This window comes from Homalodisca vitripennis, chromosome 8 (assembly GCF_021130785.1).
Source record: "Homalodisca vitripennis isolate AUS2020 chromosome 8, UT_GWSS_2.1, whole genome shotgun sequence".
Taxonomy (NCBI): domain Eukaryota; kingdom Metazoa; phylum Arthropoda; class Insecta; order Hemiptera; family Cicadellidae; genus Homalodisca; species Homalodisca vitripennis.
The window spans coordinates 72,885,197-72,957,285 of NC_060214.1; the positions used below are offsets into that span (position 1 = coordinate 72,885,197).

Genomic DNA, 72,089 nt, shown 5'->3' on the forward strand with positions numbered 1-72,089 from the left:
GAAAAATCTTCTACTCTACAAAATTGATAGTAACACAGTCTTTATCTTTAATAGTTTTCTTTCCAGTAACAACCAAGTGTAATTTTTCATTTTTGTTTAATTCTTTAATCTTTTTTTCATCCAAAACAGTCAAAAATCTGTTCGGCAAGTGTACTTTACAATCTTCCAACTCGGCAATTATTGTAAACCCGAATTTATCTTTCATTTTCTCCAAATTCAAGATTCTATATCTCTTTTTTTTCTTCCAATTCCACTAATTTCTTATATTCTTTGAATCTTAGTTCACCAACCTTATTCAACTCTTGTAACAGCGCTGCCATTTATTATAGAAAAATCTTTTAACTAAATTTAGTTAAAAGATTTTTCTACAATAAATAGAACAATCTGAAAACATTTGACCAGAAAATTGTGCTGATTTGTGTCAAAAATCACCACTTCTCAAAATTTTAGTTTACAAATTTTTGCTCTTTAAATATGGAGCGGAAAAAGATAGAGTGCCCATACTGCAAAAAAGATGTTTTTGAACATCATTACACCAGGCATTATAATTCAAAGAATCATCTGAAAAATAAAGATATTTATGAAAAAGAACTAAATTATTTGAGGACTTGGGCTAAAGAGAATCAAATCAATGGTCACGAAAAGATGTACAATATAGAAAAATTGCGTGAATTAAAGAAAAGCTTTAAGGAAGATAAAAAAGATCTCAATCTATTTAATGATGAAAAAAATTCAATCAATCGCTGAAAAATTGTCCATAGAAACAAACGATAAAACTAAGTCTGAAATGATCGAAGAAATTGACAAAACTCTTAACGAAAAACCTAAAAATATCATTGATGTAGAAGTTTTATCCTCAATACACGGTCTTTTCAAGCAATACATTTTAACGAATTTAAACGATAAGTTCATGTCAATTTACAAATATCTATCAATTATGAGGCCAGAGATTAAAAGTTTAATAGAAAAATTTCAAGAAAAACCGTTAAAAATATGAAAGGTTATTTATCTTTAGAATGCGAATACGAACGAACTTTAGTGAACGGTGAAACACAAACGTGTCCAATGTACTTTACTATAAAATCAGACGAAATATTTGACGTAAACGACTTTATTACTAAGCAATTTAATAAATTAACACATCGAGAACAGACAAATCATCCAAATAAGGGTTCTGGATGGACATTTAAAAGCTGCAAACAACTAGTTTTGAGCCTTAACAAACACGAAATGATGAACGCAGGATCATATATCGATTTGCCAAAGAAAATCAAAGATAAAAAAGCTTGTATAAATATCAAAAATAAAGATGATTATTGCTTTATTTATTCTATCCGATGTGCTATTGAAAAACCCGAAAGAGACTGCGAAAGATCAAAACAATATGAAAAATTTGTAAATGACGAGATATTTTCAGGTTTCGAGTATCCAATGTCCTTAAAAGATATACAATTATTTGAGAAACGAAGTTACAATTCCAAGTACAAATATCCAAAAATGTCTATCAATGTCTACAGTTTTGATGAAAGTATTAAGGTTGTTCCGTTACAAATTTCTGAAAAATATGATGCAGAATTAAATATTGATCTACTGTATGTAAAACAAGAAGACAAATCCCATTTTGTTTTGATAACTGATTTAAATAGATTAGTGAGTTCTCAGTTATCTAAACACGAACATAAAAAATTGCTATGTAGAAGATGTTTAAGCCATTTCTACATATCTGGAGATTTAGCAGATCATTTAGAAATTTGCAAGCAACATGAAGTATGCAAACCTATTATGCCATTTCCAGGTCAAACAACTAAATTTACTAATTATCAAAAGAAGTTTAGCCATCCGTACGTTATTTATATGGATTTTGAGAGCATATTAGAAAAAATTCCGACATGCAAGAACAATCCACAAAGATCGACTACAACCAAGATTCAGAAGCACATTCCTTATGGTTTTACTCTATATTTAGTGTCAAATGTGACCAATCGTATGTACAAGCCGATATGTTATCGAGCAAAAAATGAAGAAGAGTTGCCGAACGTTCCTGCAAAATTGTTTGAAGAACTCAATAAATTATCGAAGTACATAGCTAAAAAATATAATTCAAAGAACATGAAGCCCATGAAATTGACTGACGAAGAAGAAATTTCGTATCAAAATTCAAATCTTTGCCACATTTGTGAAGAAATATCGTATCAAGACACTGAAAAAACTTTAGGGTTTTTACCAGATAATTGGAGTTCTGCTTATGATGCATTCAAAAAATGCAGAGATCACTGTCATTTGACTGGAAAATTTCGAGGTGCAGCTCATAGAATTTGTAATCTGAATTTGAAATTTCCTCAGAATATTCCCGTTTTCTGTCACAATATGTCTAATTACGATACGCATTTGTACATAAAAGAATTGGCAAAACAATACGGTAATGTTGATTTGATTGCAAACACCGATGAACGATATATAAATTACTCTGTAAATTCTGGATACGGGTATGAATTTGATGGTGACAAACCTAGAAAGTTCATCAAGTTTTCGTTTGTAGACACGTTCAGATTCATGGCCTCGTCTATAGAAAAGTTAGCTAAAAATCTAAAGAGAGAAGACTTCAAACATACAAATCATTTTATACAAGATGGACTGAATGAGATAATAGAAAGACAGCCAAATGACGAAGAAGAAATCTTTAAAATTCTCTCTGGAAAAGGAATATTTCCCTATGAATTTATCGACAGTATTGAAAAACTTGATTACAAAGAAGAGCTGAAAATTCAAGATTTCTATTCACTCTTGACAGATGAGAGCATATCTGAGAAAGATTATCAACACTACTTAAATGTTTGGAACAAATTAAAAGAGAAAAATCTGGGAAATTATTCTGATTTGTACAACATTCAAGATGTTTTATTGCTCGCTGATATCTTTGAAAATTTTAGGAATATTTGTTTGAATTGCTATAAGCTTGATCCAGCACACTATCTGACTGCTCCTAGTCTTGCTTGGGATGCTATGTTAAAATTAACGAAAATTGAGCCTCAGCTAATTAACGATTATAACATGTATTTAATGATTGAAAAAGGCATTCGCGGAGGCATTTCTCAGTGTATTAAACGATATGTGAAAGCAAATAACAAATATTGTTTTGAAAGATTTCGATAAGACAAAACCAGAAAGCTATCTGTTGTACGTCGATGCAAACAACCTTTATGGGTATGGTCTTATGCAAAATTTACCATATAACGAAATCAAGTGGATGGATCCTAAAACGTATACAACAGCAGAATGGAAAGAAACAATTTTGGAACTCACTGGCGACGAAGATTATGGCTATATTCTCGAAGTTGATCTTGGATATCCAACGAATTTACACGAACATCACAAGGATTTACCTCTTGCTCCAGAACATTTTAAAAACAAACTTTGCACAACTCTACTGGATAAAACTGAATACGTTGTTCATTCGAGAAATTTGAAATCCTATCTGGAACAAGGTATGATTTTGAAACATGTGAATAGAGTTATTGCATTCGATCAGAAGCCTTTTATGAAAGAATACATTGATTTTAAACACAAACATGAGAACCAAAGCTACAAGCGACTTTGAAAAGGACTTTTATAAGCTGATGAACAACTCAGTTTTTGGAAAATCTATGGAAAATGTGAGAAACAGATGTGATATTAAGCTTGGAAATGAAGAATTTTCAATGAAACAAGCTAAGAAAACAAATTTCAAATGTTTCAACATCTTTGACGACAACTGTATAGCGAGTCACATGTACAAACAAAAGGTTAAATTTAACAAACCGATTTACATAGGATTTTCAGTTCTCGACCTCTCAAAATTGCTAATGTACGAGTTTTATTACAACAAATTAAAGAAGTTTGATCCAGATTTGAATCTGTGTTACATGGATACAGACAGTTATTTTCTAGAATTGAAACGAGATCCTTTTAAAATTATTAAAGAAAATATAGATGACTTTGATACGAGCGATTATCCAAAAGATCATGAATGTTTCACTACTAAAAATAAGAAGGTAATAGGGAAATTCAAAGACGAATTGAACAGCGAGATATTAGAAGAATTTTGTGGTTTAAGATCAAAGATGTACTCGTACAAATATCTAGATAAAAACCCAGTTAGGTGTAAAGGAATTAAGAGAAGCGTTGTAAATAAAACAATAAATATCGAAAACTTGAAGAGATGTTTGTTCGAAGATAAAGAAGAATTTAGGGAGATGACAGTAATCAAAAGCTATAAACATGAGTTGTACACTGTTACCATAAACAAGCTGGCACTGAACGCTAAAGATGATAAGAGAATTGTCCTAGAAAATAAGATCGATACAGTACCGTATGGATATAAAACAGATATTTTAGATGAATTAAATAAACTTGGAAACTTTGATATGTAAATGGAAGATGATTTAATTCACTGTCACAAGTGTAAAAAGAAAACGAAAAATATAGATTCAAAAATCGTTCAAACTCAAAATGGATTGTATAGAATTGCTGCAAAATGTTCAAAATGTAAGACAAACAAGAGTAAGTTTATAAAGAATCCAAATCCAAAACCTGTTAAGCAAGAATTAAAGAATAAAGAAGAAATAGAGATTGAAGCTCGAGAAATTCATGCACCAGTACGAAAAAAGTTTAAAAAGAGAAAAATTATAACATTAGGAATTGACGATTTATGGGCAGCAGATTTAGTTATAATGTCTAACTATTCAGATCAAAATGATGGATTTAAGTATATGTTAAATGTTATTGATACTTTCTCAAAATATGCTTGGTCAAGAGCTATCAAAAAGAAAAAACGGCAAGGATATTTCAAAAGCTTTCGAAGATATAGTAAAAGATGCCATAAGGATCAATCACAAACCTCCTAACCTACTTCATACAGATAAGGGTTTAGAGTTTAAAAATAAAGAATTTAACGATGTTTTGAGGAAATACAACATTAAGATTTATCATACTGAAAACGAAGAGAAATCAAGTATTGTAGAGAGATATAACAGAACTCAAAATGAGAGAATGAAAGTAATTTTTGAGATTAATAAAAACTTTAAATGGATCGATATTCTTCAAAAAATCGTAAAAGAAATATAACGATACTGTTCATAGCACAATCAAAATGAAGCCTAAAGACGTAGATAAAGATGCAGAAAAAGAGTTATTAGAGTCGGTTTTTAAGTATGTTCCACCAGAAATTCACACGAAAACTAAATTTAAAGTCAATGATCATGTAAGAATTGTTAGTAAAAAACAAACATTTTCGAACAAATATAAGAACAATTGGTCAAGAGAAATCTTTGTGATTTATCAAATTAATAACACAGATCCTGTAACTTATAGTATAAAAGATTTAAATAATGAAGAAATAACCGGAAAGTTTTATGAATATGAATTGAGAAAGTCAAAGATTTTTTCTATATAAATGGAGGCCCAAAAGAAATGTTCAATGTGCAAAGAATTAAAAGGTTTTGAAGAATTTTATAAAGATAAGAGTAGAAAAGATGGAATTATTTATAATTGTAAAGATTGTTATAGGAAGTATCATAAAGAGCTGTATGATAAAATAGAAAAATTAACTTTGGAAGAGAAAGAATGTCTTAAATGTAAAGAAACTAAAAAAATTTCAGAGTTTAATAGTGATCACTATAGTAGAGATAAGAAAGACTCATATTGTAAAGATTGTGTAAAGAAGAATCACCATAGATTATATTATGAAGATACTCAATGTGAATGTGGAAGAACTATAAAATGGTTAAATAATTATCAAAAACATTTACAAACCAAATATCATAATTCAAGAGTTTAACATTTTCATCGTGTAATAATTTGTTCTATATAAATGGAGTCTCAAAAGAAATGTACAAAGTGTCAAGAAGAGAATAGAAAAGACTGTTATTGTAAGGAATTATACGATAAAATGAACAAATTAACTTTAGAAGAGAAAAAGTGTTACTTTTGTAAAGAAATTAAAAATATTTCTGAATTTAATAACTGGCAGTATAGTAAAGATAGAAAAGATGCTTTTTGCAAAGATTGTGCTAAAAAAATTTTCAGCGAAAGTTATAAAAACGAAATGCCTTGTGAATATGAAAAAAAGATTTTACAATGGTTACCTAGTTATGCTAAACATTTACAAACAAAATATAATAAATCGAGAGTTTTTAGTAAAATTTAGAAACATTTTCATCGTGTAATTTAGATATTCTATAAATCAGTCGAGATTCTGCCATATTTGTAGTAAAATGATTTCCTTTGTATAAAATATTCAAAGATTCTTTCATTTGGTTATACAGATTGATAGAATTTGGTTCGTCATCAATGAACAAAATCTCTAATTCAGGATAATTTATTTTTAGATGTTTTAATCGGTTTGGTATTTCTCGTTTCTGAGCTCTGATAACGTAATAAGGCCATTCCCACATGTGATTCTTCTTAATTAACACAAAAACATGGTGTTTTTTCTTATCAAAATCTTTACATACCATATCTCTCTTCATTAATTCCATTCGCAATTCTTGATTCTCTATTTTCAATGATTTCATTTCATCTTTAATTTGTAACTGTTTTATTTCATCTTTTAACTGCTTATTTTCGTTTTTGAGTTTGTACTCACCATATTTTCTAATGGAAGGTAATACTTCTTTCGTAACCCAATTTTTAAACAATTTCGCTTCTGGTTTATGCGATCTCAAAATTAAAGAATAAAGTCCAGATTCATTAACGAAAACAGTGTTATTTTGGAAGTTTGAAGGTAAGCTATTTATAGCCCCCTTATATTTAGATTAAAATAGAAGTTTTTTATCATCTTCGTCAACGTTTATTCTGATCGTTTGCATAGTATTTTTCATATTGTAAAATTTCTGCAACATCTTTAGCCTTAAACCAGATCACATTGTTTTCGTCTACAATCGTTAAGATATTCGTGTTATCGAATGTAAGTTGATTATTTCTTAGATCTATGACTGACTCCATTTAGATAGAAAAAAATTTAACAAGCTATTATTTGAGTGTAAAGGTCGAAAATAGTGTCTGGATGTAATTTTTGTAAGAGTCGCGATTCGATACCCTTGAAAATGTATATCTTCTAGTCTTTTCTTGAAAGTTTAAAGGTAAGAACGATTCGTTCCCCCTAGAAAGACGTGTTTAGAATTTTAAATGTTGTCTTAATCCACTACCATACTTAGAACTTCTAAATCTGTATTTATAGAGTCTTCCTCCAGAAATATTTTGTAAATCGTTAGAATCTACATCAATTGTGCTGTTAACAACTTTTTTAATAATCTCTAATATTTTATCTTCGTCTTCTGTATCTAATGTAAAAGAATCTGATTCTGTATTGTTTAAAATATTTACAGAGCTTTTACTATTTTTAAAACTGTATTTCTACGAGTTCTGGCTTATATTTTTTCATCTAGAAGATTGTATAAACTTGCTCTTAAATTCTTAAAATCTGTCTCGGCATTTTGTATTAATTCTAAAATTTTATTATTTCTTTCTTCTTCGATTTTATCTTTTTCGCTTTGTAATAATGTTAGTGCTCTATCCATTTATTAAGAAAAAAATTTGGAACGTGGAACGTAAACGTGGAACGTAGAACGTGGAACGTAGAACGTGGAACGTAGAACGTGGAACATAAACGTGGAACGTAGAACGTGGAACGTAAACGTGGAAACGTAGAACGTGGAACGTAGAACGTGGAACGTAAACGTGGAACGTAGAACGTGGAACGTAGAACGTGGAACGTAGAACGTGGAACGTAAACGTGGAACGTAGAACGTGGAACATGAACGTAAATTTTGTGTTTTACGTTTAATTTAACGTGATTTTACATGTAAATTCGTGTTTTAGAACGTTCTACGTTCCACGTTCTACGTTCCACGTTTACGTTCCACGTTCTACGTTCCACGTTTACGTTCCACGTTCTACGTTCCACGTTCTACGTTCCACGTTCTACGTTCCACGTTCTACGTTCCACGTTTACGTTCCACGTTCTACGTTCCACGTTCTACGTTCCACGTTTATGTTCCACGTTCTACGTTCCACGTTCTACGTTCCACGTTCCAAATTTTTTTCTTAATAAATGGATAGAGCACTAACATTATTACAAAGCGAAAAAGATAAAATCGAAGAAGAAAGAAATAATAAAATTTTAGAATTAATACAAAATGCCGAGACAGATTTTAAGAATTTAAGAGCAAGTTTATACAATCTTCTAGATGAAAAATATAAGCCAGAACTCGTAGAAATACAGTTTAAAAATAGTAAAAGCTCTGTAAATATTTTAAACAATACAGAATCAGATTCTTTTACATTAGATACAGAAGACGAAGATAAAATATTAGAGATTATTAAAAAAGTTGTTAACAGCACAATTGATGTAGATTCTAACGATTTACAAAATATTTCTGGAGGAAGACTCTATAAATACAGATTTAGAAGTTCTAAGTATGGTAGTGGATTAAGACAACATTTAAAATTCTAAACACGTCTTTCTAGGGGGAACGAATCGTTCTTACCTTTAAACTTTCAAGAAAAGACTAGAAGATATACATTTTCAAGGGTATCGAATCGCGACTCTTACAAAAATTACATCCAGACACTATTTTCGACCTTTACACTCAAATAATAGCTTGTTAAATTTTTTTCTATCTAAATGGAGTCAGTCATAGATCTAAGAAATAATCAACTTACATTCGATAACACGAATATCTTAACGATTGTAGACGAAAACAATGTGATCTGGTTTAAGGCTAAAGATGTTGCAGAAATTTTACAATATGAAAATACTATGCAAACGATCAGAATAAACGTTGACGAAGATGATAAAAACTTCTATTTTAATCTAAATATAAGGGGGGCTATAAATAGCTTACCTTCAAACTTCCAAAATAACACTGTTTTCATTAATGAATCTGGGCTTTATTCTCAAAATAAAAATTACTAGTTAAATGGAGTCAGTTGTAGACCTGCTCAATAATCAACTTAGATTTAAAAGCAAACATATCTTTACAATTGTTGACGAAAATAATGAATTTTGGTTTAAGGCTAAAGATGTTGCAGAAATATTGGAATATAACAATACAGAAAAAGCGATTAGAAATAATGTCGATGAAGGTGACAAATCTCAATACTTTTATCTAAAAGATAAGGTAGCCCTCGAGGGCCACCTCGCAAATATTCACAAAGATACTATTTTCATTAATGAATCAGGACTTTATTCGTTTAATTTTAAGATCTCATAAAATAGAAGCAAAAAGCTTTCAACAATGGGTTACGAGAGATGTTTTACCAAGCATTCGTAAATTTGGTGAGTACAAAACTTGAAAACGAAAATAAGCAGTTAAAAGATGAAATAAAACAGTTACAAATTTCAGGTCAAATGAAATCCTTGAAAATAGAGAATCAAGAATTGCGAATGGAATTAATGAAGAGAGATATGATATGTAAAGATTTTGATAAGAAAAAACACCATGTTTTTGTGTTAATTAAGAAGAATCACATGTGGGAATGGCCTTATTACGTTATCAGAGCTCAGAAACGAGAAATACCAAACCGATTAAAACATCTAAAAATAAATTATCCTGAATTAGAGATTTTGTTCATTGATGACGAACCAAATTCTATCAATCTGTATAACCAAATGAAAGAATCTTTGAATATTTTATACAACGGAAATCATTTTACTACAAATATGGCAGAATCTCGACTGATTTATAGAATATCTAAATTACACGATGAAAATGTTAATAAATTTTTACTAAAATCTTGAATTATGATAGTTTGTTTGTAAATGTCTTTTAAGATTATAGAATTGTTGAATTTCTCTTCCGCATACGCAATGAACTGGTCCAGCAAAGATTTCTCTAATACATTCTTTACAATATGCTTGTTTTTTATCTTTACTATAATGCCAATTGTTAAATTCAGAAATATTCTTAACTAATTTACAGCGTGTGCATTCTTTCTCTTCCAAGAATAATTTTCCCATTTTATCATATAATTCTTTTCTATATTTCTTATTACAATCTTTACAATAATAGTATAATCCATCTTTGGTATTCTTATTTTTAGAAAATTCTTCAAAATCTTTAAATTCTTGACACTTTGTACACTTCTTTTGGGCCTCCATTTATATAGAAAAAATTACAGCTTTGACTTTCTCAATTCATAATCGTAAACACTTCCGGTTATTTCTCAATTTTCAAAGTTTCCAAGTTTATTTAACTCATCTAATATATCAGATTTTGCTTCATTTTTATAGCCATAAGGTACTGTATCGATCTTATTTTCTAGAACGATTCTCTTATCATCTTTAGCGTTCAGTGCCAGCTTGTTTATGGTAACTGTGTACAATTCATGTTTATAGCTTTTTATTACAGTCATCTCCCTAAATTCTTCTTTATCTTCGAACAAACATCTCTTCAAGTTTTCGATATTTATTGTTTTATTTACAACGCTTCTCTTAATTCCTTTACACCTAACTGGATTTTTGTCTAGATATTTGTACGAGTACATCTTAGACCTTAAACCACAAAATTCTTCTAAAACTTCGCTATTTAACTCATCTTTGAATTTCCCTATTACCTTCTTATTTTTAGTAGTGAAACATTCATGATCTTTTGGATAATCACTTGTATCAAAGTCATCTATATTTTCTTTAATAATTTTAAAAGGATCTCGTTTCAATTCTAGAAAATAACTGTCTGTATCCATGTAACACAGATTCAAATCTGGATCAAACTTCTTTAATTTGTTGTAATAAAACTCGTACATTAGCAATTTTGAGAGGTCGAGAACTGAAAATCCTATGTAAATCGGTTTGTTAAATTTAACCTTTTGTTTGTACATGTGACTCGCTATACAGTTGTCGTCAAAGATGTTAAAGCATTTGAAATTTGTTTTCTTAGCTTGTTTCATTGAAAATTCTTCATTTCCTAGTTTAATATCACATCTATTTCGCACATTTTCCATAGATTTTCCAAAAACTGAGTTGTTCATCAGCTTATAAAAGTCCTTTTCGAAGTCGCTTGTAGCTTTGGTTCTCATGCTAGTATTAAAATCAATGTAATCTTTCATAAAAGGCTTCTGATCGAATGCAATAACTCTATTCACATGTTTTAACACCATTCCTTGTTCCAGATAGAATTTCAAATTTCTAGAATGAACAACATATTCTGTTTTGTTTAAAAGAGTTGTGCAAAGTTTTGTTGTTATAATGTTCTGGAGCAAGAGGGCAAATCTTTATGATTTTCATGTAAATTCTTCGGATATTCTAGATCGACTTCGAGAATATAGCCATAATCTTCGTCGCCAGTGAGTTCCAAAATTGTTTCTTTCCATTCTGCTGTTGTATACGTTTTAGGATCCATCCACTTGATTTCGTTATATGGTAAATTTTGCATAAAGACCATACCCATAAAGGTTTGTTTGCATCGACGTACAACAGATAGCTTTCTGGTTTTTGTCTTATCGAAATCTTTCAAATATTTGTTATTTGCTTTCACATATCGTTTAATACACTGAGAAATGCCTCCGCGAATGCCTTTTTCAATCATTAAATACATGTTATAATCGTTAATTAGCTGAAGCTCAATTTTCGTTAATTTTAACATAGCATCCCAAGCAAGACTAGGAGCAGTCAGATAGTGTGCTGGATCAAGCTTATAGCAATTCAAACAAATATTCCTAAAATTTTCAAAGATATCAGCGAGCAATAAAACATCTTGAATGTTGTACAAATCAGAATAATTTCCCAGATTTTTCTCTTTTAATTTGTTCCAAACATTTAAGTAGTGTTGATAATCTTTCTCAGATATGCTCTCATCTGTCAAGAGTGAATAGAAATCTTGAATTTTCAGCTCTTCTTTGTAATCAAGTTTTTCAATACTGTCGATAAATTCATAGGGAAATATTCCTTTTCCAGATAGAATTTTAAAGATTTCTTCTTCGTCATTTGGCTGTCTTTCTATTATCTCATTCAGTCCATCTTGTATAAAATGATTTGTATGTTTGAAGTCTTCTCTCTTTAGATTTTTAGCTAACTTTTCTATAGACGAGGCCATGAATCTGAACGTGTCTACAAACGAAAACTTGATGAACTTTCTAGGTTTTGTCACCATCAAATTCATACCCGTATCCAGAATTTACAGAGTAATTTATATATCGTTCATCGGTGTTTGCAATCAAATCAACATTACCGTATTGTTTTGCCAATTCTTTTATGTACAAATGCGTATCGTAATTAGACATATTGTGACAGAAAACGGGAATATTCTGAGGAAATTTCAAATTCAGATTACAAATTCTATGAGCTGCACCTCGAAATTTTCCAGTCAAATGACAGTGATCTCTGCATTTTTTTGAATGCATCATAAGCAGAACTCCAATTACCTGGTAAAAACCCTAAAGTTTTTTCAGTGTCCTTGATACGATATTTCTTCACAAATGTGGCAAAGATTTGAATTTTGATACGAAATTTCTTCTTCGTCAGTCAATTTCATGGCTTCATGTTCTTTGAATTATATTTTTTAGCTATGTACTTCGATAATTTATTGAGTTCTTCAAAACAATTTTGCAGGAACGTTCGGCAACTCTTCTTCATTTTTTTGCTCGATAACATATCGGCTTGTACATACGATTGGTCACATTAGACACTAAATATAGAGTAAAACCATAAGGAATATGCTTCTGAATCTTGGTTGTAGTCGATTTTTGCGGATTGTTTTTGCATGTGGGAATCTTCTCTAATATGCTCTCAAAGTCCATATAAATTACGTACGGATGGTTAAATTTCTTTTGATAATTAGTAAATTTAGTTGTTTGACCTGGAAATGGCATAATTGGCTTACAAACTTCATGATTTTTACAAATTTCTAAGTGATCTGTCAAATCTCCAGATTTGTAAAAATGGCTTAAACATCTTCGACACAAGAACGTCTTGTGAGCATTTTTGATATCTGTGAACTCGCTAATCTACTTAAATCTGTTATCAAAAACATAATGGGATTTATCATCTTGTTTAACATACAATAAATCAACTTCTAACTTGGCGTCATAAACTTCTGAAATTTGCAACGGTACTATGTGTAGTTTTTCATCAAAAGTATAGACATTTACAGACATTTTCGGATACTTGTACTTTGCTTTGCTGCTTCGTTTTTCAAATAATTGTATATCTTTTAAAGACATAGGATAGTCGAATCCAGAAAATTATCTCATCGTTCACGAATTTTTCGTATTGTTTTGCTCTGTCAACATGAGTCTCGGGTTTTTCAATAGCGCATCGGATAGAGTAAATAAAGCAATAATCATCTTTATTTTTGATATTTACACAAGCTTTTTTATCTTTGATTTCCTTTGGTTAAATCGATATATGATCCTGCGTTCATAAATTCATGTTTATTAAGGCTCAAAAACTAGTTGTTTACAACTTTTAAATGTCCATCCGGAACCTTTATTTGGATTATTCGTTTGTTCTCGATGTGTTAATTTATTAAATTGCTTAGTAATAAAGTCGTTTACGTCAAAGATTTCGTCTGCTTTGATAGTAAAATACATTAGACATGTTTGCGGTTTCACCATTCACTAAAGTTCGTTCGTATTCACATTCCAAAGAGAGATAGCCCTTTCATATTTTTAACATTTTCTTGAAATTTCTCGATTAAACTTTTAATTTCTGACCGCATAATTGAAAGATATTTGTAAATTGACATGGAATTGTCGTTCAAGTTTGTTAAAATGTATTGCTTGAAAAGACCGTGTATTGAGGATAAAACTTCTACATCAATGAATATTTTCGGATTTTACTTTAAGAGTTTTATCAATTTCTTCGATCATTTCAGACTTGGTTTTATCGTTAGTACCGATAGCCAACTTTTCAGCTATTGAATGAAGTTTTTCATCATTAAATAGGTCGAGATTTTTTCTTTTCAACTTTGAAATTTCTCTTTTAATTCACGTAATTTTCTCAATATTAAACATGTTTTCGTGATCGGCAATTTTATTTTTCTCTAGCCCACTGTCTTAAATAATTCAATTCTTTATTATAAATTTCTTTGTTCTTCAAATGATTTTTCGAATTGTAATGACGAGTATAGTGATGTTCAAAAATGTCTTTTTTGCAGTATGGGCACTCTATCTTTTTCCGCTCCATATTTAAAGAGCAAAAATTTGTAAAACTAAAATTTTGAGAAGTAGTGGATTTTTGACACAAATCAGCACAATTTCTGGTCAAATGTTTTCAGATTGTTCTATTTAAAGAGCAAAAAATTTGTAAAATTAAATTTTGAGAAGTAGTGATTTTTGACACAAATCAGCACAATTTCTGGTCAAATGTTTTTCAGATTGTTCTATTTGTTATAGAAAAAATCTTTTAACTAAATTTAGTTAAAAGATTTTTCTACAATAAATGGCAGCGCTGTTACAAGAGTTGAATAAGGTTGGTGAACTAAGATTCAAAGAATATAAGAAAATTAGTGGAATTGGAAGAAAGGAAGAAACATAGAATCTTGAATTTGGAGAAAATGAAAGATAAATTCGGGTTTACAATAATTGCCGAGTTGGAAGATTGTAAAGTACACTTACCGAACAGATTTTTGACTGTTTTGGATGAGAAAAAGATTAAAGAATTAAACAAAAATGAAAAATTACACTTGATTGTTACTGGAAAGAAGACTATTAAAGATAAAGACTGTGTTACAATTAACTTTGTAGAATAAAGATTTTTTATTAAGATTTTTTGATTTTTTCATTAAAACAGCTTATAAATGTAGAAGCAAACATTGAACAGTAAAACAGCTAAAGATTCGGTTATTTAACATTCGTGCTTTCCTGTTAGATTTTATTAGATTTGTTTATGGTTCAATGGACAGTATTTTACATTGATTTTCTGTCTGTCCCAAAAGTGGGTCTAGAACCGGCATATTCATATCTACTTCCATAAAGCTATAAGTACATATTGTGATGTAAACGTTTCACAATTTTATCTTCAGTCATTTTCATTTAGGTCTGATTTTAAAAATGCTCAATTTCCCTACTTAAAATGCCTTTTCTGCCCTCAAAGAATTTTATCTTTAAGGGCTAAAATTTTGAAATTACAGAAATTTTTACAACGAAAAGTCGATGGCAACCTTACTGTTGTACTTCATTGATGAAAACAGAAAACTTTTGGTGCAAAATATTTAATAGCCACATTAAAAAATATAGAAAATAGTCAATTTAAAAATAGAAATTTTTCAGCAAGAATTATGGGTACAAAAATTTCAAAACAGACCTTTATGTTGAATCGTTTCACCTACAAAAGAGATGACAACACAGAACGCGGGAGCTAGCCATAGGTTTGTATAGTGAAAATCAGTTCTGGATCATTGGCTCCAATAAATGCTAAACTAGCACATAACCAAAGAGAAACAAATCTATACAGAGTGTTTGTACATTAGTTTCAGAGAGAGCCGTATTGGGCGCTAGGTGCATGATTTGTGGGTTTTGGATACCACCATGAGTTGTCTTGTCCCAAGTCGGCAATAGTCTGTATAGTAGGCTATTTTGTGCTATAACTGTAAGAGCAGCAAACTTGCCAATTGTAATATTCCAAATTCAATCGCACCCCATCGAATATATTGCGCTGTAATTTACTTTGTATATATAGTATATAACTTGAAACTGTATTAATAAACAAAAAATAAATAATATTTTTTTATTTCACTGTTTTATGTTAAGATTTTGGTAACTATCTAAACTGGCTCAGTTTTAGTAATCTAATCATACTTGCAGAGACTTTAACCGCTGAGCACAGATCTTAAATTTTACACATCTAATAATAATATAATTACAAAGATAAGGGCTAACAAACGTGGGGTAGCAAGAGGTGTAGGGGTGGGAATGTTATCCATATTGCTTCTACATGGTTTGTAATAGGTGGAAAGAAAAAATAGCTATATAGTAGTGTTCCTGTGAACACCGCAATTGGGACTGGTCTCATCCTGACTGCTCCAATACTGACTGGTTCAGGCCGTATGACGTGAGGCGTGTAATAATAATTGCACCAGAGCAATCAGGGCAGGCTGTGGCTTGGCAGGTTAGGACAGGTTAGTGGTCATAGCAGTGGCGATCCAGCTAGCAGTGGTAGAGGTACAGTAGTCAAGGGTCGCCGGAACTTCCGGTTATACTCGCTCCGTGAGAATCGCCCGCTCTCCCACGAAGTCTGGCCACGTCGCGCCTCCAGTCGGCGCTTTTGCGTATGCTCTCCCGCCTCCCCAGCAAGGAAGAGCGCATCTTGTTCATTGTTTTCACACGCTGTTAATGTATAGTTTACACGTCAATTATTCGTGGTTTTAAGCTTTAATAAAACAATATTTATTACATTTTAAAGAAGTACCTATTTTATATGTAGTTAAAAAATAATATTTTTGTATTAAACATATTTTCAAGTTTTTTAATACTCAACTTTTTTACGAAAAATAATCGGATTAAAATTGTTCATTAGATCACATACATAAGGTAAACTATGTGTTCTGTTAGTTTTGCAATATAATCTATTCTTACTTTGATGTGTTCAATTATTGTACAGTTACACGTCTAAAGAGACACTCAATCCTGGACTTACCTCTTAGGTTCTAATTTCAAACTTTCTTGTTTATTTGTGTTAGCTCTATCGCTGGATAGAGTCTAACTCGTGTTAATTTATTATTTTATCTAATTTACTTATTGTTCTAAGAATGTCTGATACAGATTGTAAATAAAAATTGTCAAAAAAAAAAAAAAATTATTGTACTGTAACTTGAACGAATAAAGTATTATTATTAATCAGCTGTATGTTTGCTGTGTTCCATTGTACACAAATATAATTCTATTAACGATGTGAAAAAAACACAGCGGTCTAAAAATTTTGAAATATTTTGGGTTTTTAGAACATTGTGATAGCTACTAAAAAAAATGTAGCAATATATACATAGTACTCGCAAAGAACGAATCTACAAAGAATGTAATAACTATAACCACTGTATATTCGCTAGGTCGATTCCTTATTTCAGACTGTTGATAAATCAGAACAAGGCAGAGGATATGTTGATAGATGTTATCCAAAAATTGTGATAAACGTTCTATTAATAAGTAAGACCGTGGCCCTTAGTTCTTCCCCCCCCCCACCCCCCCCCCCCCCCACCCCCCCCCCCCCCCACCCCCCCCCCCCCCCACCCCCCCCCCCCCCCACCCCCCCCCCCCCCCACCCCCCCCAGAAACGTTCCTCCATCAATGAATTACTCCAAATCTTTGTATGCTTTCAAACCGAAAGAAAACATAAAGTTTTTTTAATGTGTCTATCTTTCAAGTGCAGTTTGTAAGATGTAATAGAGAGCAATTGTATTTTTTTTACAAGTTTTTGTTTTTTAAGTAATTGAATATGCTGATCTCATTTTAAGAAATTATCAAAATACAAGCCTAGGTACTTAACACTTTTCTACTATTTATTGTGCACCATTTAACATGAATATTTACATTGATATGTTGTGACCACAAACTAAATTAAAACGTGTTTTCTCAAATTGTTTTTAAATGCAAGTTTGTGATAAAAAGAGAAAAGACACTTCGATTTAGAAACATTGATTTAAAGTTTGTTTCAGCCATGCAGATACGGTTTTTAGACCCAGTCTCCTGATTCTGGCAACTAGTGAATCCTTTAATTATATAACAGAGCACACCAATGACCGTATCATCCCCAAATGAAAATATGGATTAGTATAAAAGTACCTTTAAACTTATCATTATATCATAAAGAAAATTGGACCAAGTACAACCACCTGCACGGGTTTTCCATGGAATAATCCCAAAATTTTTCACAGTATACTTTTGTAATCTTTAACAATATGATTTCTTTTTTGTACAAAATTGAATGTCAACCCATTTCCGCCTATACCGCAGTTTTTCAAATCTCCCTCCATTGAATCTGAATAGCGAGGTCAATGTACGGTTTCAATTATATGGAAGGAAGAGTTTCCCTGAGAGTACCACAGTGGACAACTTACATTTTATCAACGATGTACGTAGTACTTACTAGGACAATGTTATCTGCCCTTTGACGTAACTTAACTATCAAGTATTTGATAAATGACATGTCTAGAAGAGAATAACCTGTTTGTTTGAGTTACAATGGTCAACTGGACTGTCAAGTGACAGATACGCTTACGGTGACCCACGAGGAAGCATAAACTTTTGTCCCTAGTACGCCGTATACTGGTGTATCACGTAACCTAGACGTCTAAATTGTTTAGAATTACTTGGTTTTGTCCAAAATATCAATTGTAATAAGTGTTTCAAAAGGGGATTAGCCGACGAATGTATCGTTACTGGGAATTTGCGTAAAAGGGTTCAAGCTTATACTTTCCATAAGGGGGGGGTATATGGGGGTAATACATGCTTTTATTAACCCAGTGGCGTAAAATAGGCTTTGGGGGGGGAGAGTGGGTGAATCTGATTAGAAGAACATACCACTCAAGGAGTCCAGAAAAAATCGGAATATAAAAATGAGAGAGACTAATTCAAATTAAAGAGATAACCGTCGTATGTTTTCAGAAAGATCTTAGACAAAATAGATTTATTGCATTCAAACGTCACCATAGCTGTCAGCATATACAATTATCAGCATAATATATGCGACAATCATTTTTAGATACGAAGAATACACATTCACGAATTATCTAACTAACGCATTTTCAATCGGAATCTAGGTTTATTTTCAATGCCAATAATAATTTCCAGTGACCATTTAAGAACCCTTCCGCAGAGTAGAAGGACATTTTTGTTTTGTAGAGCAGTTTTTAAAACAGCGTAATTAGAGTTGGGCGATGTTCATAGTACCTGTTGATGTCATCTTCATTCCAGCATAGGATCGTATTTTCCTCTAAGACCGAAGTCGTCTGTTAAATAGGTTTGGATAAGGTTACTAAAGTGTGATTTACTTTGTATATTGTCTTCGTTTACAATTGCCCCTATCTACTATGCTGAGGGACTCGGCTAGTTTTCCCAACCAGGCCATGGGCGATATCTCGATCACGTACAGTCCTGGATGGTTTAACGTCATGGACCAAACCGGCCTTCCAGAAAGACGTCCGCTCTGGTAGCAACAGCTGGTGAAAAGTCCAGGATCATCTTACACACCACGACCTAAACATCCTCTCAAAGGCCTTCCTTCAGCAACTCTGAGGTCGCGGATACTCGCGGAGGAGTGATCTAACTTCAGCTGACTGGGCCATAATTGATACGTATCATATCGCTTATAGATGACTCACGGACCAAGTCACAAGAAGCGGCAGCAACCTTCTGCGAAACGTAAAGGAATCCGCCCTTCGCAGATTCCTAAAAGGCTGGTGGTATCGACCATCCGACGGTGACGCTTTTATTCGAAATAACGTCAATAGTCCAAATATTTATTGCGGGGACAAAAACCATATGTATAAGCAAACGTCAAAGTGTCTAATTAATTTTCTGAAACATCTGCCACATCGAGAACTGAGCATGTATACATACATATTGACACTCATTCTACCCCATTCTTCGGCAATATTTTATGGCAACCCTCTCTCAGTTTATACGCCATAAACCCATTGACGCGACAAAACGCTTCTCGACTTAAAACAGCGCATCAAATGAGTTTTAAATCCTATAAGCGTAAGCGAAATTGTCAATTATCAACTGTTGATGACATGAACCCCTGCCTGTGTTGGGCAAACGTTCCATGGACTACTTGGGTTTTTGTTTTCCTGTGTTTTCCCTAGTTCCGTAGTTTTCCTCTTGACCTTTTCCTCGTACGAGTGAAACAACTCGTCTGTTGGTTCCCAAAGGCACATTGAAACATACAATACGAAATTAGTTTTAAACCTGTGACAGCAGGCATTGGCAGAGCTAACAGTTTGCACAATATTTTGAAAACAAGCCCTGCAACGAACTCTTGAATTGCTGTTTTGCAACGATACGGATCGCTCGTTTTTTTTTTTAATTTGCACGCAATCAAAAACAGGGGTTTTTTATAGTTTTGCTTCCACACAGCCCGCCCCACGGCACTAGTCCGTAGGTGAGATGGGGAATAAATTGGAGCCATTATAAGCCATCATCATGACCTGCAATGGGGCAGTATTTGCCTCTCAGGCCCTCAAAAAATATAAAGCCTGGAGCAAAATAATTTGGAGGCAAACGGTAATCGATATGAACATTCAAATGTCAAACCATTAGCCGATATTAAAATTCCAAGTATTTCGATTAACAGACTCTCTTAAGAGTATAGATATATATTCCCAACCATTTTAAGCGAGGATCCATATTTACAGTCTAAATCGAGCGCAAACGAAAAAGTAGGTTTCATTCCACAAAAAACTTGTTTTTAATTTTCGTAAATATTCACTGAAAAATCTTATCATCGATTATTTTGTATCTATGTCCTATTTTCCATAACGTTTCCGATAAACCCTAGAACATCAGAATGAAAAAATGATAATACGAAGACAAGAAACCAAGTTCACTGACTAGTTTTGTAAAATTAAGCCAAGTCAGTTCGCTGGACGAGATTAAAAATACCAAGATCCAGGAGTCAGTTCGCTGACGATTCAAATTTGTTTGTTACACATTGCATAAATGCAAAATAATTGTATACAAATAAACAATCAAGTAACTGGTGTTTTTTAAAAAAAAAAAAAAACTTGGTTGTGGAGGGAGGAATATGAATCTAATTTGGGTAAATCTGGTGAAAGCATAAGCCACACCGCGTAGCTGAATCGAAATAAGTCAAAATATAAAACCATTAGATAGACCTGAATTCAAAGTAAAACAATTTAACTATATTTCAAACTAGTTGAGTTTGACTGAACAAATTATATTTTTTTAATTGTTTAGGTATATTGGAGGAGGGGTTCAATTTTCTTCTTCACTCCCTTTTTTGGCTAACGCAAATTGTTAACAAACAGGTTATTTTTTAAGTAGATATCGCGCCCCAGACACAGCCTTCCAGATATCATCAAACACGTTGGTCGCGTCCTAGATATTTTTCAAGTCTTGTTTCGTCTGGGGTATAACAGAATACTTGTGTAGAGCCTAAGAGCCCTTCCCCCTCCCACCACTTATAATAACATTACTGAAATCAGGAGGATAATATAGACATTTGATCGATCTGCCTCTTTTTCTTCGCATCCATGTTCGTTGATACAAAACAAAGTACTAAAATATGGCAAAAACATAATATTCCCTTATGTTGCACATGTTGACATGTACATTTCTGGGCAAAATGAGTCTTATATAACAATGTATCATCTATTAAGAAATATTATCTGAAAGTTTTCAGAAATACTAAACCATTAATGGTTTTATGCATTTCTGGGTAACAATTATCCCAGCTTCAGACTGTGCTTCAGCTATTATAAAATATTATCTGAACTGTTAGGGAAATGTACAATTAATGGTATTAATGACATTTTTGTGAGCAAAGTTTGTCCCGTAACTCACAATGATTCAGCTATTATAAAATGTTATCTAAACGTTACATGGTTTCTTCCATTTCTGAGCAAAATTGTCCCATTATCATAATGGTATTTCGCTATTACAAAATAATAAATGAAACGATTAAAATGACGTACATTACTCACATCCGGTTGTGACAGAGATAGGGGTTGGCCCTGGCTTGTCCGGCAGAATGCTCGGGGTAGATTGTTATCTGCGGGGAAGAGACGTGTCAGGAAAAACTGAGAGTCCTTAGTCCACTGAGGCGGAAAACTCCGCACCAATCTTGACACTGAACAGTAAACACGTCCACTGAACCAAAACGTAGTTCACAGCCAAAACGAACATAAACCTAAACACAAACCACTACTACTCTGATATCCTGGAGGCGACTGATGCTGATGGCGGAAGGGCAAGGAGCGGTAACAGGTTCTGAGAGATTGGAAACGCCCATGGTGTGGGGGAGGATGTCCCCTCCACGCACGGCCTTTGTCGGAGCCTTGCCCCTTCCCCCGCTCACGGGTTAACCAACAATGCCCACACCCTCCCCTTTTCACCGACACCCTACAGATACAGACGTTTCCCTATTTTCGGAGCACAAATTATTGTCGGGCTTATTGTTTTTGGTGCCCACCTCGGCCACCAACCGTCCGGATCCTCGAAATGACGCTGAAGGAATGTCTTACGCCACAGCCACCCGGATGATTTCCAGGAGCCCAGACGGGGTTTTTAATAAATTTCATCCTGACGCGACGGCCGAGCACGAGCTGACCTCCACAGACGGATGTAATCGGCTAACAAAAAACAAAGTGAGTACTCTTGTTCCCACAGTCAGTGCTGCTTGATTTATTTTGTCGCCGTTGGTGCGTTTTTTAAGAGTGGTGGGCAAAATGGATTTTAATTTCCGTCACGAAATTCCGATCCCACGTGCAGTTAAAATCCTTTAATTGCAATATTTGTGTTCTTTGTCAAAAATGTTTGAATTTACTAAACCACACCCCCATAAATTTTCCTCTCGCCATTTGGGCATTTGACTGGAAGGGGTGTACGATAATTTCAGAGAGGAGGTCGGCTCGAGTCTCTGAATTCCGAAAATTAATCCGGATTTTAATTTTTTAAGTTATCTTCAGCTTGACCACTAATGTCATATAGTTTTTATAGCATAATAATAATGACTTTTCCTAACTCATATACATGCAATGTGGTATAAAATACATGTTTTATAAATTTATATAAGCTGTTAGATCTATTCTGAGAAGAGCCTTTTATTTAGAGAAGCGCCTAATAGACTTTAGAGCTGGAAGATTAATAATGGTTTTATGTAGCCTAAGCCTACATTAGAGAAAATCATAACAAATTGCAGAGAAACTCTTAGCGAAGAAATAATATCAGAATACGGTAATGGCCTTAATAATCAGAGTATTATTTTATTTTATACCAATATTTATTATAAAAATCAAAATCCCACTTGATTTTGAACATTTTAATTCAAACATAATACGAGTTTCGACACAACGGCATCTTCGAAGTGTATGACACAAATAAAATATTTTATATTAAATACATAAGTATTATATTACATACATATTATATACATACTGCACATTTTTAGCAAGACAGTTGTAATTTCAATCGGTTCCGTTTTCTTTAAAATGTTTTAATTTTATCAAAATTTGGGTTCGTCCTGTTCTTTTGTTAGGATTTTAGAGTAATTTGAGAAATTAACTAGAATTGTAAATGGGTAACTATTATTGTTTGTACTTCATTTTTCTCGTATTATTTCAATTTCTAGAATTTTAATGTTTTATACAGGGTGTTTAGAAAAGCGTGTCACAAATTTCTGTATTTGAGAGTATTCATCGTTTCAAACGTAATAGGTCGAGAAATGTCTCTTTCGGCCGCTAGCTGCCATTTTTTATTTTTTATAAAGACATTTTTATCTCTTAAACTAGAAAATCTTAAGAAACCAAATTTGGCACACAGTTTTTAATAGATAAGAGGAAGAGTAAAACTAAAATTGTATTATTTTCTCTAACATTAACAAAACGGCATCTGTTGAAAATTTTAAAGTCATATAACAAAAAACAGTATATTTATAAAACATTTAATAGCCAACCAACTATTTGAAAACTTTAAATTAGAATTTCAACGGTACTTGTTTTAACGAAATCCGTCAATGCATGAAAAAGCACGACCACTTTAAAGGTAACGCTTGCATAATAAACATTTTGTCTTTAGATAGGCATCACCTGTGTTACACTGGTCAGAGCAACAATCAACTGATACCTCTCAACTACGACTTGTTTGGCAATATATATTATTTTGTAGTTTTATATATGAACATCACAATATTGTTACTGCGAATAGTACTCGACCACTTGCGCTGCAGTTCACGTCACGTCAGCCACATGAATCACTGTGAATTGTGATACGGTGAGGTCACCTCTTAGAAATAGATTCTCAGACCCTCCCCCACAACATGTTTATTCCTGTGCCCTCAGTGACACAACAGATGGCACGCCGCAGGCAGGCCCTTTGGGTACAGGGGCGTATGTAGTAGGAGACCCTACCACCCCCTGCGAGGTTTATCTGAGTTTGCTCTCCATTCCGTCCGACGGTTTTCCAGAACAACCCATTGGTATGAACTGGGAAATACGTTGTACTGTAATCCCTAATATGTAAAACTACGGAAATAAAATTGTTACTATTTCAATCATTGTTATACAATATTTATTTGAGTCAAATTGCGCTTTTATTCCACGTGTTTACGCATTGTACCATCTGTGTTTACACCCATTAGTACCCTCCTGGCATAGGTTTAAAAGAGCCAATATTCCTTTTTTTGCATTTTTGGAACGATAAGCAAAAAAGTAATTTTTAGTCAACGTATTCGTGTAATTAAATCTTATAATTTTCTGAAGCTTGATAGCTTGAAGAAGAGGAAAGATACCCAGCCCTCGAAAACGTTGTGTTTCTGTCAAGAAAACGACTCATTACAATGACAAATTATTCGCAATCTGATCAATATTTTAAATTCAAGTCGTCGTCCAATAATACAATTGAAATGAAAAAACGAGTAGACGCACCATTATTAGTTCCTCCTATAAATGTCATCCGGTTGCCGAATAGTAAAAACGTGAGGCATGTAGCTGTATTACTTGAAGGGGGAACTTATGAAAACAAACCTTCTTCTTTTCCCCTTCAATTCACCCCCCCCCCCCCCCACCCCCCCCCCCCCCCACCCCCCCCCCCCCCCACCCCCCCCCCCCCCCACCCCCCCCCCCCCCCACCCCCCCCCCCCCCCACCACAACTCAGCTGCTTAGGCTGCTCCCTTATGCTATTCTCTGACCCCTTCCCTATTACTGCTGCCCCTCGGAGCTTGTCCGTTCCACTCCAGAGCTCGCCCTCTCGGCACTTATCCAGTTTTATCCTGTAATTACTCCAGCTCGCAGCTGGAGCGTGGTGCGTGTTGCCAACTGCTCGGCATACTATTCCCTGCGGACTCCATATGTTTCATTTCCTTCCCTCCCTTTCCAACGTCCTAGGAACAGTATATGAGATGTTCGTTTCTTTTCATGTCAAATTTGGATCAGCGGCAATAATAAGTAGTATCCTGATTCGAATTTAATCTTGGACTTGGAGGAGAGACGTTGTAAACACTGCAACTCCAAATGGACCATACAAACATAAACAAAGAAATGATTACGGAAGCAGTCACTGTGTTGGATTTACAAACAAGCTAAACATTTCCTAGAGAAGATTATTTAGTATTATTATATATTTTTTATACAACAGCAATACTAACTCCAGTAATTTTTATTTAGACGACAATCCATGTTTAAAAATAAATTGTTTGGATATTGCATTTTACCTAAAAGTATCGATCTCCCAATAACTCTCTCTGGATACTTGCAGTTGTGAATATTTGCTCTAAAGAAACTGTTGTCATCGTGCTATTTATGGCTAAATGGAACGGATATTGGGTTGTGGTGAGTACCCAAGTTCTAACTCTGTATTCAGAATGCATAAAAGCGCTTAGAGATTTATTCTATAATGGAAGGAGGATCTTGAAAGAACCATTTATAAAGATAACAAAGCTGTTATGTTTACGTCCTTGTATATTATACTGAGTCAGTTTGTTTATTCACAACTACTTGGACCTTGTTTACATTAAGTGGAAAATGGAATGCAAATGGACACTAATAAAATCTTCGGGAGTCGGAATCACACAACCCAGCGGTTTTTGGATTACATTTCTAATGTACCACTACTCTCTCTTCACACTTTCGCCACATTTGAAGCAAAACTAGGCTCTAAAATTTGTGTTTTTTTAGTGCATATTTATTTTGTGGCATTGCTCCAACAGCGTTGCTAACCTTATCAGTTTTTGAATTTCATAAAATTTCCCTTTATATACTGTATATATATATATATATATATATATATATATATATATATATATATATATATATAGAAAAATTCTATATATATATATATATATATATATATATTATATATAGAAAATTCTATATATATATATATAGAAAAAATTCTATATCATATAGAAGATTCATGATCTTCTTTTCACATTATAGGTATGTGTGTTACACAGTGACTTAGTTTTACTTTCACAATCAAGTATTTTGAGTTTGGTTATAGTTTTTTTGTGTCTCTGCTGTGATAATCTTGACACCAGATAAGGTCCGGGAGCAGCTCCCTGCGGTAGACCGTTGTTTACTCGACTCCTATCTTATCGACGCTTGGCAAACCTTGCTGCCCGTCTGTTCTGGGAAACGTTCACTGATTGTTTGACAGATTGGAGCTCGGGTCAGTGTATGACCGCACGTCACTCTTCACTCGCTACAGACAGACAAGTCAATCAACTCTCGTGGTGTGAGTACGCGCGCGTGTCGAGACGGGCGATTGGCAAATGTTTACAAGCGTCTCCTCGCCGCGTCGTTCGCCGGAAGAGGTCCATCGAGAGTCGCATTTCCTGCGGCGCTCGTGATCGATGGGACTTCCGTCGCTCGTAGGCAGGCTCTCGAAAGACGAGGATGTGGGCAAGAAGAGGCGAATGAGTCATCGCCGCGGGGGCTGCGAAGAAATTAGAAATTACAAATGCTTTGGATTGGTGATGATGAATATTTCTTATTAGTGTGAGATTTCCACTTCCATGTAAACACTACAATATGACTAAGACTCTTTAAAATTTGTACGTTAACTTGAAGAAGTTTACACCACAGCAGATGGTGCAGAGGCGTATATAGCGAATTATTTCGGAATAGGCTGACACACTAAGTAGTTTAGGAGGTACAAAATACCCCCAAAACAGAGGCCCCGGAAATTGTTGGGCTTTAAGACTTCAAAAATATATTTTAGTTTAAAATAATTTGATTATTGTTTTTTCAAAATTTTTGTGTATCCTATAAACACCCAAACGACGTGACGGTGTGGTACCACGTGGCCCGTGAAACGTATCGTTTGATTTTCAATAATTTATATGAAAAGAAATTGCTAACTGCTTTAATCACTGCATCACAGGGCGCATAAAGTTATATCTCGTATGCACTAATTCACAGTTTTCCTTCTATTGTAATTAAAAAGTTGAAATCATATTTTAATTTACATTAATTGTAATATCGAATTACTCATCGAATAAAATCAATCGAAACATTTGAAAAAATAATCGAATTAAGAGTCTATTCAAAAACAAATCTGAGGGTCAGCGATTTTGCGTATACACCCGCTAGTTTGTATTATTGTATTTGTAATACAACTGTACATTTTAGTTGTATATCCTGTTACTGCAACTGTTCAGGTACAGCGAACGCTACCAACTGAACAAAGAGTAAACAACGCCAGCCGATGTTTGAACAGCTGATTTTACAGCATTGTAGGCTGGCCATAAGTCTAGTTAACGAATCTCTCTTGTTTACGTTCATTAGTTAAGTAAACACAGTCCGAGTACACGACTGATAGCCTGTAAAACACTTGTGCACGCGGGTTGTGACGGTATGGTAATTATTAGGAACTTAACCGGATGTCACCCACAAACTAATTGATTTCCTAAACGGCTCCAAACTAGGCGAATAATAAATTATTCTAGAAAATGCATAAATTACAGCTTTCGCCATTCCGTGTCATTACCTAATATCACAGGATATAGTTTTTTTTTATAAAATATAATGATGGACGTTTTTTACAAACCCATGCATGGTACAGATTATAAAACTCAACTTATTGAACAAAATGAAAAGAAACCACTTTTAGCCTTGAGGCTTTACGTTTCTACGTTATTATAGAATACATTACTCTATGTCATTACGTTAGTATTTTATTTCGAATAAAGAGGCTAACTAATTAAATCAGATAAAGGTAGTAAATATCGTAAATCAAATTAATACAAATTAATTAAAATATTACATATATCTGATTCTGATATATTATAATCTACACACAATTGTCATTTACAATATTTTGTTTTGAGGGTATTAAAGTACAAAACAACATTTTATTACTAAAGATAACTAATAATATTACTCTAGCTTTTAGAGTGTGAACAGCTTTATTGCATAGGACTGCGATCAATAAAGCAATATATCCATAAGATCAAGTATAAAAGCAATAATTTTACTCTAACTTTTCCAAAACATAATATGTGTAACTTCTTCTATGTGTTCAGTATAATATGTTTTCTATGTTTTATACAATATTTCACGTATATTCGAAGTTTTTCAGGGCCCCTTGTTTATTTTATACAAAATGTATACTTCTTCTAAAAGGGCATCACTCCCTATTTAGTATAGTTATTCTATCGTAGTTTTATAAAATATTGATTCTACTGTTATCAAGCGATGGATACAGGAGTATTAATATCGACGGTGTTATCAAATAGGGACCCAGGTGGTGAAATATTCTGATAAGACGCACAGATGGGGTGTTTGTAAGGCTTATCACCACTCAGACTAACTGATAAGGACTTCAAAGCAGCATTGTCTGCGTCCTGCGTGTTTGCCCTATCAATATACTAGACTGTGTCGATGTCCTGCTTTGTGCTCTCAAATGAACGTAATCTCACAACCATCAATCTCCGACAATTTTATTACCGGTACATCGAAGCACAATTCCTTCTCTGATCTTGGTACTTGAAAATCTGAAATATCCGCCACAAAATCACCATAACAACTACTACAAAAGATCCGTTAGAAAACCACTACCTCCAGAGTTGTAAAAAATCGCCCGACAACCGGCAGTTGACTAATAGAGTCGGCGATGGACAATCAATCGCCAAGACAGAACAATAACGATAATAGAGTTGTTCACCTTGAGTGCACCTGAGCCGAGTCGGTGTAATTAGTATGCAAGTGCGATCTAGCGGTGGGGATGTGAACTGCTCACTCTGTGTCAGTCTAGAGACAGCTCAGTTGCCGCGAGGTATCATTGCGCCGCGCCGCACGGTGTAGTGTTGTGTCATCATGAACAGGTTGCGCCACTGTGACGTCGTCAAGGTATGGTGTAGAGCGGATACTTATGAATAGATACTTAAAATATATGGTATTTATTTACAATACCGTGACCATGAAAAATGGACTTTTTTTTCATGGATTGGGCATTTATAGCCAAGTATTATTATCACAGGTGCATATAAACTGGGGGGAAAGTATATCATTGTATTATATTGATGCCTTTCGGGCATTATTGCATTAAAGATGGAAAATAACCGACAAAATTTTGTCGAACAACACTTGGAGGGTTAAGGATCAGGGGCATCACGTGATCTGGGATTCGACTTTTGCAAGCTCGAGTTAATTTTTTTTCTAAAAGAGCAAGCAGTGCGCAGCACTGCGCAGCGGGCAGGCATCGTTGACAGGATTAACGTCATAATTTCAGTAAAATTGCCAGAGGTACTGTCAAAAACAGAGTTTTTCAAAGGATTTCAAAAAATCGTAACTCCTTTGATTTTCGTTGCCGACGAATTTTTTTCTTCACTATTGTTTTCAGGAAAAATTGTAGTTTTCAGGAAAAAAAAATGAACATACCTTTCCATGGTCACGATATTGTAAATTGATACCAAATATATATTTCATATAAAATAGTCTGTTTGCTCAAGGCACACAGTTCGTTTTACAAACAATATATAAGACAAGTTGATTTCAATATGTTTAAATTTGAGGCAGACTGTTTGTTTCTTAGACTATTAAGTTTTGTGCTGTACATTTCGTTTCTTACAAAAAATGGTTAATTTCTTTAAATAAACAATTGTTATTTTTTCTTAAGTTGAAGTTGCAGTCTTGTAACAATCTAAAAAATATTAAACTTCTAAATAATAAAAAATCAAACATATTTGTCTGTATACTAAACCATTTGCTAGACCAGGTAATGTTTATTACCTAAGAGTAACTAAAATAAACTCACAATGTCAAATATAACATTGCTACGTACCAATCCGAGGCAAGGTAGACACATCCACAAAGTACCGGTAACACCATTATTGTATGATCAAAACACGATAATATACTGAAGTTTGAAGTAGACATTAATATTGGAAAATTTAGATTAAACATGTACTGTATTTAAATTATTACTAAGTTTTGTACAATATAAATTTAATTGATTTAAATTTTTCTATTAATAATCTCTTTACATTGATTTTTATTGTATTGCTACATAAGATTGTATTTGATTAAACAGTTTGTGTAATCGATCGGTGAAAAATATAAGACCTTTCCTATTTTTTAAATCGTCCAAAAACCATTTTATATACGATATAAGTTTTGATAAAATCGAGCCAAAACTTTGCAAATTGAGCTCAATGAAACAGTCTGCTACTTGCAATATAAAAAGTCTATAAAAGTAAACTGCCCTGGACTTTACCATCACGAAGATCGCACTTTACGAGGAAACGCCATTATAACTGGTCGAGCCATATAATCCAGTCCATAGATTAAATAATCACACAAATTACTCGGCTGTCTTTGCTCGTCGGCCGGCTGTTCGTAGAACGCGAAGCGAATAATCGGCTAATAAAACTGCTGCGATTGGTGCAATTGTCGTGACCAGCTGTTTAACAGAGTAGAGTTGTAAGATCACTCAACTGAAGATCCCATTGAGGAATTGGTGTCTTTTAGTTAGATTCTGAGCAAATTTCCCTTTGTCCCGAACGTCTGAAATAAATAAATATACACGTGTAAAATATTAAGTTAAATGACAAAAAAAACTCGTTTAATTCTACGTCCTTGTTTTTGGTCGTAGTTATAGGTTACTACGGGATAATCTTATTTTACGATTTATCGGTACTCATCCAAACGCTTTTTAGTTTTCCGTGAAAATTTAATAGGTACTTCTTGAATTTTTAAACTTTGAAGTACAGAAATTTAGATTTTCTGACAAATTAATAAATACAAAGGAAGAAACCTAAAATCATTTGGGTGCGTATTAATAATATATTTAAAACGAATCATCTCCATAATTCTGCGACAAAAAGTAAGGCCATTAAACCGGTTGAAGCCATTATTCTTCTGTAGCTAAAATTAAAATAACTGACTCGTAAGATTCATGGAAGAATAGGACAATATGGTTCAATTGATTGTAATTGTGAAAACATAATATGCTAACACCGTAATTCATGTTATTATGTACAGCTGCCGTTCGTGCTCTTTGCGACTACATTCTGTTGCTTAGTCATTGGATAAGCGACGGTTCATTGGAATTATGGTGAATCATCCAGTTCTGGTCAGCTGATTTATTTCATCATCCTTATCTCCTCCAGCTGGAGCGTTTTAGCCGACCAATCTAACCTCAAAGCTAAAAGCTCGCTTTGCCTTGCCGGACTATTTATGTTGATGGAAACATTAGCTCGGCTCATTTAGCTTTTACACGGATATAAAGTCAGAAGTGGGGCATACCGTAACAAACGCGCCTCACGCTTCTGTTTCAGAAATCAACCGTGAATCTCGTATCACCTTCTGGTTAAAAGCGATATTATGCTGTCTCAAAAAGAAAAACTGTAGTCGTGTGGTGATCAAAGAGAAGATAAAATATGTTCCCAAGAATCAACCTGAGATTTTAAAACGTGACTTTCAACCGATGCCCAAATCTTTTCTCGACAAAGGAAAAAGACGTGTTGGAGCAATGTCTTAAGTCACGCTTACAATGGAAGTCCACTAAAGTAAACACCACACAAAGCGCATCACCAGTTCACCACGCGATTAGCATAGAATGCAAGGAGAGCCAAGGGAACGGAAATGGCTCATAAACTATGACGGGATACAGGTGGCATAGATAACATCTTGGCAGTGGGTCCCACCACTATAATGTGACTGTAGCGTATTAATTCTTTGACAATTATCACGATTTTTACCACAATTATTCCCAACATTATAAATTCCTGTATACATTTCTCATGGAAGAAGGTGGTTTTCAGTAACAATCATTTTAACGTGCTAGTACTACATGTGAAGTAATGCAATCAGGTTATATTTCTATCTGAATTCAAGTGAATGATATGAGCAACAATAACATATAACCAGCACATGTATACCACACAAGGCTTTGATGTGTTTTGAAAATGACTTGATTGGTAATTTGTTCTGAAAAAAGCTTGACATATCTGATATATAGTTCTATATTAGAAGTAATTCTAATTAAAGTAAAGTAAAGTAATTAGAGTAATATTAGAAGTAGTTCTAAATTGCTCTAATTCTTTCCTTAATTGGACGATTTTCCCTTTTTGGATTGGTCTGATAATTTATTACATGACTACCATTTCCATGTGATAAGAGCTTTTTAAAATCAAGTGAATCTCTGAATTGGGGGGAACTTGTATTGTATTTTTTCCCATTTAATAACAAAATTAAGTGTCTTCGCAACATATTATATTAATTTTACTTAAAGGTACTTATTTTCCAACTTCTTTTTGGCATAGAATAATTTTGCAGCAGTTACATAATTTAAATTCATAATCAGTTGTGTCTTGTTACTTTTATCCATTTTGGTAATTTTTATATACAGCTAAATTAAATTTATGTGTTTATCCCTCAATTTAGGTAGTTTAATTAAATAATTGTGCATATAGATAAAAAGGCTGACAGAAAATAATTGTATGTTACAGATATCTGACAGTGAGAAGGACATAATGAGCTCTCTCGTGTACTGTATACACCACAAGGAGGGCTGTAAATGGAATGATCAGCTTCGAAAACTAAAGGTAACTCAGAATTCAATATCATATATTTAATAGAACAGTATGTACTAAATCAAATCCAAATTAAAATAAGATTTTTATAGCTTTAAAAAAATGAATCCTGCTTGTTCCTTACAATTTGGTCAGTCTTATCAAACTTATAATTTAATTATCCTCCAAACAATTTTAATTATACTTTATGATTATTTTCTTATCTCTAGGCACACCTGAACACCTGCAAGCATGACGCCATCCCCTGCACGAATGCCTGTGGTGCGCAGATCCCCCGTGTGCTGATGGAAGACCACCTCAAGTATACCTGCGCAGAACGTATAGCACATTGCGAGTTCTGCGGGACAGACCTATCTGGAGCAGCTTTGGACAAACACACAGGATCTTGCCCGCTGGAGCCTCTATATTGTGAGAACAAGGTAAGAATATGGCCTCTAGCTGTGTTCAGTCATTATTAGGAGATGCGTGTTTCAGAGGGCGGGTGTTAGATGGGGAGGGGAGGTGGCGTGGCTATTAAATTTTATGGAAAAGTTAGCAATGAACACCTTCTATATAAATTTTACTGTTCATGGTAAGTTATTATTTTTATTTACATCTCTGCTACATGTACACTCATAATAATGGTTTGGTTTTTGTATTATTTGAATGTTTTTTTATTAACCAGTTAAATAACATCTTTATTTTTCAAATTTGTTAGTGTTTGTAAAAACTAATCTGCATGGTGGTTCAAACTTTACATCCAGTGCTAACAATAAATTACAAAATTCCAGCACTTAAAACGTATAATGATTACAAACGCTTTCTTACAAATAAAGAAATATTGTAAAGAAAAATAGGTACTTTGGGATTATACCGACCACACCCAGACATGAATCGTTATTTCACATTTCGTTTCTACTGATTACTAGATTAGCGTAGAACAATATTTCGTCAATATAAAACAGGAATTGTCTTATCGCAAACACCTCCCCATCCTCAGACAGAGGTCAAAGTCGAGCGTCTAGTAGATAACGTGATTGCAGAGTCTCGCCGCCCGTTCAGCTGGTGCATCGCTTTGTTGTACTTCCGTGTTTTACCTCTACATTTCTCCAAACACAAAAATTCAACAAAAACAAACATTTACCAAACTAAACTTTTTATTAAAAATCACATTCCGCCACCCAAAATGCGAGTGCCTCCGGCCATCAGCGCGGGACTTCGGCAGCACCTTCGGTGCTGCCCCGCGCTGATGTCGACGAAAGAAAAACATCCCTCGAGATAGTACCTATCAGTAAAATATCAAATTCTAGAGGGGCTAATCAGAAATATAAATTGAATTGTAATGGAAAGGCAATGATGTACCGTGCAAATCACGTGATGCCGCGCGGCCTGCCGTAATCAGGATTCTCGAGAAAGATAAGATAACAGCGACAACAATACCGATCACAATACCTGGAAATGCTTGTAAGTTTGTAATTTTGTAATTGAAGAGTTGTTTTTTCGTTCTATCATGTTTGTTTCTATAAATTTCTATTTTTGTGTTCTTCATACTGGTGTGGTCGGTATAATCCCAAAGTACCGAAAAATATTGGTAAATGTATATTGCGAGATCACAAATTGTTAATACAAAGAATTTGTTGTCCTACTGTCTGTTGTGACTGGCTAACATATTGTGGAAAATATATTTATTAAAAGTTCACACACCAATAAAGTAAAAATAAATATTATCTATCAAAACTCTCTACACCCTAAAGCCTATATTTTGCTTACTGGGTCCTTCCTACCATTTTACAGTAATGTAATAAACAATAAAATGAGATGAGAAACAATTCAAAAAAATAATTGTATTATCTTTTTAAAACAGTTAATCTCTAGAGACCATAGATAATAACAGTGCTGAGAGTCCTGAAAGGGTAACAAAATTTGTTTTGGATAAGATTATGTCAAGGTAAAAAAAAATTGTCTGCACTATTCTATAATTCTCATGGTCATTACCAAAATTTTCATTGACACAATGTTGGAGGGAGAACATGTGATATCCTAAAATCATCTTGTTGAACTGTTGTAAGAAACATATGATATCCCAGAATCCTGTTGCCTTGTTGGAAGGAACATGTGATATCCTAGAATATCCTGTTACAGTGTGGAATGAAACTCCAGCGTCGACTGCTAGCCCGCCATAAGTCAAACGAGTGTAGCAAACGGCTGGTGAACTGCCGCTACTGCACGCTAAGTTACGTAGCTGACACACTGCAGACGCACCACGCCGCTTGTGCCCGAGCCCCTGTGCCATGCCCCAACCGTTGTGAGATGGCTGTGGTACCCCGGGAAGACCTGGACAGCCACTTGCAGGACCAGTGTGCCTCCCTCCTTGCCCCTTGTGTCTTCAAGGAGGCCGGCTGCAGGTTCAAGGTGAGCATTTCCGAATGCTACTCGTATTAGGTGCAAAAGTTCATGAAACATCTCATCTCACACATAATTTGTGAAATGTACAGTAGTTAAAATTGAAATAGGTTGATATATGTTTACAGCTAGACTAAAATTATATTGTTTTCAATAAGTCAATCTTGCAGTTGAAACGATAACTTGAATAAACTTTATATCGTGTCTTTTGCTCAGGGCCTGAGAGGAGCACAGATGGAACGTCACCTGGAGGATAGTAGCCAACAACACCTGGTGCTGATGTGTGGACTGGTCACCAGGCAGCAGCACCAGATCACCAGTCTCAAAAGTGCACTGTCTCGCCTCTCCTTGAATCACACCGGTAAGTTGATTGTGAGACTTCTTCATGTTAAATAATTTTTTTTTAATTGCATTGCTTTGGAAGGAAATTTGACATGTTTAGCACTTTTTTCAATTCCTTATTTTATAAATCAGATCTGTAACATTATTTCCTAATCTTTCATTGGTGTATTAATAAAGTTAAATCATTGAGGCCTCAAGCATTGTCTTGACTGAGGAGTCTGTTTGTCTGTCGGTTTTTATTTCTTACACTAACATTTTGTCGTTTATCCTTATTTTAATTACCTACATTCACTGATAAGTATGTTTGCTATTGCGTCTCTTCTGTAACCTCATATTGCTTTTTCTTCTTTACCACTATGAGCGTTATCAGTATTTATAATTATAAAATGAATTATTTTTCTATATATATTTTTTTTACTAAACAACATTATTTTAACATCTTATTTCCCTAAGGAAATTATTTTTGAATTAATGGGACTCATTCTCTCACGCACAGGTGCTATGCACCTATGTGAGGAAACATTTCCACATTCATTAGAGCAGTCTATATATGTGTGTGTATGCGTGTATGTGTATATATATATGTGTGTATTTAATTTGTTTGCAGTTTTATGTTTTGGTGTTAATTACTGAAGTAATTTTATATTATAAATGTAAAATTGTGCTCCTATGATTTCTAAATTTTTTGTACCATAATGGAAATAAAAATGTTTTTTGATTTGATTTTTTTTTTATTTTATACAATCTTACGATTATCATTTCTTATTGTCACATCTGAGGCTATACCATAAGTTGCACTTTTGTTTAAATCTGTTGAGAACTTATATCAGTATTCACATTGTGCTTGGCCATACCATAGTATGTGAGTGGCACTTGGTGCTCATTGAGTTCTTCACTACCGTACCACATGATTCAGCTATAATTTTTAAGATGATGCCTACTGTTCAGTAAATGAATTTTTTACTTTGACTGGTGTAATATTATTGTACCTGATAACTCATCAACCCTCTACCCACAGGTACGCTAGTGTGGAAGATATCTGACTACTCAGCCAAGATGGCCGACGCCAGAGCCAAGGAAGGCATGGAGCTTGTGTCACCTCCGTTTTATACCAGCCAGTTTGGGTACAAGCTGCAGGCCTCCCTGTTCCTCAATGGTAACGGAGCCGGTGAGAACACCCACCTCTCCCTCTACATCAAGCTGCTACCTGGAGAGTACGACGCTCTGCTGCGCTGGCCCTTCGCACATTCCGTTGCCTTTACACTGTTCGACCAGAGCGAGAAGGTGAGTTCTCATTCTTATACATATTACTGTGTTAAAATATAATAGTTTTTGATAGAGCTTCAGTGAATACATTACCATTTTCAGAAAAAAAAAACATAATTTGTTTGGATTTAAAAGATACATTTTTTGAAGAAGCTTCCTATCACCATATCTGGCCGAGATTTTCAAAAGAGATGTTAAATTGACATTGATTTTCAATTCATCACAGTTAAATAATTATTAATCATTCTCTCATTTGTTTGCAGTCTAATGTCTTTAAACTGAAGAAGGATAGCTCTTTTGACTATCTAATTGATTATAGAACCGGTAATTTGTTCAAATTTCCAATTGATGAAATGAACTGGCACCTTGTAACCTTCTAATTGATAGAACTGGTAATTTTGCAACTTTTCAATTGGTGAAAGGAAATGGTGCCTTTTAACCTTCCAATTGATGGTGGAACCAGTAGTTTTTAAAAATTTTCAATTGATGAAGGGAACCGGTGTCTTGTAACCTTCCAGTTGATGGTAAAATCGGTATTTTTTACAAATGTCCAATTGATGAAAGGAAGCGGTGCCTTGCAACCTTCAAATTGATAATTTAATGATACTTGTATTGATATCACTAAGGAGGGTTTTAAAAAGTGAGTAAATGACATCATCTCACCTACTTCTACATTTGTTTAGGCGTGCAACATCGTGGAGAGTTTTGTGCCAGACCCAACATGGGAGAACTTCCAGCGGCCGAGCAAGGAACCAGACACCCTCGGCTTCGGGTTCCCTCGGTTCGTCTCCCACGAAACCCTCACCAAGAGACACTTTGTCAGGGACGACACACTCTACATCAGGGTGAAGGTGGATCCTAGCAAGATTGTGGCAGTCTAGCCGCACACACAAACCTCTCTCTTACCAAAGTCATTAGATGTATCTTGTTTTATACTTTTGTAAATTTACATAAAATTTATGTCTGTATATATTGTTTTATAGTACTTGAAAATGTGATGTAATAATATTCTATATTGAGGAATCGCAAAAATATTAATGTTCAGTATTGTTGTTGCAGATGAAATATTTTTATATATTTATATTTTTAGATGATTGTACATTAAATCAAATATAAATTGTAATTAAACATATGAATTTTGTTTACAGATATTACAAAAACTAAAATATATACTGAATATAGTTTAATTATTAAATGACATTTCTAAGTTATGTGTTAGAATTTAAGGGTTGCTTAATCTAACCAGTGTGTATTCTAATCTTTAGAATTAGATGTAAGAATCAACCGATCTCGCTGCCCAAGGCAATCCTGTAAACCACTGCCTTTTATGTACATAAGTAAAAACCAAAGCAACGATTTTTATATCACTATTGTGAAATAAACTTTTTGAGATAAACCTCTCTGTGGAATTTATTATATAACCTCTGTCCAAAATATTTTAAAATCTTTAAGACATTTTGTAGTGTTTAGTAATTGTAAGAAAAAACTGGTGTATAATTTTCAATTAATAAATGAAACAACACTAGTCAACATTTTTCAGTAATCAATAATTATTAACTGAAAATTAAATACTGTTAAAATCTAAGATTTATTTGACTGTAGTATAATATTCCTTCAAGCCACACGTATTTTGTCTTCAAATTTAATAATCAATTCTAGTTAGTTGCCACACTTTTCACTTTTATTCCACAAATAATTTGTTAAGAAAAAGCTATTTTCACACCAATTAAATTTATATATAAAATATGTGTACATTTTGAATCTTTATTTTTGCACCTGTTATAAATTTCATGTATTGTTAGATGTGATAAAGATCCGTTTAAAGAAGGGTTGGTAATTGTGGTAGAGTAGTAAAACGTTCTTATCTCAATTTTTCAAACACTTTTTTACGTTCCTTATATAACCAATACTTTGAATTGGTGTTGATGTACATGTTGTACATTCAATGTGTGTTGATGAATCGATTCATCAACACCACTCCTACATTTTTTACAATTAGGACTATCCAACTTCATACATTGTAATCATGAGTTGCAAAAGTGTCCAAATTTCAAACTGCATATCATAATTATGAAGTGTCTGTTCAAAGTCTATGCACGATATCTTGGTGGCTCTTGTTTGTACAACTGGGCTTTGTAATAATCTCTGTGAGCTTTAACAAACAGTTTCTTCAATCTCTCAATTTTGACTTCCTCATTCTTGCTTTTTTGGCTCTCGGTGAAGTTGAGGTCTTCCAATGCATGGATTGGCGCTTCGTTTCCGGATCATAAGTAAAAAACCACGATTCATCACATGTTATTATTCTTTCCAATAAATTTGGGTCATTTTCAATGGCATTCAAAGTGTCAGTACAAACATTTTTACGAGCTGCTTGTTGATCAAACGTAAGAATTTTTGGTAGCATTTTTGCACACACTTTTCGCATGTTCAAATTATCATGTAAAATTTGCCATACACATTCTTTATCAATGCCTACAGATTCAGCAACTGCACGAATGCTTAATCGTCGGTCAGACTGAATCAAATTAGCAACTTTTTTGACATTGTCTTCCGTTTTTGATGTTGAAGGACGACCTGGCCGCGAATCATCTTCCACGTCTTGTCGACCATCATGAAAACGCTTAAATCATTCAAAAACACGAGTCCGCGATAAACATTCACTGACATACACTTCTTTTAGTAAATTATAGGTTTTGGTAGCGGTTTTTCTAAGTTTAACATGAAGTTTAATAACAATTCGTTGCTCTATTATAACGCTAACCATTTTTCCGGCAAAACAAAATAACAACACTTACATAAATGAAGGTTATGACACAACGATGTTGTTTACAGAAACGAGACTAACTGCATTCTGAAGAGGAAGTCTCAAAGGGGGCAGCTCTTTTACTCTACGAATCGTTGTCTCAACGACCCTATTTTTATATTTGCAATATCAGTGTTGGGTCTTTTACACTACTAATCGTTGACTCAACGACCCCTTTCTGAAAAAATAACAAATAACAGAGGGTCTTTTACTCTACGAAGCGTTGTGACAACGACCCGATTTACTGAGAAAACTAAAAGTTCAATCCAATGGTTCTTTGTCACAACGACCCATATACCGAATATAAGAATAGAACTACAAGTGGGTTCGTTGACACAACGACCCTTTTTCTATATTTTTTATCTAATTCATTAAATTGGCCGTTTACACTACGGATCTTTGTATCAACGGCCCAAATATAAATTAAAAGTTGAAAAGTAGAAAAAAGGTTCGTAGAATCAACAACCTAGTTTCAGAATAAGTTGAAATATATGTATTAAGGGGTCGTTGACTCAAAGACCCCTATAATGCATCTAACCTCAAATAAGACATTCTAGGGGCGTTTACTCAACTGATCGTTGTCTCAACGCCCCTCCGTCCCCAAACAAGCACTTTCAAACGAAACAGGGTCAATCAGTCAAACTCCTAGCCCGGTAGGCATGAAGGCGCTGCGTCTGTGCCGAGTTTAGTCCTAACATCTGATATAAGGGTAAATACTTTGTATAAGTATTATATCTAAATATTTTGTTTATTATACGTATATATTATTGAACTAGATTTAAAGTCTGGTAACAGTTGTATTTATAAAATATTTTTTAAGACATACATTTCTAGTTATGATTCCCATTTCTTGTTTATGTATTAAAATATATTTCACTCATGTACATAAACTGAAATAATGTAACTGTCATTCATATTTCTACTTCTGTCGGGAAACAGGTTGAGGTTTCTAATTATTATTAAATGGTTAATCAAACAGTACCCAACGTTCAAATTAAAGTTAAAATGAAAACATTGCAAACAAATGAAAACACTAATACTAAATTTTGACAACTACAACTCCAAACATGCACTATGAGGAATTCGATTGACAGTGCCGAAGCCACTCATCTGAGAAGGACGAAAGATTTAATTTCTGTATGTCTGTAATGGACCGCACAATATATCGAAAAACGAATTGACTTATATATGGTTAACTGATTTATAGCGATCACTTTTAATTGCTATTGCGGTTAACCGTACAGTGACGGGAAAATCGCAGAAGAAATAAATTTGTAAGCAAACTGTGTACAGTCATATGACAATTTTTAGATGTGGCATGGTAACACAAGTACCCTATCCATCCGCAAGTCCGCAAGATATTTCTAAAATGTCTTTTTTGTGTGCTTTAAATTTTATATGAATCTTTATTTATACATAGACAAGAAGGAGCTCCATTTTGGCGCATGTATACTCATTTTTTCGGCTGAGCGTAATATATTTAGGTAATATTGTAACATATACGTACTTGAAATTCTGTGCGCTCCACTACCCGTATGTTATTTGTATTATATCTGATTGAGTTCATTTATAAGTCTAGGTGAGTTACTGTAGTCAACACTATATACATCATCTGATATCAAACCTTTTCTTACCACTCAGTAGCTAATCCCATCGTGTAACTGTAGAATATTTAGCGTATCAACTATACCATGTAATCGATTTGTTAATTACATGTATAAGTTGTGTTTAAAAGAGGTTTGTTTGCATTGGATAGTTTTAACAGTTTAAATTAATCTATGGTCAAATATCAATGGAATGAAACTTAAATATTCTAACTACAACTACAGAAAACAACAGTGAGGTAGTCTCAGGTAAAGGCTCGGGTGAGGTGGTTCCTTCCTCAAAATGGTGTCGTTAGCAGACAATGCAATAGTTTTATTGCAACCGGTCTCGAGTTTACGTATATAAAAATATACGTACATGTATATTTTGGAAATTTAACATCAGAGACACACCTTTCTATAAATAAGTTGCCTGGTAGCAAAATAGTTAAACAAATTATTTAAAAATACTAATATTAAAAGGAAGTAGTTTTGGTGAAAAGGTTGATTGGCTTGCCGCAACATCTCCCTTTGATTATATATTTTTCATATAAAGCCATCCTATAATTGACAACAATGACTGTAATTCTAAAAATCTAATATACCAAATAAATTGCAAGTAATGCTCCATACAATACATTGGCCAAAACATCTAACCATTTATGAATCCGTATGACAGGGCATAGGTTTGATATATTCCATAAAAATAAAGAAAAACCATTAGCAAGACATGGTCTAGAACATAAACAAGAGTGTTTTACATTAAAAGGAATACACCAACTACCACCATTCCCTGATGAAAATTACAACAGATTAAAACTAAAGCACGTAGAGCAAACTCATTAAATCATGTTGAAGACAAAAAAACCCATTTGGTCTAAATTTAATACAAATTTTTAAAGACATAAATTTAAATTATTGTTAAAGATTAAAAATTTGTCAAAAATTAAAAGTTTTATTCCATCCTTTCTAAAAAAATCAACTGTTCGAACAAGATTAAATAAGAAAAATTTTACGTCAGCTGGACTTTATCAAATGTTATGCACTGTGTTTAAATTTATCATTTCATGATTCTTGTTTACGTTTTATAGACTTGTATTAAACTTAATTTAAAAACTTCCTGAAGACGGTATTAAATCCCCTGAAATATAAAAGTGAAAAATGGTTCTTTTATTTTCTTCTATTTAACACAGTGACGATAAATATTATTGAACACTGCATAATTTTGTTATAGGTGAAAAAGGAGATTATTTTACAGTATTTCTTTAAGTGCAATAGAGTTTTTTAAGTCTCCTAAAAGACAAAATTATAAGATGCAGCCTATTTTAGCTTTGTGAAATGCAGCCAGAATAAGAATGTTTTGTAAGTTTTATTGAACATTAAAACCAAGCTCATTCACAATAGTGTGTGTTATCTTTTTAAACTATTACTAAGGATTTTTATCGTTCATTGAAATAAAAAGAAATATTTTCATATTCATTTACAACTTTATTTCACACAATTGACCCTCCGCCACCCCCCCAAGTACAGACAGTACCTGAGACTACTAAGCTGTTATAGAATTTGTAACTACTGTAAGTTGGATCAATTCATAAATTCAAGAGAATGTCAGATCCTACAATGGCATTCAAAGCCAATAAGAAGAGAATGGCGGTATTTCTATTTATATAGAATTATTTTCTTTCAACTAGTAATTTCAGGTCATGGCTTGCCATCTCGACCGTTGACAGGGAACTGTGTTGTTGCAATCCGTAAAATTTGATTTCTTCCACTGAGATCTTTAATGTCCAGGCTACTCATCTAGATCTTTGATAAGAAATTGTGGTCGACAAGGAATTTTGCAGTGGAAATCCATCAGAGTGGTTCCGCCTCGGAGAATTTCAGGTCCAGGCTTGACATCTAGACCGCCGACAAGGAATTTTGCTGTGGCAGTCCATCAGAGTTGTTCCGCCTCGGAGAATTTCAAGTCCAGACTTGACATCTAGACTGTCGACAAGGGAATTTTGCTGTAGCAGTCCATCAGGGTTGTTCCGCCTCGGAGAATTTCAGGTCCAGGCTTGACATCTAGACTGTCGACAAGGAATTTTGCTGTAGCAGTCCATCAGGGTTTGTTCCGCCTCGGGAATTTCATGTCCAGGCTTGACATCTAGACCGCCGACAAGGAATTTTGCTGTGGCAGTCCATCAGAGTTGTTCCGCCTCGGAGAATTTCAGGTCCAGACTTGACATTAGACTGTCGACAAGGAATTTTGCTGTGGCAGTCCATCAGAGTTGTTCCGCCTCGGAGAATTTCAAGTCCAGACTTGACATCTAGACCGTCGGCAAGGAATTTTGCTGTGGCAGTCCATCAGAGTTGTTCCGCCCCGGAGAATTTCAGGTCCAGGCTTGACATCTAGACCGCCGACAAGGAATTTTGCTGTGGCAGTCCATCAGAGTTGTTCCGCCTCGGAGAATTTCAGGTCCAGACTTGACATCTAGACTGTCGACAAGGAATTTTGCTGTGGCAGTCCATCAGAGTTGTTCCGCCTCGGAGAATTTCAAGTCCAGACTTGACATCTAGACTGTCGACAAGGAATTTTGCTGTAGCAGTCCATCAGGGTTGTTCCGCCTCGGAGAATTTCAGGTCCAGGCTTGAGATCTAGACCGTCGACAAGGAATTTTGCTGTGACAATCCATCACAACTATTTTCTTCCACTAAAATTTTCATACTTTTGAGTTTAGGTTCTTGTAATGAAATCCAGACAGCTAGCAAAATATTCAACTATTAAGTTTTCAGGAAAACGTTTATTTAAACTTACGGTTTCAGGTACTTAGGAAGATCTCCTGGTCACCGACAAGGATTCGGAGAATTTTTTATCCTTATCCTTCAAAAACTTCTGTTCCCACTGATGACTTGGTCCTTGGAAGGCATTGTGGCAGCCGGTACGGATTTAATCATAGTTTTTGTTTCCTACTGAAGATTATGACTATTGAGAATAACATTCTTGTTTAAACAAGATTTAAAGTTGTAGCATGAAATTTTTACTTGATAATACATTGATCCACTGTTTTTATTTAAAATGATGATTATTGAAGTGCAGTTTTGAAAATTTTACAGTAGCTTGGTCTGACTTTAAATTTTGAATGAAATTACGTTTCACTTTCCATAACCATAGTTACTGATGTCAACAATAAAAAATTAAGAAGTTGACTATATCCTGTTTAATTTTAGCACCTTTATACCAATTGCTTGCTAAATAATCTTTAGTACTATCGCTAGCCAGTACACACTATGGTGTCACCCACAATCAACATTTTAAAACGTTCAATAACTGTCCACTTTGAATCCGTGTCCACAGTAATCCGAAACGCACGCTAGTCGAACGACCTTCAGTCTGTATTTTTAGATTTTTATGTTACAATTTTAAATCCAGTGTGAGCCACCGAGCATTATATCATTAGTTGTAGAGTGTTTCTGATAGTTTATTAATATTTCCTCATATAAAAGCAAACAATCGGATCAAAGGCAACCCTTTACAAGTTGCTAACCTTTACCTTTCAATATACTAAATTATTTTGAGTACTCCCAATGTCACTCGCAATGTCAGTGTAATCTCTGAATATCGCCATATTTCAATTCAACTGCCATTCAGAAAGTATTTTTGTAACGAAGTTATATAAAACTCGAAAACTTATGTACATTTTAAAAGATTAATATAATTATCTTTGTAAATAATAAGGCAATGCTTTTATTTTGGGAAGTTCTATCTCCCTATAAATTGTATTTGTATTTTTATCAAGCCGCATATAAACATTGTCCCGTAACTCTTTTTGCAAAAGTGTTCTACCAACAGCACAGTAAACTTTATTTCAAAATTTAAAAAATTTTCAAACCAGATACAAATGTTTGAAAATTTGACCAAACATTTGATACAAAATAATATAATACAAAATGGTGGTAAGGAAACTTTTAGGTGCATGTAATAATAAACAGTTGCAATTTACCTTATGCTGGAATCTCCGGGAGATATTTAGGATTTTCACGATCACAACCCCCAGAATCCATAACCACTACAGACCAAAAATGTATATATATATATATATATATATATATATATATATATATATGGCTATTTTAACAACTACCAACCATAAATAAAAGAAAACAAGGTTTTTTGTTATTCCAGGTTTTTTATCTACTATTATTAATTTGATCTATATTCTTGATATTAGAATTGCTATTTATCGTTACAATTTTTAATATTTATTTGCATTCCATTTTTATCACTCTTACTTGGTAATGTCTTATCATTACTGCTTATAAAGTATATCTGTATCCGGTTAAAAGGGGTTTATATTAATATAATTTTAAATGAATACAAAACAAATTATTACATTTGTAAATTTATAGTGGCAAGAGAATAATGTACGCTACATCAATACGAGCGCAACATACAGCGCCGTACGACTGGTGCGCAGTAACATCTCGCCACAATGTCCGGCTGCACGCAGTTTGACACAAAGACCCTAGTTAGACTAAAAGAACCTCTGAACAGTTAAAAGTAGGTCGTTGTCTCAACGACCCTCTTACTATATTTTATCCATTGAGTTTAAAAATGGGTTGTTGTCGCTACGAAACCCTTCTTCACATTGCTTATTACATTTCTCCATTTTGGTCCGTTGACACAAAGAATGGTTGAGTAAAAGACCTGGTTCTTTCAATATAAAGCATTTAATATAATTTAGGGTCGTTGAGACAACGACCCATCTTTTGAAATATTAAACTAAACTGGCAAAAAGTGGCGTTGTTGCTACGAACCCAGTTGAGTAAATTGACCCTTTTCATTCATTTTACTGGGTCGTTGTCACAACGAACCTATGTAGAAAATCTTAAATATCAAAATGGGGTCGTTGTCTCAACGACCTTTAGACTAAATGACCCTGTCTTATTTGTTATTTTCTCAGAAAGGGTCGTTGAGTCAACGATTAGTAGTGTAAAAGACCCGTCACCGTCTCAAACTACACAGCTGTTGGTCATTGTTGGTTGGTGCATGCGCACACTCGTTCCACTGCAGCGTCAGTCCCGTTATTTAATAGCCATACCTCGTACACCTTTCATAATGATATTTATATTCTGTCTGAAAATTAATTTTATACTGTAGTAATTTTATCCGCAACTTCATTTCCTTTGACCTATGTACCTGGGCACCCAATGTAAGGTTATGGCTTTTAACTGATAATTAATTTATAAACTATTAAAACGGAAACCCATTCTTTAATTTTCCCTTTCCAGGTTGCAGATATTGTCTGCAGGACTACTTGAGAATCTGAGAATATTGTTAGAGCAGTTTTAAAATTGTATTTTATTTTATACATAGGTTTGGAACATTGATATGGTGGGAAGGGTTGATTCAATGTGAAAGTTGAGCTCCTCTTTAGTCCAGCAAATCAAATCTGAATGCATTTTAGCCTTTTTTATTTGAACCTTTATCTGATAAATGAAAGCTTGTGTTTACTGCAGTTTTGTTGTCATAAGTTTGAGTTGAAGATGTAGACTATTTGCTTCACCTTCAAAATTTGTAGATATTTCTTTCTAAAGCAGCCGAAATTCAGTTTGTATTGATTAGTGATCAATTCATGCTCTCAAATTACTTGGAAACGATGTTGGCTGTTTGTTTTAGTTTATGCCATCAAAGAATAAATAAAAAGAAATTGGGATAGCAGTTTTTAATTGTTAAACTATCTTAAATTCAACTGCCAACACTATTTGCTCTCCTCACTGACCAGATGATAAAAGTTGTACAGTTGAATGATGAGTGCGAAGTAGACAGGGTGAGGTAGACCAACTACTCGCAATGTATAGTGGCTGAACCGAGAAACCTACCTCGTTTTAACGAAAACTCCATATATTTAGACTCCAAGAATTCCGGGAAATAATTTTTAATACTAAAAAATACCCCAAAGTAGCAATTTTGGGGAGGGTAGGTTTACAAAAATGTTGATGTGTTGGCAATAGACCCTTTCGTTAACATGTTTGCTGTTGACACATCACTAAACCGTGAGAGGATTAAAACATTTTGTGAAAAACCTGCATCACTCATTTAAAAAAAATTGTATTTAATTGCTAATATCTTCTAAATAGTATCTATATTCCACTGATTTTCTCAACACCTGGAAATATTTGATAGGTATGTCTAAAAACCCCAGCCTTCTGACAGAGAGTATCTTCCAGTATCCCAGGACCAAATAAGCAAATTGCAGTTTGAATTTATAATTCATTTATTCTTTTGTAACATTTTTTATTCTGTTTATAATACAACTGTTCTATACTAAAAATTATACTTATGGAAAATTTATTTGAAAAATAATAAAATTAATCCTTTGCGATTGGGAGGCTTCTAATGTGGCCAAAACTGATTTCTCGCTCAGTTCGGATGGAGTCTCAGGTGGCTGCCCTCTCAGCTCGCTGGATCACGCATAGTGGTCGGCTGTGTTCTGCGTCACTACTACGTCTCTTTACTCAAATTTAAATGGCAGTATTTAACCTTTGGATCTTTAAATGATTGAGATTTAAATAAAAATCTCAAATAATATACAAAGTTTATTAGGTTTAAGGTTGAAACTTTACCAATTGGTTACTTATTATTTGCTTGTATACGAACTAAATAATGTGATATCCGACGTGTAATTTATGTTACATATTGATCTGTTTAAAAGTATTTTTATTTGCAGAATAAAAATATATTTAGTCTCAAGTAGGCCTAGGTATCTTATATCAAGAGGATATAAACTTGTTTCTATATTTTGAGCTTCATCTCTACCAAATTGAATGCACTACCAGATACACTACAGCAGTTACAGTGACACTAACAGTCAGATAAAAACCAATTCTAAATTATGTCTACAAAGGTACATGCTACAAATAGAGTAATGTAAATTTAGTTACTTAATTGATCGAGAAACTGCAGCACTTTCCAGTCAGATAAAATTAAGATATACTTTTGACGTTCGAACATTCTGGGGGACGTCCAGAAAGGGTTAAAGAAGAATCATTTTAATAGCTCTCTGTTACGGAAAAGAGGAATATCTTTTCAAAGTGGTAAAATTAAGCCTGCTCTTCCTATCACAAAAACTTTCATGTTAAAAGCTAGCTTTATTTATAATTTTACAAAAAAGCCACCCATTTAATGTGAAACTACTGACTTGTAAAGAAGTAATTATTTTGATCGACGACGAATTACTTTTGAAACAGAAAAAAGTTTGTCACCTGATTAATAATTCCGTTTTATGGTTGTAAAGTCAGGAGCTGAAAGTAAATTTGCATTGCATAAGCACACATCTTTAGAGAAATATCCCTTTAAGTAAAAATCAATCATCAGTATCGACACTAATATTGATAAAGGTCACAATGGGAGGTTATCATAAGGGTTAAATAAATACAATTTTTTTAATATTATATTTTTTATCTTAGTTTACACACACATTAAAGTGGCGAATTTCATTCTCTTTACCTAGTTGTACGACAGTGATATAATATTATGTATGTGTTTGATGGTTTCTTAGTTTACACACACATTAAAGTGGCGAATTTCATTCTCTTTACCTAGTTGTACGACAGTGATATAATATTATGTATGTGTCTGATGGTTTCTTAGTTTACACACACATTAAAGTGGCGAATATCATTCTCTTTATCTAGCTGTACGACAGTGATATAATATTATGTACCTATGTGTCTGATGGTTTCTTAGTTTACACACACATTAAAGTGGCGAATTTCATTCTCTTTACCTAGCTGTACGACAGTGATATAATATTATGTATGTGTCTGATGGTTTCTTAGTTTACATACACATTAAAGTGGTGAATTTCAGTCTCTTTATCTAGTTGTACGACAGTGATATAATATTATGTGTGTGTCTGATGGTTCCTTAGTTTACACACACATTAAAGTGGCGAATTTCAGTCTCTTTATCTAGTTGTACGACAGTGATATAATGTTATGTATGTGTCTGATGGTTTCTTAGTTTACACACACATAAAAGTGGCGAATTTCATTCTCTTTACCTAGTTGTACGACAGTGATATAATATTATGTATGTGTCTGATGGTTTCTTAGTTTACACACACATTAAAGTGGCGAATTTCAGTCTCTTTATCTAGTTGTACGACGGTGATATTATATTATGTATGTGTCTGATGGTTTCATAGTTTACACACACATTAAAGTGGTGAATTTCATTCTCTTTACCTAGCTGTACGACAGTGATATAATATTATGTATGTGTCTGATGGTTTCATAGTTTACACACACATTAAAGTGGCGAATTTCATTCTCTTTACCTAGTTGTACGACAGTGATATAATGTTATGTATGTGTCTGATGGTTTCTTAGTTTACACACACATTAAAGTGGCGAATTTCAGTCTCTTTATCTAGTTGTACGACAGTGATATTATATTATGTATGTGTCTGATGGTTTCTTAGTTTACACACACATTAAAGTGGTGAATTTCATTCTCTTTACCTAGCTGTACGACAGTGATATAATATTATGTATGTGTCTGATGGTTTCTTAGTTTACACACACATTAAAGTGGCGAATTTCATTCTCTTTACCTAGCTGTACGACAGTGATATAATATTATGTATGTGTCTGATGGTTTCTTAGTTTACACACACATTAAAGTGGCGAATTTCAGTCTCTTTATCTAGTTGTACGACGGTGATATAATATTATGTATGTGTCTGATGGTTTCTTAGTTTACACACACATTAAAGTGGTGAATTTCATTCTCTTTACCTAGCTGTACGACAGTGATATAATATTATGTATGTGTCTGCTGGTTTCATAGTTTACACACACATTAAAGTGGCGAATTTCATTCTCTTTACCTAGTTGTACGACAGTGATATAATATTATGTATGTGTCTGATGGTTTCTTAGTTTACACACACATTAAAGTAGCGAATTTCATTCTCTTTACCTAGTTGTACGACAGTGATATAATATTATGTATGTGTCTGATGGTTTCTTAGTTTACACACACATTAAAGTGGCGAATATCATTCTCTTTATCTAGCTGTACGACAGTGATATAATATTATGTACCTATGTGTCTGATGGTTTCTTAGTTTACACACACATTAAAGTGGCGAATTTCATTCTCTTTACCTAGCTGTACGATAGTGATATAATATTATGTATGTGTCTGATGGTTTCTTAGTTTACATACACATTAAAGTGGTGAATTTCAGTCTCTTTATCTAGTTGTACGACAGTGATATAATATTATGTGTGTGTCTGATGGTTCCTTAGTTTACACACACATTAAAGTGGCGAATTTCAGTCTCTTTATCTAGTTGTACGACAGTGATATAATGTTATGTATGTGTCTGATGGTTTCTTAGTTTACACACACATAAAAGTGGCGAATTTCATTCTCTTTACCTAGTTGTACGACAGTGATATAATACACCGTGTCCCAAAAAAAACTGAACAACTTTAAAGCCTAATAAAATCCGCAAAGTTAAATTTAGATTATTATAAGCATGACCACATGAAGGTAGAGTTTATAAAGTTTTTTTTAATGTTAGTTGTAAAGATCAGCTGTTTCATTGTTGTTTGCTCAAACTGCTTAACCCCAAAACATAACCTACAATAAAGCAGTCACTATGAATGCACAGGAGAAAGCGCAGTGTGTTGAGTGGTACATTGAAACCAAATCAGATATTGTAGTGCAAAGAAGGTTTAGAACACGCTATGGTCGCCATCCACCATCAAGGAACAGCATTCGAGCCTGGTATGATAAGTTCATGTTAACTGGCAGCATAAAACATTCAAAAAACAATGGTAGGCCTAAACTGCCAAATGAAGCTATTGAGAACGTGCAACAAACATTTCTACGGAGTCCTCAAAAATCTATTCGCACTGCAGCACGTGAGTTAAATTTATCAAAATCCAGTGTTCAAAGAATTTTAAAGAAAAATTTGAAAATGAAACCTTATAAGCTGCAAATTTTGCAGCAAATTACTCCAGATGACAAACTTAAACGTAAACACTTTGCAGTTACTGTGCTTGATCGTTTAACTGCTGATGAGAACTTTCTAAAGAAGGTAGTGTTTTCTGATGAGGCCACGTTCCATGTATGTGGAAAAGTGAATAAACATAACGTGCGTATTTGGGGTACAGAAAGACCATATCAAGTTCGGGAACATGTTCGAGACAGTCCCAAGTTAAATGTGTGGTGTGCTATTTCCTATGACAGACTTATTGGCCCGTTTTTCTTCAATGAAAAAACAATTAATGGTAACATTTATCTAGACATGCTAGAAAACTACGCTTACCCACAGCTAGAAGACCTACAGCCCAACGTTTTTTTTCAACAAGATGGTGCCCCTCCGCACTGGAACTTATTTGTAAGAGAATCACTTGATGACACTTTCCCTCGTCGGTGGATTGGGCGCGGTGGTTCCATAGCCTGGCCCCCACGGTCCCCAGACATAACACCATGTGATTTTTTTGTCTGGGGATTTGTAAAAGACCAGGTTTTCAAGTCTAAAGTGTTAAACATTCAAGAATTGAGACTAAGGATTATCACGGCCTTTTCCAAAATTAATGAGGAAATGCGTCATCGAGTGTGGGCAGAGTTAGATAGCCGAATCGACTATCTTTTTGCCAACAATGGAAACCATGTTGAGGTTCACAAATAAAGGTTGTACCCAAAATAACTTAAGATTATGCGTGTTACTTTAAATCAAAAAATTCTTTTATATGTGTGTTATTAAAATAATTACAATCTAATAAAGTTGTTCAGTTTTTTTTGGGACACGGTGTATTATGTATGTGTCTGATGATGGTTTCTTAGTTTACACACACATTAAAGTGGCGAATTTCATTCTCTTTACCTAGTTGTACGACAGTGATATAATATTATGTATGTGTCTGATAATTTCTTAGTTTACACACACACATTAAAGTGGCGAATTTCATTCTCTTTACCTAGTTGTACGGCAGTGATATAATGTTATGTATGTGTCTGATGGTTTCTTAGTTTACACACACATAAAAGTGGCGAATTTCATTCTCTTTACCTAGTTGTACGACAGTGATATAATATTATGTATGTGTCTGATGATGGTTTCTTAGTTTACACACACATTAAAGTGGCGAATTTCAGTCTCTTTATCTAGTTGTACGACAGTGATATAATATTATGTATGTGTCTGATGGTTTCTTAGTTTACACACACATTAAAGTGGCGAATTTCAGTCTCTTTATCTAGTTGTACGACAGTGATATAATATTATGTATGTGTCTGATGGTTTCTTAGTTTACACACACATTAAAGTGGTGAATTTCATTCTCTTTACCTAGCTGTACGACAGTGATATAATATTATGTATGTGTCTGATGGTTTCATAGTTTACACACACATTAAAGTGGCGAATTTCATTCTCTTTATCTAGTTGTACGACAGTGATATAATGTTATGTATGTGTCTGATGGTTTCTTAGTTTACACACACATTAAAGTAGCGAATTTCATTCTCTTTACCAAGTTGTACGACAGTGATATAATATTATGTATGTGTCTGATGGTTTCTTAGTTTACACAAACATTAAAGTGGCGAATATCATTCTCTTTATCTAGCTGTACGACAGTGATATAATATTATGTACCTATGTGTCTGATGGTTTCTTAGTTTACACACACATTAAAGTGGCGAATTTCATTCTCTTTACCTAGCTGTACGACAGTGATATAATATTATGTATGTGTCTGATGGTTTCTTAGTTTACATACACATTAAAGTGGTGAATTTCAGTCTCTTTATCTAGTTGTACGACAGTGATATAATATTATGTGTGTGTCTGATGGTTCCTTAGTTTACACACACATTAAAGTGGCGAATTTCAGTCTCTTTATCTAGTTGTACGACAGTGATATAATGTTATGTATGTGTCTGATGGTTTCTTAGTTTACACACACATAAAAGTGGCGAATTTCATTCTCTTTACCTAGTTGTACGACAGTGATATAATATTATGTATGTGTCTGATGATGGTTTCTTAGTTTACACACACATTAAAGTGGCGAATTTCAGTCTCTTTATCTAGTTGTACGACAGTGATATAATATTATGTATGTGTCTGATGGTTTCTTAGTTTACACACACATTAAAGTGGCGAATTTCATTCTCTTTACCTAGTTGTACGACAGTGATATAATATTATGTATGTGTCTGATGGTTTCTTAGTTTACACACACATTAAAGTGGCGAATTTCATTCTCTTTACCTAGTTGTACGACAGTGATATAATATTATGTATGTGTCTGATGGTTTCTTAGTTTACACACACATTAAAGTGGCGATTTCAGTCTCTTGTTGTACGACAGTGATATAATGTTATGTATGTGTCTGATGGTTTCTTAGTTTACACACACATAAAAGTGGCGAATTTCATTCTCTTTACCTAGTTGTACGACAGTGATATAATATTATGTATGTGTCTGATGATGGTTTCTTAGTTTACACACACATTAAAGTGGCGAATTTCAGTCTCTTTATCTAGTTGTACGACAGTGATATAATATTATGTGTGTGTCTGATGGTTTCTTAGTTTACACATACATTAAAGTGGCGAATTTCAGTCTCTTTATCTAGTTGTACGACAGTGATATAATGTTATGTATGTGTCTGATGGTTTCTTAGTTTACACACACATAAAAGTGGCGAATTTCATTCTCTTTACCTAGTTGTACGACAGTGATATAATATTATGTATGTGTCTGATGATGGTTTCTTAGTTTACACACACATTAAAGTGGCGAATTTCAGTCTCTTTATCTAGTTGTACGACAGTGATATAATATTATGTATGTGTCTGATGGTTTCTTAGTTTACACACACATTAAGTGGCGAATTTCATTCTCTTTACCTAGTTGTACGACAGTGATATAATATTATGTATGTGTCTGATGGTTTCATAGTTTACACACACATTAAAGTGGCGAATTTCAGTCTCTTTATCTAGTTGTACGACAGTGATATAATGTTATGTATGTGTCTGATGGTTTCTTAGTTTACACACACATTAAAGTGGCGAATTTCAGTCTCTTTATCTAGTTGTACGACAGTGATATAATATTATGTGTGTGTCTGATGGTTTCTTAGTTTACACACACATTAAAGTGGCGAATTTCAGTCTCTTTATCTAGTTGTACGACAGTGATATAATGTTATGTATGTGTCTGATGGTTTCTTAGTTTACACACACATAAAAGTTGCGAATTTCATTCTCTTTACCTAGTTGTACGACAGTGATATAATATTATGTGTGTGTCTGATGGTTTCTTAGTTTACACACACATTAAAGTGGCGAATTTCATTCTCTTTACCTAGTTGTACGACAGTGATATAATATTATGTATGTGTCTGATGGTTTCTTAGTTTACACACACATTAAAGTGGCGAATTTCATTCTCTTTACCTAGCTGTACGACAGTGATATAATATTATGTATGTGTCTGATGGTTTCTTAGTTTACACACACATTAAAGTGGCGAATTTCATTCTCTTTACCTAGCTGTACGACAGTGATATAATATTATGTATGTGTCTGATGATGGTTTCTTAGTTTACACACACATTAAAGTGGCGAATTTCAGTCTCTTTATCTAGTTGTACGACAGTGATATAATATTATGTATGTGTCTGATGGTTTCTTAGTTTACACACACATTACAGTGCCGAATTTCATTCTCTTTACCTAGTTGTACGACAGTGATATAATATTATGTGTGTGTCTGATGGTTTCTTAGTTTACACACACATTAAAGTGGCGAATTTCATTCTCTTTACCTAGTTGTACGACAGTGATATAATATTATGTATGTGTCTGATGGTTTCTTAGTTTACACACACATTAAAGTGGCGAATTTCATTCTCTTTACCTAGTTGTACGACAGTGATATAATATTATGTATGTGTCTGATGGTTTCTTAGTTTACACACACATTAAAGTGGCGAATTTCATTCTCTTTACCTAGTTGTACGACAGTGATATAATATTATGTATGTGTCTGATGGTTTCTTAGTTTACACACACATCAAAGTGGCGAATTTCATTCTCTTTATCTAGCTGTATGACAGTGATATAATATTATGTATGTGTCTGATGATGGTTTCTTAGTTTACACACACATTAAAGTGGCGAATTTCAGTCTCTTTATCTAGTTGTACGACAGTGATATAATATTATGTATGTGTCTGATGGTTTCTTAGTTTACACACACATTAAAGTGGCGAATTTCAGTCTCTTTATCTAGTTGTACGACAGTGATATAATATTATGTGTGTGTCTGATGGTTTCTTAGTTTACACACACTTTAAAGTGGCGAATTTCAGTCTCTTTATCTAGTTGTACGACAGTGATATAATGTTATGTATGTGTCTGATGGTTTCTTAGTTTACACACACACATTAAAGTGGCGAATTTCATTCACTTTACCTAGTTGTACGACAGTGATATATAATATTATGTATGTGTCTGATGGTTTCTTAGTTTACACACACAATAAAATGGCGAATTTCATTCTCTTTACCTAGTTGTACGACAGTGATATAATATTATGTATGTGTCTGATGGTTTCTTAGTTTACACACACATTAAAGTGGTGAATTTTCATTCTCTTTACCTAGTTGTACGACAGTGATATAATATTATGTGTGTGTCTGATGGTTTCTTAGTTTACACACACATTAAAGTGGCGAATTTCATTCTCTTTACCTAGCTGTACGACAGTGATATAATATTATGTGTGTGTCTGATGGTTTCTTAGTTTACACACACATTAAAGTGGCGAATTTTCATTCTCTTTACCTAGCTGTACGACAGTGATATAATATTATGTATGTGTCTGATGGTTTCTTAGTTTACACACACATTAAAAGTGGCGAATTTCATTCTCTTTACCTAGCTGTACGACAGTGATATAATATTTATGTATGTGTCTGATGATGATTTCTTAGTTTACACACACATTAAAGTGGCGAATTTCAGTCTCTTTACCTAGTTGTACAACAGTGATATAATATTATGTATGTGTCTGATGGTTTCTTATTTACACACACATTACAGTGCCGAATTTTCATTCTCTTTACCTAGGTTGTACGACAGTGATATAATATTATGTGTGTGTCTGATGGTTTCTTAGTTTACACACACACATTAAAGTGGCGAATTTCATTCTCTTTACCTAGTTGTACGACAGTGATATAATATTATGTATGTGTCTGATGGTTTCTTAGTTTACACACACATATTAAAGTGGCGAATTTCATTCTCTTTACCTAGTTGTACGACAGTGATATAATATTATGTATGTGTCTGATGGTTTCTTAGTTTACACACACATTAAAGTGGCGAATTTCATTCTCTTTACCTAGTTGTACGACAGTGATATAATATTATGTATGTGTCTGATGGTTTCTTAGTTTACACACACATCAAAGTGGCGAATTTCATTCTCTTTATCTAGCTGTATGACAGTGATATAATATTATGTATGTGTCCCGATGGTTTCTTAGTTTACACACACATTAAAGTGGTGGAATTTCTGTCTCTTTATCTAGTTGTACGACAGTGATATAATATTATGTATGTGTCTGATGGTTTCTTAGTTTACACACACATTAAAGTGGCGAATTTCAGTCTCTTTATCTAGTTGTACGACAGTGATATTATAATTATGTATGTGTCTGATGGTTTTCTTAGTTTTACACACACATTAAAGTGGCGAATTTCATTCTCTTTACTCTAGTTGTACGACAGTGATATAATATTATGTATGTGTCTGATGGTTTCTTAGTTTACACACACATTAAAGTGGCGAATTTCAGTCTCTTTATCTAGTTGTAAGACATTGATATAATATTATGTATGTGTCTGATGGTTTCTTAGTTTACACACACATTAAAGTGGCGAATTTCAGTCTTCTTTATCTAGTTGTACGACAGTGATATAATATTATGAATGTGTCTGATGGTTTTCTTAGTTTACACACACATTAAAGTGGCGAATTTCATTCTCTTTACCTAGTTGTAACGACAGTGATATAATATTATGTATGTGTCTGATGGTTTCATAGTTTAACACACACATTAAAGTGGCGAATTTCATTCTCTTTATCTAGCTGTACGACAGTGATGTAATATTAATGTATGTGCCTGATGGTTTCTTAGTTTACACACACACATTAAAGTGGGCGAATTTCAGTCTCTTTAACCTAGTTGTACGACAGTGATATAATATTATGTGTGTGTCTGATGGTTTTCTTAGTTTACACACACATTAAAGTGGCGAATTTCTGTCTCTTTATCTAGTTGTACGACAGTGATATAATATTATGTATGTGTCTGATGGTTTTCTTAGTTTACACACACACATTAAAGTGGCGAATTTCAGTCTCTTTATCTAGTTGTACGACAGTGATATTATATTATGTATGTGTCTGATGGTTTCTTAGTTTACACACACATTAAAGTGGCGAATTTCAGTCTCTTTATCTAGTTGTAAGACAGTGATATAATATTATGTATGTGTCTGATGGTTTCTTAGTTTACACACACATTAAAGTGGCGAATTTCAGTCTCTTTATCTAGTTGTACGACACAGTGATATAATAATATGTATGTGTCTGATGGTTTCTTAGTTTACACACACATTAAAGTGGCGAATATCAGTCTCTTTATCTAGTTGTACGACAGTGATATAATATTATGTATGTGTCTGATGGTTTCTTAGTTTACACACACATTAAAGTGGGGAATTTCAGTCTCTTTATCTAGTTGTACGACAGTGATATAATATTATGTATGTGTCTGATGGTTTATTCTAAGCGTATAAAACTAACAAAAATATCACAGAAAAAATATTGTTTCATATTTTTAATCCTTACTCTCCTTGTTATTTTAACTCCTATAGAAACTAGCAAAGCTGGTGCTTGATTTCTTCTCAAAATAAAATTCCTCAATCGATTTCAAGAAAAACCAGGTTCTGTGCTTATACTGAGTAAATTGGCTCTTGGACCACAAGGAATACTGTAGTTCACCACAACACATCGACAAAGTCTACTATCAGTCTGCTGACGCAAACATCTGTTACCACTGGGAGTGCCGAGAAAATGTTGCTACTGAAACCATAAACACATGCCGGAATTTGTAGTTCTATTACTGAAAACTTGACCAGCTTAGAAGTTTCCATAATTTAGTATGCCATTCAGGCGAAACTCGAATGTATCACTGGGCCAGGAGTAAGAATTTGCCGTACATCATAGAAGAAATCAGAAAATTAACATCTTTTTGTAAAGTTTGTGCAGAAGTAAAACAAATTTTGCTAAAATGAAAGAAAACTCATGAAATCAACAAATCTAATTGAATGACAATGTTGACTTTAAAGAGCCCTTACCAACATCTTCAAGAAACCGCTACATTGTTACTGTTGTAGTCGAGTATTCAAGATTCCCATTTGATTTTCCTTGCCCAGATCTTTCATCAGAAATAATATCAAAATTAAAACAATTATTTACTGTATTCGGCACACCTGCCAGATTCATTCTAACTGAGGAACCTCATTGTCATTTGTGTCACAAGAAATAAAAGAGTATTTATTTTGCAATGGCATTGCCACTAGTCGCACCACTCCTTACAACCCTAAAGGCTATGGGCAAGTAGAGCACTATAGTGGGATTATATGTACAGTTGGCTCTAAAAAATAAGAATTTAGATATTTTTAAATGAGCATTGGTTTTGGATGAAACCCTACACGCAGTGGATCTCTCTTATGTACTTCCACAAACTCTCATGAAAGAATGTTTGGACATCCTAAGCGATCTGGTAGCTTAGTGTCGATACCAACTTGGCTTATGAAATCCGGCCCAGTTTTGATTAAGCACCATATTTGTAACTCTAAATAAGACGTAACATTGATAGATAGAAATGCAGATTATGCTTACATTTGTCTTCTTGAGGGTTGAGAGAGTACAATATCGACAAGACAATTAGCACCTGAAGGTGACTATGGTTTATGAAAGGCTCACAAGACATGCCTAATCCAGGGGATGGTGAAGAAGATATTTCTGTGAGAGAAGACCTTACTAGAGATCAATCAGGCCTACCATCAGAAGTCATAGACTTGCCTACTCAACAATAGAACCAAAACTCATGTAAGTCATCAATTGCCCCTTCCTTGTGAACAAAGGAGCTCTCAAACGTCTCTCTTGGATTATAATTTAAACTAAAAAATACCTGGAGAGAATGTAAAGATCATAATTATGTTAATTTATAATCATATGTTTATCCTCTAAATGAACAGTTTGGTTATTTGAATATTCTTATGAAAATGTTACAACTCTGATTAAATTTGATTTAAATTACATCCTAGCTCAATTGTGTTTAATTAAACCTAATTTCAGGTAAACTCATATCTATATTCAGGTGTTATATCGATATCAATATTGTAATTAGCTGAAATGTGATAGCTGTACTTAATGTATTAAAACATCATAAATCTTATGATTTGCTTTAATTCTTGAAGATAAACAGAAGAACACGTCCTCAACAAGCTGCATTCCCTCTAATCATTATCCAACAATAATTTAATTTTTCTGAAAAGTTTTTATTACAAACTCATTAATATGTTACAGCGTAATTAAAAGTTCTTTACTCTGTATAAAAATATATTTATTAGACAAAAATGAACAAACATTATACATTATGTAGAAGTCAATTTTGTTTCTTATTCAAGAATTATAACTATAAACATATTCAGGAATGATTGGGTTCCTCATTAAAAGAGCATTTATATATGTGTAACATAAATGTGTAATTGTTACTATTTAGAATAGATTTTACCTTGAAAATAACTGTGCATCTAATTAATTACTCACAAATAGACTAAAACTCAATTCATACAAAGGTACTTTAGATGAATAAATCCTCAAGGATTTCTTCTAATTTTGGAAATTAACAAGTTACACCAATTCCTCAAGTTCCACATTTGCCTTTGAATCCCAAAATATCTCCACTCACTTTTGATTCCTCTTTGAACATTTTTAATCACAAATACTCTGATATTCTCTATAGCATTCCATAGCAGCAAATAACATTCACAGAATAAGGTCTTCGGGTGGAAGAAGAGAAATCATGTGACTATACATTATCATCGAATGGAAGTCTTGAGTAACAGAACATGCTCACTGCTGTGAAATAAACGTCGAAGACTCATAGAATGTCTGATCTTCTGCGTCTTCCGTCTGAAACAGGAAATAGTCTTTTAACTTCTGCTTCTTTCTCAGTATATAACAAGTATGTGGTTCTGTTCTGTTACGAGACAATACACAAACACAGGAGCAGAGTAAAGTTAGCAATCAATGAAATATTTGTTTTTTACAGATAAGCTCATTACATTAGTTCCCAAGAACTAAATCATCACTGTACTATCTTTGATTATATTAGCTACACAGTAAATTTTATAACTAATATAACCAAAGATACTATTTTTATCAAAATTTTCACACTAACACAGTTTTAGCAACTTTTTTTAACTTACAACTAAACTCAACATATATGGCATATTTGCAGTGTAAAAAATTTTTAACCTTTTAAGTGCTGAATATATATATATATATATATATATATATATATATACATATATATATATATACACATACATATATATACATGTACATATATATATATATATATATATATATATGTACTCCGCCGTACTTTTTGCTCCGCCGAAGCAAAAAGTACGGCGGAGCAAGTACTTTTTGCGATTCAATGTTTATTAAAATAAATTAATTTCGGCTATTGCCATTTATTTCCAATTTAATCAATGTAAACAGAAGTCATTTGACAGGTATTTGGTCTTCCGATCATATGTTAGTTTGGTTATTTAAACACATATGTGAAAGAAACGGCCAAATACAAAATAATTGAATCGTAAAAAGTGAGGGCTCTGTGGTGTAATGGTAGCACATTCACCCGGCAAGTGAGAGATCCGGGTTCGAGTCCCGGCGGAGCAAGTACTTTTTGCGATTCAATGTTTATTAAAATATATATATATACATATATATATTAATCTTCAATAATAAATCTTCAAATGTTTAAATTAACAGTTTCTATATTTCAGCTTAAGCCGTCTTCTGGAAATTACAAAAATATAAATAGGGCTATAAGAACAAAATAAAATAAACATAAAACATCAACACAGAAAATGAAAATTAATAATGAATTATGTAGAATGGTAAACATATAATTTAATTTTGTAAATTCACTTTGTTGACTAAGTCACCTTAAATTTAATCCACTTGGAAATTTTGATTTGGTAACGAGTTGATGGGCTTGTTCCATGGTTCTAAGACTGTTTGTACTTAAATTTTCTAATATTTTTCTAATCGGTTTCACTGAATATGTTTCTTCAAAATTTAAATTATGTATTAAGCCATGTACTACAGGTTGCTCTATCTTTTTATGTTTATATGCATTACCTGTGTCCTGTCATCCTTGTTCTAAGAGAATTTATCGTTGAGCCAATATAATGTTTAGGGCATAACTTGCATTGAATTTGGTAAACAATATTTTTTTATTCACATGTTGTCTTCAAATATACTGTATGATTTTTGTGTAGAACTACTTGTAAATGTTTTTGAAGTAGAGCACATGTGACACCTGGGTTTATTGCAAGGATGTGACCCAACTGTCACGTTTTTTTGGTCTTTATGCTTAGGTAATTTTGGATGGACTAAAATATCTTTCAAAACTGGTGGTTTTCTAAATCTTATTTTTGGAATGTATTTGAAAATGTTTTTAGTTGAAGTAGAGCTGTTCAATAAACTGTATGCTAATCGAAGTATATTGTTAATTTTTTAAAGTCCTGGGTGGTATTTTGTTAAAAACTTTGGATCATTATTGTCAAATTTAGATTTATTTGTTTCAATTGAATTTTATGAAGTCCTGGGTATTAGGAGTTTTGCAAGCAAATGTTGAAAGTAAATAGTAAGTACATAAAAATTAACAAACTATTATATATACAGGGTGTCAATTAAGTATGGAACCTCTTTTTTAATTTTTAAACCACAATATAAAAAAATACCAAAGTTCACACGTGCTTACTGGTGATAGTAACGCATACATCTGCCCAATTACCGACCGGATAATCCCTTTGGGGGACGGTCCACAAGGAGTCAGACAAAATTCTTAAATAGCAGCATAGGTCAAGTTTGGTATCAAAGTAAAGGTCTTACTTAGCAGAGTACAATGCCGCAAACCGGACTTCAAAAGGTGGATTCATTCAGTAGTTATAGCTATTTGAATTTTAAAACAATTGAACAATGTAAATTATTAAGTATTACAAGTAAACACCAATTTTTAAGTACCTGTGATCAAAGTAAGTGTTCAAAATGTTCCCCTCCCATCGTCTGGCAATAGTCCTAGGCGGTTGTAAAAGCCATCCACTGCATTTTGAAGGTAGTCACGAGGAATATCTTGAGCTTCTTAGACTATGAGATTTCTCAGGTGCGCCAAATCTCGAGGCTTAGTACGATAAACTTTATCTTTGAGGTATCCCCAAAGAAAAAAAATCCAGCGGAGATTTATCAGGGGAACGAGCAGGCCACTCTATTGCACCATGTCTTCCAATCCATCTGCGAAGGAATATTGTATCCAAGTATTCTCTAACAAGGAGAGCAAAGTGTGGTGGCGCGCCATCTTGTTGGAAATAAATTCTTTGAAATTGTCGACCAAGAGCAGCTTGTAGTGCAGGAATTATCTCATTTTGGAGCATTGCTAGATACGAGTCACCATTTAAATTACCATTGATAAATAATGGGCCCATAATTTGATTTCCTGTAATACCTGCCCAAACGTTAAGTTTCTGTGGATGCTGTGTATGACTCTATCTGCCACTTTCACATTCTAACAGTAGTTGTGTTATTGGTAATAATTATTGATTTCTGGCTTCGATTACTACATTGTCAGATGATGGGAGGGGAACATTTTGAACACTTACTTTGATCACAGGTACTTAAAAATTGGTGTTTACTTGTAATACTTAATAATTTACATTGTTCAATTGTTTTAAAATTCAAATAGCTATAACTACTGAATGAATCCACCTTTTGAAGTCCGGTTTGCGGCATTGTACTCTGCTAAGTAAGACCTTTACTTTGATACCAAACTTGACCTATGCTGCTATTTAAGAATTTTGTCTGACTCCTTGTGGACCGTCCCCCAAAGGGATTATCCGGTCGGTAATTGGGCAGATGTGTGCGTTACTATCACCAGTAAGCACATGTGAACTTTGGTATTTCTTTCTATTGTGGTTCAAAAATTAAAAAAGAGGTTCCAGACTTAATTGACACCCTGTATATATATATATATACTATGTTACAGTTTGTATATATATATATATATATATATATATATATATATATATATATATATTTATAATTTTCACCAAAATCTACAGAATAACAAAATAATAACTATAATTAATTACTTAACATGGCAGTTGAACAGTTATAATTGTTTTTAAGAGAAAACCATTTGTTTTATTTTTTTCTCATTTAGCACAGCATACCATACTAAACTCACTCAAATAAAAATCCAAAATATACATAAATGAAAATAAATGTATTACAAATACAAAATATATACAATTTGCACATTTAAGTTTTAGATAAAAAACACAGAAACAAAAAATGTGTTGTTTCTGGCCGCTAAAAACTCTAAAAATCTAGCAAAGTCAAACAATTACTTCAACAAGTAAGTTTATAGCAACTAAAAAGAATCCATATTGGTAATTTTATATTTATCTGATCTGTATTATGATTAATAAAAAATCTTAAATAAAAAGTCAAATTAGATTAGTTATCAACAATAACAAAACAACTTGTGTAGAGTGTCTTCTGTAAGCAATGACGATTCCAGCTAATATGTATAGCTAAAATCATCTATAATCAACAACAGTTTTCCTTGTTTACAACTATATAAAATAGATTACAAAATATCAACGAAGCTAACCTCGCGTAGTACAATATTGCACTACCAAGCAGCACTTAGAGGGTTAAATATATCATAAATGCTTAAACAGCAAACATATTTTAGAAATTTAAATTTACAAATAACTATCCAACAACAATAATAGGCTGGACATACTATTTGACTGCTAAGCCCTGGTAATAGCAATTGTACAAATGTTAAATAGTGGGTTATTTTATGTAAATTTCATGAAATCTGCATTACTCCTAATTTAACAGGAGGAATCTGTAAGGTGTTTTTACCAATCATGGCCTCCCGAACACAAAAATACCATAATCCCAAATTTCTATATACACATGGGGTCCAATAAATAATTAAACAAAATAATTTAAAAATATATAGCTTTAACAATATTTAGTTTTTTGGATTTATAAACACAAATACAAGAAGCACTAATGATTTCAAGTTGTTTCAAGCCAGAATAAACATTTCAAAGATGGCTGGTGTTTTTGTAACAGTGAACAGTTTTTATTTAGTCTGTTCTGCAACGCAAATTAAAAAAAAAAAACTGTTTTATAAAGTTTGAACACTCATAACCGTACAACTTTTATGCCTTTTTATTTTTACACTAATTTTTTAATATTTCCAAATTGCAGCTGATTAAAGTTTTGTAAGGATATAGATATATTTCAGAGTTTTTAAGGCATTGCAGAGAAAGAAACAGAAAAAGCTTTAGGATTCTCAGACCATTGACCACAATTTTTTATAATATTTTATTAGTTTTTCTAGATAATTGTCATTCAAAGTTTAGATAATTATACTATAACACAGAAAAACTACAAGTTAATACATCCATAAATTTCTATTGAAACTCTATGATTATGTTTATTAAAACAACTTCACATTTAAGAAATCACTTGTGATTTTGCTCTCGATCAATTATTGATTCCCCCCCCCCCCAAAAAATGAAGTAGACAATTAGTTCAGAATATCGAAGCTGACTGCCTCTAAGATACCGGCACTGCCGATGTGTGGATTAAAATTTAATCTTTGATCGATACACATATCTAAGCATCTCAATTAATTCATTACTAACCCTCCACCCAAATTCAAATGTCATTATTTTTCAGTGTATCACACTTACTTGGAGATCGTGTACAATGTTGAGAGCGTCAGGCAGCAGAGGGCGTACAGAGTTTATCTCCAACTGGGTCAGATGGTCGACTCGTGCCGTGCGGCCATGGCTCTTGATAAATGTGTCAACCGATGAACGCAGTTTGGACACCCGGATATCCCACAAGTCCTTGGACACAAGTGTAAGATAAGCGTTAGTCATTGTACCCGGCCCTTCGTACCACACATTGCACTCTATTTCGTGACTGTAACTACTGTACTCAAAGAAAGAGTTTTTTCATTGGTCAATAAAAAAAGTATTACAGTTGTATGTTTTACTTGTTAAGTAATATTATATTTACTGTACCTTATACTAACAAAAAACAAAAATTACAATTTCAAAGTTTGTAAGTTTTCTATGTAAAACGAAGTGTCCTGACTACTGACTGATTCATCAACTTGCAAAAACCTTGCAAAAACCAAGAAAGATGGAGACATGACATTTGGTACATAGGTCTATCTGTTGCCCTAGATGCACATTAAGAAAGGAATTTTCTCTCCAAATACATTGATGAAATGACATCAATTAATTGAAAGCGCTTGTTAAATGTAATCAGCTGTTCTATGTAACCATTGTATTACGACAAAACTATCGTATGTTTACTTAATTATATTTTATTTTGCGTTCATTTATAGTCTTCAAATAGAATAACAGCACTTCTTATTATTCTTCTTCTTCTATGGGGCGGCCTATTGCCATGCACTTAAGCCTCGAGGGCCTTTTTCAGCAATTCAACAAACCACCAAACTACCAAATATGGTGTACCGCTTCCTTGCACTTCTTATTAATTCAACCTTATCTCCAGATAACTAAATTAAAAGATTTAGTAAAAATATACTTTTAACAGTAAGTTTTAGCAAATATTACGTATGCAGCACATGCTCAGTAGTGCAATATAGATATCAAAAACAAAGTTACTGTCTAACTTTAACTTCAAATTTTAAGGCATTTATAAAACCTATCTCAGTTGTTTTAGGACCAAAGTAGACTTCTCAGACCTGTGTATGTACTCGTATATATATTTTTTAATTCAGGACTCATTATAAAGTGCTATCTAGTTGTATTGAAATGTTCAGTTAAAGTAGGACAACAGTGTTGTATTTCTTAAACGAACATTTTATATTTGGAAAAATAAGGCAATCCATGACTTTTTTATGATTAAGACTTTAAATGTATAGTAAAACAATGGTTTTTGTTACACCACTATATTTTTACTTTATAATTGAATACTTAAAACAAATATTGGTCAGATTCCGTTATATGCCCCCAACGCTTGAACTTTTTTCAATGAACTTAGAATGTTATAAAACGATGTAGTTGAGTAACAGAACATTATGCCCCAAACGTTAATTTTTCATTTACGGATGATTATAATGAATTACAATTGGTTACTAGCTAAGAAAAAAGGGTACTTACGTATTATATCAACCACACCCCTACATTTCTCCAAACACAAAAATTCAACAAAAACAAACAAAAACTAAACTCTTTATTGAAAAAAACTTGTTTTTATTCTTGATCACACTCCGCCACCCAAAATGCGAGTGCCTCCGGCCATCAGCGCGGCCGTCAACGAAAGAAAAACATCCCTCAAGATAGTACCTATCAGTAAAATATCACATTCTAGAGGGGCTGATCAGAAATATAAATTGAATTGTAATGGAAAGGCAATTATGTACCGTGCAAAAAACTTAAATAATCATGTGATGCCGCGCGGCCTGCCGTAATCGGGATTCTCGAGAAAGATAAGATAACAGCAACAACAATACCGATCGCAATACCTGGAAATGCTTGTTGATTGATGGAATGTTAGTTCTGTTACTCAACTACATCGTTTTATAACGTTCTAAGTTCATTGAAAAAAGTTTAAGCGTTGGGGGCATATAACGGAATCTGACCCAAATATTTTGTTATTTTAACCAAAATCTAAAGTTTAGTGTAAATTTAAAGCTGTTAGTCCATCAAATCATATTTGTTTTATTGAATATGTGTATCTCAACTTATTTCTTTTGTTTTTTAATATTATATCTAATCCAATAAACGGTAAAAAATAAAATTTATACAAATCGTTATTGTTAGGAATATCTAGGCTTATATCAGGTGGAGGAGGTAAATCGGTCTTTTCATCACTGGGTGTTAAACCATCCTCTAGCTATATACATGAAAATGAGGCCTAAAACGGATTACATTATTTAATTGCTCTTTACCTACATATCTACAATAGATTAAAATCTACAACAAACTTGTATTGTGATGAAAATAACAATAAAAGTACTAAGAATACAACTCACAGTGGCTTGACTAGTTTGTTTACATCAGCAGACAATTCACTCAGCTGGAACTTTTGTTGCTCCTCAACAAACCAGAAAATGTACTGCAAAAAACAGCTGCAATATTGTTTAAAATAGTTTTAAAACTATTCTTGAGATGTTTTACAGGCACAATGCAGAGCCTGTAGAACCCACTGAACTAATCTCAAATGTCAGTGAAATGAGACGTAGTACACCAGCTGTGCAGTGCCTGTGATTCGTTCGCTAGCGGAACTACAACACACCATTCAGCACCCGTATTTCGTTCGGAAAGGGTTTATCGGTAAAACAAGATAAACTCAACTATGGCAGTTGTAACTATATATGTTTTTTTAATGATGTAGGTTTTTCAGAAAGGCTCCGATACATATTCTTGTTCAGGGTTAAAAATGCAGCAAACTCAACCATGTGTTGGAAATATAATTCATGTAAACTAGAGGTGCAGATGCGTAAACCCTAAAAACCATTCATGATTTCGTTTAACATCTGAGACTCTTAACAATGAACACTGCAATTACATGTACCAAAATATGCTTCCTTCCTTTTCAAAACTACATAGGGCCCTACCATGTATTACATCGAAGATGGAACAGTACAGCATCAGTGGTCTGCACAACAATATTTTAGATCTTTTGTCTAAGAGGAGTCTAAATGTTTATCTTCATGATCAGTGATCTTCAGCTAGGGAGCTTAATTGTGGTGTTCCTCAGAGGTCTGTATTAGACGCTCCAGCAAATAAAATATAAATATTTATTATTACCTTCACACTAGACTAGATTTATAATGTCATTTCGAATTATTCAGTTATCATTAATATACCTACGTCTCCATAAATTAATTAAAGTTAACTTTATATTAAAACAATTTCTTTGCTTAATAATGTCATTGTCATTTTATTAAGCATAAACAAAAGAGACTGCTGTGTCATGGCATGAATAGCGTTCCAGCGAAAGACTAGCAGGTGCACTTAACACCATTTCTTGGAACATGTTTTGCCTTGACGCTACACATCACTCCAGCCAGACAAGCCAATGAGCATGACATTGATTGGCAAAAATGTGTTATATTAATTAGTCTACTGATAGTGACAGTTCAATGGTGGGTCAACAGGGGACTTCAAGCCCTGTTCGATCGAAAGTGACCATTGCGATTTGGACCCATTGCATGATCTATAGAGAAGCATTGGCCGTTGAACTTCTTATTAAGGAACTGCACAATATACATAACATTGTTATGGATGAAATTAACTATATTAAAAACACTCCTAAAAAGTAAGATTTTAAAATAAATGTACAAGGACACGGGATCTGACCACTCATTTTTTATGCTACAATAGTTCTTGTTGGTTGCATCTTGGTAATCCCTTCAAGTGCGTTTGAGCTGAGACACGAAATATATGCTTACCATAAGGATAAAAACTATGTCATTGCCAATAGTTTATTGATTAGAATTTTCTGTCGAAGATAACTTTTCTTACTGAAGTGTTTGACAAGTTGAAAATTAGTAACCAACAAAACTAACGACCACCACCACCATGGGTTTGGTGTTTTGAGTTGTTGTAAGTAATTGCAAAAAAAGAAGGCAAATATTTTAAACGTGTTAAGACATAGTGGAGGGTAAAAAACAAACTCGATTTGTGTAGCTAAGGGTGAATACACAAGATGTTCCATCTTGAAATAGTTTATTGAAGAAAGGTCTCTCTAAACTGAGTGTATTTTGATGAATATCTCCCTATTAACGTTGTTAACTTTATTATGTGGGTATCAAATCCATTTACCAAAGAAATACATCTAAACGTTGGTGTTTGTTGATACCCTTTGCTACTTCCTACCTTTGTGAGGTGGGCTTCTCAGCTGTTGCAGTCATCAAATCAAAATACAGAGCAAACTTAAAAATTGAAAAAAAGTCATTCCAACATGAGTCCAGATTTTGATGTACTAATTACAGAACAAAATCTCATACTTTGCATAGAGTTCTAGCAAATATATCGGATTGGCTTGTGTGAATCTTTAAACAAATATTACAAACTGTGATGAATTTGAGTAGCTAAAAATAAAAATTTTTTATGAAATTTGAGTAGCTACAATGTAATTTTATGGAGCAATCATTGAATGATTTTAAAAAAATATATAATTTGAAATGTTAAACCTTTTTTAAATCCTTGTTAAGCCACCTCCATATGTTGTTCATCAGGCATCTTTGTGAACCATCTGCAGAAACACTGTTCCAATGCTCTTCGGCCTCACTAAATTTAAGATGTTTGTTTACCTTCACCGCAGTCCTGATCTCGTCGGGTCGCTCAATGTCATCGCCCGCCACAGACAGCAGCATATGAGCCACCTCCATGTAGTGTTCATCAGGCATCTTTGTGAACAACCTGCAGCAACACCATTTCAATATACTTCGGACTAACTAAGTATAAGAATCAGTCAACAATTTCAAATCGAAAAAATATGTCTACATTGCATATTGAATCCCATTGAAATCTGACATATTAATGAATTATTTTGAAAGAATGAGAAGTTAAATAAACATTAGTGTCACAGGTACTGAATCGTGTTTAACGGGTCCAGCTCAAGTAAAATGGTAAAAATTATTTGATGTAATATTTCTAAAAGGTAATAGTAGTGTGATTTACTGCTATCTATAAGATTTTATATAATATAAGTATTATAATATATATATAAAGCAAGATATTGTATATTTAAAAACAGCATTTAAACAGTAAGTGTAAATTAAGAGTAGTAACTATTTATTGACCTTATAGGTAAATATTTATAGCAAAATAAACACTACTTAATAATACATAAATACATATCACATAACAAATAATCCAACAAAAAAATAAAATGTCACCCATGACCTCAGATTTAGTAGAATTTTTCATTCGCTTATTTGACTATCCTATAACCTATGCCAAGTTTAAACGAATTATCTTTAACTGTTTTTAAGTAATGAATTTTTGAAATTTAACAAAATAGAATTAAAATGGCAATTCTAAGGCTATTACTTACGGTGACATTATTATTTTGAAAAATCCTTAACTTCTGTAATATTCAACCTATAAAAATAATTTTTGATAAAAATGTTCAAAAAAGACAGTAGATAATTTATTAAAATTTCTAAGTTTGGTTCTTTATAGCATGTAAATAAAATATATATTTGTAGTGTAAAAAGATATACTTCTTAAAAGAACACTTAAATAACTTTAAATATGCCAAATTATATTTCAGTTGGAAAGAATTCAAAAATATATAAGATAAATAAATTATTTTTTTAACCTGTATCTTTATAAAAATGTAACCATTGTTATCATAATGATCAAATTGACAATTTTTGTCTGTTTTGTGGTAGAAAATTCAGACTGATCAGAACAAACTCAGAAATTTAACCTAAGTTTCCAAGGCCATTCATAATGTTTATACAAATCTGATCTTTTAAAAGGCTGTAGTATAATAAACGTCCAATACTTGAGTGATTGATAATATTGAATCATCAATGAATAAAGAATCGTCACTAAAATTACTTATTCCAAATTACGTTATATTTTATTTACATTGTATTTCAAATTACAATATATAAAGTAATAATGTTACGGTGAATAAAAAACAATGTAGGATATGTATTTATAAAATATAACCAAGAAGACATTTATGTACTTTTTGCTATTTCGAAGCATAAAGGTGTTTGACACAAATAAAACATGTACATACCCACTGCAGTTACTACCATTATATATCTGCAGTATTAGTGTCAGTAACAGGTAATTTAGTAATAACCTATTATCGGGATACTGTTGTTTCAATAAAAGCTGGTCTGAATGATTTATTCTCATAACGATTTTTTGTGTTATGGGTTACTCAGTAGCCAGTAACAGCTCAAGCCACTGTGTGAAAGCAATGAGGCATATATTAGCAATGGAAGTATTACAACACTGTGCAATGTTATTATGCGATAATCTAAATATGCGATAGTTAATTTAGATTAGGTTATTGTAAATATGTTACTAGCAGTATGAAAGCTAAACATAACTTTTAAAAGGGCTTATGTGATCTTGAATTTGGGAACTATCTCGAGGGATATTTTTCCTTTTTCGCCAAAAGTGCGAGGTGGCACTAAAGGCACTACTGAAGCCCGCACTGATGGCCAGAAGCATTTCCGATCGGCACTTTTCCGATCTTAGAACACGCCCTAAATTTTACGTGATCTGATGTCGGAGAAGTTGGACGATCTGGGACATGATCTGAGATCAAATTTGAATTAACCCGTCCAATAAATTTATTAGTTTATCAGTCTATGTTACATTGTAGTGAGTTAGTTAAATTTGTATATACTAACATGCTACCATAGTAACAGGTCACAGGAACGTAATAACTCAACACGTTATTTTGTGTAATATACACACATGTTAGATTATTGGAAATAATACAATTTTCTTTATACTAAGATTGGGCAGTACAATTATGTAAGGGTAAACAAACAGGTCTGACAGCATTTAAATCGTTGTAAGTGATGATTTA

At 33.4% G+C, this 72,089-nt stretch overlaps 2 protein-coding genes and 1 long non-coding RNA gene across 3 annotated transcripts in view; 1 reads left to right on the plus strand and 2 right to left on the minus strand.

Annotated features, from left to right (window-relative positions):
- Window positions 1-28,852: 28,852 nt before the first annotated feature.
- LOC124367700 (TNF receptor-associated factor 4) lies at window positions 28,853-37,727 on the plus strand. Its single transcript, XM_046824760.1, has 7 exons — window positions 28,853-28,998; window positions 32,601-32,696; window positions 32,894-33,103; window positions 34,806-35,075; window positions 35,283-35,427; window positions 36,427-36,692; window positions 37,358-37,727. Exons 1-7 carry the CDS (start codon window positions 28,966-28,968, stop codon window positions 37,553-37,555), a joined length of 1,218 nt encoding a protein of 405 aa, XP_046680716.1. The 5' UTR covers window positions 28,853-28,965; the 3' UTR covers window positions 37,556-37,727.
- Window positions 37,728-54,558: 16,831 nt separating this feature from the next.
- On the minus strand, window positions 54,559-55,259 carry LOC124367144. Its single transcript, XR_006922871.1, has 2 exons — window positions 54,996-55,259; window positions 54,559-54,624 (listed from the first exon to the last, which is right to left on the minus strand). It is a non-coding gene; the product is annotated as an uncharacterized LOC124367144 (long non-coding RNA).
- Window positions 55,260-59,767: 4,508 nt separating this feature from the next.
- The window catches only part of LOC124367703 (probable DNA replication complex GINS protein PSF2), a 14,526-nt gene continuing 2,204 nt past the window's right edge, over window positions 59,768-72,089 (minus strand). Inside the window, exons 2-4 of the mRNA XM_046824772.1 lie at window positions 69,838-69,946; window positions 65,231-65,389; window positions 59,768-60,356 (exon numbers count right to left, since the gene is read on the minus strand). Of these exons, the coding sequence (XP_046680728.1) occupies window positions 60,297-60,356; window positions 65,231-65,389; window positions 69,838-69,946 (328 nt within the window). The 3' untranslated portion in view covers window positions 59,768-60,296. The remainder of the gene's footprint in view (window positions 60,357-65,230; window positions 65,390-69,837; window positions 69,947-72,089) is intronic.

What these genes read in the sequence shown, in the direction of transcription:
- LOC124367700 (XM_046824760.1), top strand. Translation starts at nt 28,966, where the DNA reads ATGAACAGGTTGCGCCACTGTGACGTCGTCAAG. An exon ending in GCCACTGTGACGTCGTCAAG is followed by an intron (nt 28,999 to 32,600) that starts GTATGGTGTAGA and finishes TGTATGTTACAG; the next exon opens with ATATCTGACAGTGAGAAGGA. An exon ending in TGTTCGACCAGAGCGAGAAG is followed by an intron (nt 36,693 to 37,357) that starts GTGAGTTCTCAT and finishes ACATTTGTTTAG; the next exon opens with GCGTGCAACATCGTGGAGAG.